Raw genomic sequence first — 72,089 nt, forward strand, 5'->3', positions numbered from 1 at the left:
TGTCACCTCTCAAGTCCACTATTTTACTCATCCTCATATTTCCTTAAACAATTGATAAAATAGAAGGATTCAGCTTCAATTTCGATTAATAGTTACTTGCTCCAAGATGGAAAGACTGCTTGCCACAAATCTAGTTGAGTTGATTCTTCAATTTCTCTCTACTTGCGTTAAAATAAACTTGCATGGCTTAATGAATCCATGGATTCAATTCAAGTTTGAGTAAAGACCAAGTCCAATGCAAAATGAGCAATTATTTTAGCTTGAAGGCATGATGCTATAGATGATCATTAGCACTTGTCATGAGCTAGGTATCAAGAGGGAGGCAATGCATCTCCAATAATTATAACCTTTAACTTGCAACGATCAATTCAAATCCACCATCCCTGAGTTACATGTTGTCATTGACGAAATCAATGAGCCCAACCAGCAATAAAGTAAATGGTGTATTGAAATTGTCAAAATAAAATAGAAATGTGCGTAACTCACCAAATCTCTCTTGGTTAGCATACATACATACAAATGCGAGAATGTTCCTTACAATAAAAAATCTAGATAAGCACAAAAGATACATATGGTTGCACATTACATTGCATAGAGATGCCTCTCTCTTTATCGCTAGATGCTACATACCACACTATGATTCTACATGCATGAAGCTCCCACAAAAGATGACCCTGTTAGAGATCTTGAGATAGCGATTGCAACTTTCATGCAAGAGGGTTATGGTATTATTTTGGAGGACATGAATGCAAGGCTTGGCAACTTTCAAATTGGGGAGAATGATGAGCTTTTTATTGGCATGTAAATATAGATGCCAAGGGAATGTATAATAGGATAAGAGAACATGGCTATACACTTCAAGTGCTCAAGCAAAACCTCCAAGATCTAATTTTAGGACAACTTGTACAGTGAAAACACAAAAAACAGTTTGAGATATGAAGCTTTGATTGATCATAATTCTCGATGTCAAATTTTTAAATATACTCTTTGCTTCATGAGACATATGATTCTACAACCATACATGTAGGCTAGATTGTGAAGCATGCCAGGGTTAACTGCTATTAATTGATCATAATATCAATATTTAGCACATCGTGAGAAACAAAGACACATAAATGATTAGATTAATAGATTTTGTCGGTTTTAGTGAAGGCCTAACTAGGGATACGTGTCCACTACTGTCAACCTTCTTGTGATCCCCAGTCGGAGTCGCCCATAGTTTAAGGCTTCACTCCCAGTCCATGATCTCGAGAATGCCTCAAGTTACTAACGTGAGTATTTGTTGGACAGGAGGGCATAAGGAGTTTGTAGATATCATCTCTTTCCCATACTATCCAACATGTTGCCTTGTCCCTGATGGCCACTAACTCTTCCTCAAACTCCATGTGCTTGCCAGTATCACTAACGTGACAACATGTGGTAATCAAGTACCGCAACATACCAAACCTATGAGGTATGCTTCCCCCCTTTGCGATCTCGAATCAGCTTCATCCTGCCCACACTTCAGCTAGATCTCCTCACGGTAATGTGGCATATGCCTAGAAGCACCACTGTCCAGAATCTACTCTCAATATGCACCACTCGCGCCACCTACCCCTATAAACTTGAAGAAGATGGAACTCCTATGTCCATGATCTGCAGGTGTAGGAATGATGGGGTTGTCACAACTATTGCTGATGGGCTTATATCCTTGCGACTTCAAAGAGGCACTTTCTCCAATAGTGACCACAGTGATTACCTCACTGATTTGCTTTCAATAACCTTCAATAGTGACCCTTCATGCCACGGCGATTACCTCATCCATTTACTTTCAATAACCTCATAGACTTCTTTTCAAAATGGTTTCCTTTACTCTTGTTGTTGGCACTCCATCCTTTGTCCTACAACGTTGCTAGGGTTTCTAAATGAGTCCTCCAAGTCCAATACCATTGTCACCAACTCCTCCCATTGAGGGTGTTTAGTTTCCCTCTCATAAATCAGAGATGAGTAGAATGTTGTGTACTACGAGGTAAGATGGGACATCAACATGATGGCCATATCCTCCAAAGAAAGCTCATCCCCTACTTGAAGAACCTCTTGCTGAAGTGCTTATATCTTATTCATATGTTCCCGCATGGTGTTGACTTTGCGGGGTTCAACACTCTCATCTACACTTCTAGGGACTTCATGGGTGAGGCCTTGTTATAGAGCAATGTAAGATGCTCCAAATCACTCCTTAACAGTGTACAATGCTTCATATGGTTGATCATCTAAGGGGTACAATTGAGGAATATGAAAGAATAGATGCGAGCATTGACCGGATCCCACAACTGGGCCAAAGTCTCCTGCTCCTTTTGCTCAAGGATGCCAAAATTCTCATTTTTTGTATATGACCTCTTAACTCCAATGTGAATAAAATTAGCTAGGTCATATGATTACAATGCTGACTCCATCAGCACTCTCCACAGTTCAAATTATTTCCATCCAACTGATGGTCTGTCGGGTATGTAGGAAAAAAAGGGATCCTCACTGTAGGGTATGTCAAGTTCGTGCCTTCAAAACATGTTCATCAATTGTTCTTTCTTTCCCATGATGTCGACATCTTTAGAAATCAGCTCATCTACTAATGCTCTTGAATCATACTGTACACAAACTTAGGCTTTGTTGTTACATGTGCAGTTGCCACACCATCATAAGATCAAGACATGAGTGATGGTTACATCCATGAGTGATGCAGTAGAGGATAGGTGGGGACCTGGGTAGTGAGGATATCTCAAAGTTGGTATAAACCTTGGATACCATGTCAAAGTGTAGCAGAATATAGAGAGTTGATTTGTATATAGAAAGAGACAACAACTTTGACTAGAGAGAGAAAAGACTACATAGGAAGAAAACATAGTATATGCAAATATACTACATGGTAGTATATTTGCATATACTACTAAGAAAACCTCCACATTAAAGTCACAACCGTAGGGCTGAACTGCACTTTGGTAGACTGTTAACTGAGGCTGACCTACACCTCCAAGGACACCAATAGCAAGATAAAATTGTGGGTATAATGTGCATAAGAGACCAGAGCCAAATGACCCTATATATGAAGTGGGGTCTAGTAGTAATATGACCAACTAGATCTACTGACCCAACCGATTGGGTCGACCACGTCTAGTCAGGTCAACTCACTCGACCCTAGTCAAGGTCCCAAACTAGCTTCAAAATGGCCTCTAATTGGCATGGCTACTCGTTCAAACTATGGCCTTTACTAGGCCCTAAACTAGCCTATACTAGGTCCACTGCTAGGCCAACATTGTGCCCTAGCTAGACCTCCACCTAGCTACAAAAATACAAATGAGAAAGGACAAACACTACTCCTCTCTCTCCGTAAAGCTCTTTCTCCCTAATTGATAGATAAGAGATGACTAACTCTATGACCATTACAAAAGATAGATCTTTTATCAAAATATAGTATGGACTCAAGCTTCAAAAAACACATAAAAAAGACATTGAAAATACAATTTATTTGTACAATGGTTTTGCACAACAATATATAGGTGTAGGACATGATATTATTTTATACATTGAGACTAAGAGAAGGGCTATTCAAGGTGGTTGGTTATTAATATTAGTGTCAATGGACAAAATCAAAAGAGATACAAAAGCTAGTGGAGGATCTAGCCAAGTGGCAATTCTTTTTTTTCTTCACATATGTGAATGGCACTAACAATAGTATAGAGAGATAAAATACACAACTCTTATGTTGAAATTATGATTTAGACAATCATATCTAGTGCACATCACAGCATGCTACTTTTTGATTGGGGCGTCTTGAAGCCAACAAGATCATTTAAGAGGGGAAACCTTTTATGCCCTTGCTTTCACATACTATGGAGTCGTCTACCTTAATAGAGATCCTCCTATTGGGGATTTCAAGCCTCTACACTAGGGCTTCATCTATAGACAAGTGCACCTTTTATAATTTTGGGTGGATCAATTAGACCCATAGATTTTGATTCGATGAAAATTGGTCTCGTACATAGCTAGAGGTTATAGGTACAATCATGATATGAAGAGTAGCTATACGTGTTTGTGCATGTGCATGTGCATGTGGGATGGGGATGGAAAGTGGCCCCTTTTTTAGGGTCCAGATGCTTTCCTCATAGGGAAGCATATAATGCTCTAACACTAGTGGTTTTTTTTTGGGGCGAATGTTGGAAAATTAGCCACTCATTTGGGTTGGGACAAAAAGTTGGGCAACCATGGTATTCATTAATTAAAAGTTTCTATGCTGATCGCCAAAAATAGCAAAACTATAATAGCCTATATCTTTTGATTGACAAATCCAAATTGGGTCATGCAGCATAGCAAATCAAATGGCAAGACATGATTTAGATAATTATCATGTTTTTGCACCATTTAGTAAAGTTACATTCATCAAAATAAGCCTTTTTATGAAGTTATGGCTAATTTTCTCTACCAAATTTAGAAAACAATCACCCATTTTAGGCTAGTATTTCTCAAGGGTGAGGATAATCGGATATCCAACTTAGGTGCTCCTTTTTCAAGGGGGTCTCCAAAGAAAAAATACTATCTAACACATAGTGAGATTCCCACGACCAATGAGGCCGATGATGCCTCTTTCTTCTCTATCATAGTATGTTATATCTTCCCAACTCTAGGCAATCTTCTATACATGGCATACACCCAAGTCCATTTTACTATCTTGATACCATCCCCAAGCCCCGCAATGGTAAGCCAAGGATCTTGCATCAATCCTAGAATCTAACTAATGAAACCTTTCTATTGGGAATTTCCTTCTCCATTGTCCTCAAACGCCCGTCACACCTATTCATAAAGAAAAGGGCCCCATGGACCCAAAAAACTACAAGACAAGTAGAACTAGTCATGTCATGTTAACAAAATGGGTTTTTACTAGAGCAAAACTTAGTGAGTGCCAAGAATCATACACATAGAGCTCATGGGTAGTTTCCACAAGAACCATTAGACATTAATACCACATTCTAATGGAGCTCATGGGTAGTTTCCGCAAGAACCATTAGACATTACACCACATTCTCATAACATGGGCCATTATTATGGAGGCAAGAGAGGGGTCTCGTAAGGCCGATATTAAATAGACTTTCCAAAGGCCTTCCACAAAACTCCATGAATCAAGCTTGCAAACTCCAAGAGCTAACCCTCTTAGATTTGGGGCATGATGACAAACAGATAGTTCAAACATGGGTCTAAGAACTAAGGGTGGTCACAAGCAATCACAGTACCAATGGAGTCAAATAGTTCAAACATGGGTCTAAGAACTAAGGGTGGTCACAAGCAATCACAGTACCAATGGAGTCAAATAGATGCCCTTTGTCTCCCACTTTATTTCGCTTGTAAATAGATGGAATCTCTTATTTTATTGACAATTGCCTTATAGACTTTTTGCAATAAAAGGATCAATAATCCTTGGTCAAACAAGGGGCTTGATCTTCCACACCTATCAATAGAGAGGTGGTGAAAATAGTCCCATAAATGTTTTACATGGGCATTGCTTTCTCAAGCCCTACATTGACAATGGTAGCAAGGAATATGCACCATCTGCTACGCTAAATCATCAATGCTTGGTCACTTTTAAGGTCCCCAAATTAAGATATTGATATTTGACACTCTAATCAAGCTTGTAGGACACAACTTGTGCATATGGCTCTTCTCAAAAATATAATTTAGAAAAGTAGAGGGGCTTTGGGATGTGATGCTATCCCTTAGGGATACACATTGCACAAACAAAGTTTAGTGCACCTCCACTAGGTACATTGAGATGTCCAAACCACATGGTTACAATAGCTTTGCTCTATCAACTCCCAAGCATAGCACTTATATCTTCTATGCACCAAGAGATAAAGTGCAATAGAAGATTTATACATACAAATCATCAAATTTATTACTTCATTGGCCTCCATATGGATTGCACTCTTGATGCCACTATGCTTCAATTTACATTACAAAATCCACATCACATCATCTAGCTTGATTTACATATACGACTTAATTTAACCCCCTCAAGATCTCCACAAAGTTCTATTTCTATCTGATCAATTTGTCTAATTTATAGGGATCATCTCGTATAGGATTTAAGCTTCATATAAGTTTACTTGGAGTCTTTTCACATCCCTTTTCAAATCATGTGTTGCAACATTGACTCATCAGTCTACCTAAGATCTACCACTATGGGAGCCCCTACATATAGTGCTTCTAGTTTGACAAGAGAGTTAAACAAAAGGGACTTCGTTTGATATTACTTGAAGATATATTACAAGAAATTGTGCTATGCTTTAGGATTCAAAACAAACAAAAAGAGGAAAAATAATTTCTTGGCAACTTCATTAACTCAATCTCATAATCTTAATTGCATTCATTGCCTTACAATGTGGTAAATCCTTACCCCAATACACTAGATATTGGAGCAATCAATCATTGCTACAATCACAAAGAATACTCTCTCCCTCACCCTCTCCCGATCATGACTCAATCGTGGTCCATGGACTACAATCTTGCAAAATGAAGAGCACTTGCAACTCTTATAATCATTTTGTTTGGGAAAAAGGAGCACCATCTTGAAAGGTTCAAGAGATTCCATTACATGTTATATGACGGCTTTGTCCCTCTATCATACTTCATGTACTAGATGGCTCACTCTTTTCTTACTCCAAATTCATCATCATAAAGATTGCATAATTCCTTCCTTAGAGACACACAAACTAACTTTGACTCAAAGCACATACCACATCATTTTTCATGCAAACTCTGACCACAATTGTAAAAGGAGATAGAAGCTCCCCAACTGCCCTTGCTTGATGCATCAAAGCACGTGCACACACACGCGCACGCACGCACGCACACACACCATGTCTATCAAATCATCTTGTGCACATCCCATTTATCATCACAAGGAGTAGATATCGTTAGCAAAGTGGCCAATACCATATGCTACCATTCGCAATGTCCCTTCTATGTAAAATTGATGGGCACAAGTCCTATTTGTACCTAGCTTAGACTAGTTTGGTCTTCATATTTGGTTTTGTGCTTGGATTTGCCACCATAACACTCCACTATCATACTTTTCCAATCATGGTACTTACCTTTGCTTGAAAGGTTCAAGAGACTCCATTACATGTTGTATGACGACTTTGTTCCTCTATCATACTTCTTGTACTAGATGGCTCACTCTTTTCTTAACTCCAAATTCATCATCATAAAGATTGCATAATTCCTTCTTTAGAGACACACAAACTAGCTTTGACTCAAAGCACATACCACATCATTTTTCATGCAAACTTTGACCACAATTGAAAAGGAGATAGAAAGTCCCTAACCAACCTTGCTTGATGCATCAAAGCGCATGTGCGCACACACGCACACCCCCACCCACCCACCATGTCTATCAAATCATTTTGTGCACATCCCATCTATCATCACAAGGAGTAGATATCGCTAGCAAGTGGCCAATACCATACGCTACCATTAATGTCCCTCCTATGTAAAATTGATGTGCACAAGTCCTATTTGTACCTAGCTCATACTAGGTTGGTCTTCATATTTGATTTTGTGCTTGGATTTGCCACCATAACACTCCACATCATACTTTTTCAATAATGGTAATTACCTTTGACCTCATAAACCCTCATGATCTTCCAGAAACCTCTCTCTCTCTCTCTCTCTCTCTCTCTCTCTCTCTCTCTCTCTCTCTCTCGTATGTCTTCATTTGATATAGTGCACCCCTTGGATGATCACAAAATCAAGTGCAAAAATGGCAACAAATTGTATAAGGTTTATCTCCCACAAACACATGTAATCTTTCAACTCCTTTAACAAAAGAACACTATCCTAAGCAAATTTCCTCCCATTTGACTATATAACATTTAGACGAGGATTAATCATCTAAGTACTAAAGACAAAATTTCAACATATAAATGTTAGTATGAGCTAAGTTAAGATACAGTGAGATCCAAAGTTGCAATGAAACACTTTTCCTAGTTTCCAAAAATTTGAGCTTAAGAAATGTATTTTCTATTTGCAAGCAAATTTAAAGCCAAAATTTTATTGCTCTTTCGAGATTTGAAATTTATAGTCTTTAAGTGTTTCAAGATAGTAGCATGTAAAATACAAGTACTTAAATGCATTTTATGTAAAGTTCAATGCTACTAGGTATTAGTGATAAGTGGTGGTTGATCAAAATTCTTGGAGTTGCAAACGGGCAAAGGCTATCATACTATTTCCTTATGTGTTCTTGGGTGTTCCCTAGTGCCACAAGGCATGAAATCATGCAATTTAGGACTCAAGCATATGTACACTTTAGTATTTATGTATTATTTCTTGAGCACCATGCCCTTGAAATTTTTTGAAAGCGAAACATGTCTCAAATTTTAACAACACTTGGAAACGTTCCCAAACACGTATTCAAATGTTTGGCAACTATGATGTGATCTACAACAAATGTAAATCACATATACCATGGTCAATCTCTTGTAGTTCTAACTACTACCAAAAAAAAACATCTCAAAAAGAAGTTCATTCTTTATTTTTTACTTCTACAATAATTTGCAAAACATCTAGAAATATAACGATTTCTATTGATTGTTTTGTTTTTAACAAGAAACTAAAACAATGCTTTATGATTCTACATGATCCATCATTATTCTAATATGTCATTATATTGATATTATTTTTCCTCAAATTAAATTAATCTAATGATAAGGACCTACAAACAATACTTATTAGTAAAAGGACTATGTGTAATGCAATGCACTAGCCTAACTTGGACAAAAAAGCATAGTCAAATGCAGGTTGAGATGGCATGATACAAATCTTCCTCCCAAACAAAAGATTGAGATGATAAACAACAACAAATCATGTAAATGGATAAAAATTCACAAAAAGTAATGATCCCAAAGAAACAAAGACAAAGAATATTGCCCATATAAGATATCCTAGGAAATATCTTGAGCTTGGAGCAGAATCCATTACATATGCAGCATACCAATATATAGGAGCACATATAGAGAGAAACCGTGTGGCAACCTGCAAAAAAAAACATATCCGTTCATGATATTACAACAGTAGCCATACAATTATGCATACATGGATAGTACAGGCTTGTGCATAAAATTGGGGCTAACACCTCAAAAAGGCAAATAGCACCATTATCATCATGATTGCACCACAGTTTACCATATTTTTACTCTATGGTTCTTATGAGGTGAACATACCTGGACATGCATTATAAGAAGAACAACCAGAGCCATAAAAGCCATCTCCAGGAGAAATGGGATATTGGAAGGCGAGAAAAATCCTTCCCCATAGGAAGAAACCTGATTCACACATGCCATGGAGTCACGTTTGCTTTGCCTGCCAACCTCATCTACTTGAGAATGATTTATGCCTCTTCTTTGCCAAAGATAGCTCGTCTCTGTGAGCGAAAAAGATCCTTAGGTGGGTAACTTCAAAAGAATGATAAAGTTTACCCTTCAGCCTAAAAATTAGAATTTCAAAAAGTTACTCGCAGGTATGCACCTATTCTATATTAAGACCAGCAGATGAAGAAACTCTAGCTGTACCTGCTTCCTATTTGCTTCAACTATCTTATTAATGTGGTTCATCCAAACAACCTTTCAATCTCTCTCCTGTAATGTATGAATGTATCTATCTATCCATACCTCAATACATAGATTTATGACACTTTTATTGCCGTCATTTCATGAGACTGTAATATATCCATTTTTACAGAGAGAGAGACAGAGACACAGATAGAGTTTAAAGACAACATAACATATACTAAAATTAGAAAACTAGACTACTCAGCAAGTAACTCAATGCTTGTGCTCTCATCAATGACCAAGCATAAGCTATTGCTTTGGTTTCAAAGGTTGATGAAATCTCTTGGGTGACCCAATGCTTACCAAGATATAAACTGAAAACATATAAAACAGCAAAAGACAAAACAAAAGAGAAAAGAGAAGAGGGACAAGAGACTCATCGCCTACAACATCTGTCAATAATCTAGCCAAATCTTTGTGCAAACTCTTCTTAGACTCAAGGTCCCGAATTATAGATTTCAGCCAATGAAAATTAGAAGTCAAGCTCATTTCCTAATCCTAGACATCCTGTATCTATCTTTGCCTGAAACAATTTCAATCTTTAAAAGTAAACTTTAAAGTTTTAAAAAATTATATATAGCTCACTTCATAAATGACAAGTCTAACCTCTTGCGTGCATTGCGGATTGTAGTCAAGACTTAATGTCAAGACACTGAGGAGATCTCAAAGACATGGTGGGCGTGGGAGAGGCACTGTAACTAAGGATATACTATCAAACAAGGACATCAAGGTGGACGTGCTATGGCTGTTAGTCGAGCTTACGGAGAGCAACCTTAGTGGACAATTGTATCATTGCTGACCTTCTTGTAGATCCATAGGCATAAATAGAGACCAAGGGAGTAAAGGGAGGGATGGAATCAGAGTCAGATCCAAATCCAGAGCAGACTAGGGACACGATGTATTGTAGATTGTGAGGGCTCCCAGTCTTCATCAGAGGACACCAATGAGGACAATGATGATGCTGATACCGAGTCTCACGATTTTTTATGTAGTAAAGAGGGCCCTCTGACTTAATATAGACATCAGTCTTTCATGTTTTGATCATATCACGTGATTTGTGTTATTATTGATATGCAGGCAGTAGTATTTTACTGCACGAGTATTTTGATCAAATTTCATGATGTATTTATCATATTCTCTTTGTTTCTTTCCTCTCACTAACTGTGTTTCATTTGCTTCTCTACACATCATGTGAATAGTTTTCCTCCGCTTTCCTCGTTTTTTTCAACTTCAAAAAATAGTTTTTTAAAGGAGCTCACACCTTGAATTCAGAAATAAAATTCTTCCAAGCTCACACCTAAAGCTCTTCGAACACTACACATCAAACGACTTGTACAACCATTGGCTAGTAGCTCACAAAGAGATTCTGGTTTGCCCAGCCTAAATAGGTGAAGCAAGGTGCCAGATAAATTGACCAGTATCCTATAAGGAATGGGTTATCATCTGCAAAGGGAAAAGTTCGTGTATAAAGAATGATGACCTCAGGGATGCAATTTCAATGGAATCTCATAATACTACAGGTTTCACACATCTAAGCATACACAAAACTTTAAATTTGGTCAAATGGTGCTAATACTAGTCGAAAATGAAACCCTTTGGACAGGATTATGTCTCAATTGTCAACAATTCACACACAAAGTTCGAAACGGTGAATGATGCCTTACTAGAATGTCTTTTTCATCATGATCATGACCCATTACCACATATGATGTTTAAGTAACATATGTAAGACATCAAAATTGGCATAATTTGTAGAATGTAATTAAGAAACAGAATTTTTTTTGTGTTTTGACAACTACAAAACAATTAGGCACACAATACACCTCTAATATTTTTCGAGCCACAAGATTTAGTCATTTGAATGCAAATATGCTTTTAAGCAACCTGGACATTGTAGACAACATAACTTCAATTCCAGTAGGACCAAGACTGTTACCTTTTGGCATTCTCATTGCAGAACCAGGTGAGGTATTTGGATCTACCATTTCATATAAATGCTTGTCCACCTCAGCTCCACCAGAAGACAAGTCAGCAGACATTGCAGACAGGCCAAGTGACAGAAAAAGTTTGGGCTTGTATTTCACATAGGCAGCAAGAGAACAAGCTGCCAATGACAAGATGGGTGATGCCAATAAAAAATTGGGCAGCTGCTTCAATTGAAAGTATCTCATGAATCCCACATCCCTGACCAATCGATCACATTTAGTTGCGAATAAATCAAGGAGATGAGCAGCTTACACAAACATACTGAATGGAAAACTCACCAGTAGTGGCTTTGAACAAAACCATACAAATAAGGGATCTTCGCATTACACCACGGGCGGCTATCTTTGATTCCTGTTTCAGTTGTTTCATAACATAGCATGGAGAACCCATACATCTGAAATGCCAAGAATGGGCCAAAAACTATTGCAGTTTGAATAGCAACAACCACCACAATTCGCACTGCCATCTTGCAAGACAAAGCTGAATATGTCAGAAAGGCCCATTTGAGATTGTCATTTATCACTAGTTGAGTCTACATCATCCATACGTCTCACATTGCAATATTCTCCATAAGATCAAGACCCCTTCTTTTAAATTGGAGGAAGACATGGAACAAGGGGGCAGGAGCATTGAGGCATTGTAGCATTTTCCCAACTCAAAAAATGGAGAGAGAGAGAGAGAGAGAGAGAGAGAGAGAGATGAAGAAGCGCTCCATCTCTCACCACAATAAATTCAATTGCTCCCCAACCCTAGTCCATACCATATAGACATAACCCCATAGCACGATATAAAGATTATAGGGTAACAGTGCCTACCTTAAGCCTTCTGTGATATATAACGGCTGTATAAGCTTCTTGCATAGCTTGAAACAGGAGAAAACCTCCATGTATTACACCATTTGATCTTACAGCACCAGAGATGCCAAATAAACATGCAGCTCTCCATCTTGAGCTGTGGAGGTACTCCCATAACCCACTAAAAGAAAGAAGAGAGAACAAGCTCTCCGAGTACCTGAAACATAGCCACCAATATCACATCCGCAGACAAGACAACAAATCGGAAACATGACAAAAGAAAAAGACGTGGATGTGAAAAGCTTGAATTTACAGTGATGAATAAAAAATTGACGCTGGATTAAAGCAAAAAAGAGCAGTGGCTTGAAACGCAAGCTTCTCATCCTCCAACACCATGCTTGAGACCCTGGAGATTTATCCAAAATAAATCAGCATGAGCATTGCAAAATCTATTGATATAAATTGAAATACTGCTTATTTCCTAGCAATGCTGACTTACTAAAGCAAAAGGCAAGAAAGGGATTATGAAGCCTACAGTCAAATATCTAAATACGCAGACACAAAATACTTTCCCATAGAGGATGGAAGATGAGAAAAATGCAACATTGTAAAGGAGATAATTATAGTCAAGTAGCTTCAAGATGGAACACAAAAACCTTACCTATGGAAGAAGATGGCCGACAATATAAATGCAACACTGTTGAGGACATAGCCTGATATAGCAAGAGTAGCTTTGTAACCGACCAAAGGAATCAATCCCAAAAACACTGCCAAACATCACAATTGATAAGTGCAACCTTATGCCAATCCACAAGTAAACAATAGTAGAACTCCTCTCTTATTGATTCATTAGGTCAAATATACCATTTCTAAGATATCACTGCCTTTGAATGTTTCATAAAGGCATATCCAGGCAGCATAATGATATTCTCACACAGCTTTTGGGCTATGGTGTCATTACAACTTAACCATGCTAATACAAAAAAGGAATTTGCAAAAGTGGCTTTTTCTAGACCTTTTTGCTTCTACAGCCTCCTGGGCCTCTCCTCTTCCAAAACTTTCGAGTGATCCCACGCGCTGGTTGACTGGTTTTTCTCAGTTTTGGAGGACTTTCCGGCAATGAAACTTCTCCAAAACCTTCTCAATGCATTCCTCTCTGAAGCACGCTTCTTTTGGGTCTAAGAACTCCCACTTCTTCTCAACAGAAGTGCTTCTTTTTGCATTTTTCAATGGAATTCTTGCTGGTCGGCTCTTGTAAATGCTCTTTCTTCATGCCTTTGCACTCCTCTTTGGCTGAGAATGCAATTGGGCATTGCCTACTATGTCATCTTGGCGATTAAGGACTTGGTTCGAGTTTTCAGGGCTTGGTGAGTTGTGATTTTGCTGCGCTGCTACAATTTCTTTTTGCCATAAGCTATTGGTTGGCCTCGTGTGCTGCCTCTTTCTTGGTTCACAGGTGCCCACGCAGTGCTACATGAGTCATTCTTTGATTGGGTACTTTGCTGATTTTATTTTGGAGCTTTGAAAAGCTTTGTGAATGCCATCTGGAAACCACTCAAAGAGAGTGCAGCTGGGGCAATGTGATTGCATCTGGACAGCCAATGGAATTGCACTCGGAAAAGAGAATGCCTTTGGATTGAGCCTATGGGTTAAGTGCACTTATGTGATGATGTTCTATGCTTGAAAGCCTTGCGAAGGCTCAGTGAATGGGGGCTACGTGCTCAGTTGCAGGGAAGTCTCCCAGATGCAACTTATAATCATTTCACTGTGACATATAAGGAAATACTGAAAGGGACGCCACGGTGTTTGGGGCCAATCGGGTGCACTTGTCTATGTTTGTTGAGCAGGGGCATTCTAGCCTCCATCCCTTTTTCAGTGGTTTTGTTTGAGAACAAATGGGTAAATGCCAAATGGTGATCGTGCAATGGTTAATGGTTGTGATATATGCTTTGTGAGCTGTAAATAAGCGCTGAAGTAATTAAAGGTTTAGTTCCACTGCCCTCTGAGTGATTAGAGGCCGGTTTCATTGGTTCCATTGCCGGGATACCACACACTCTTCCTCAAGAGGTGGGCCTCGGTAGTTTGGTGGAAGGATATCTTTGCTGCACTTTTTGACAGCTGAATATTACAACCATAAACATGGTGAGTACCCATGAGCAAGAGAGCTCCACAACTCCTCAAAGGAGAAGGCAGGAAAGCCTTAATGATTCAGCTAGTGTACAGTTGCAGCGAGCACAACAAATGCCTTTTGAGCAGGCCACACATGAAGCTACAACTCAGCTCAACGGTGATACTAGTTCTAGCAGTGAGTCAGATGATGCTACTATGTTGAATGCACAGCTTGCAAGTGCAGTGACTGCTTTGACTCAGCTGACTCAAAACTTGGCTCATATTGTGCAAACAAATGCCAAGAAGAAGAAGAAATCAAGAAAGCACAAGCATGGAAAGAGTGAGTACACACATGCATCAGCTTCTCATGGCGGACAGCACACTCATGCATCAGTTTCCCATGAGGGACAGCTATCAAAAATGACTCCGAAAGTGACTTCCAAGAGAGAGGAATCCCCCAAAAGAGCACTTGAGAAAGAGGTACAAAAAGTACAGCCAGTGCAACAGTATGAGCAGCCAGCACAAGGCATTGGTTTGGGTACTCTACTCCTCAAAATAATAATGTGCAGTCCATAAATGTGGCTCAGACACCTCAGCCATATTTGAGGCAGCAACTTGAATATTTTGGTACAGATTCTATCTTTGATGCTATGTTGATTTCACCGCCAACTAGGCATAGAAAGCAAGCCATGTATGACAATGTGGGAATGCAGCCAGGCATGCAAGCCACAGCACATGCTCCCATGCCTAATGTTCAGCCAAGCATGGCTCTCCCTAGTGAAGGGAATGCTGCAAAAATACAGCCATCTTTGGGACAGCCAACGTCAAATGTATATAAAGAATTTAAGGATGGTGGTTCTCATGTCAAGTTTGAGACATATAATGGAGTACAGGACAGGTACAAAGCCCTCACATTCCTTCAACAGTTTGATGCTGCATTTCTTGGGGGTTTGTTTACAGAAGCATCCAAGATGAGGAAGGTTGCCACATTTTTGAAAGGCAATGCACTTAAGTGGTACACCAACCTTATGCTTCATGGAGATGCACCTGCTACTTGGCTGGAATTTAAGCAAGTGTTCTCTTCTACTTGGCTTACTCCAACTTTTGAAGTTGAAGTACTTTCACACTGGCATGACTTGTCATACAAACTTTGCAAGATGATTATACCCATAGGTTTTGGGATGTTTTGCTGCCATTGAGCTCTTACAAGCATGTTTCTTTGAAAGAGCAAATAGAGAGGTACTGTTGTGGATTGCCTAGTGAGCTACGTGATTATTGCATCAAAACCAAGGTGGGTTCTGTGACTGAATTAATTGAGAATGCAAAGGACTTCTACATTATGCCTTTGCCAGAGTGTGATGCTTTGCTTGGGATGCCCTTGGATGTACAGGGTGGGGACTGATGTGCAGATGAGAAACAAGAAGATTTCTTTAACTCATAGAGGCAAAAATCATGTACTTGATGTAAAGTTGAAAGGGGAGTCCATCCCTATAGTTTCAGCTTCTTGTATTTCCAATGTAATAAAGCGTCATATTTCAGCGTACTTGATTTTTGTCAAAGAGGACAGCCAACCAGTTCAGGAAGGCTCTACTCTTTCTGCTTTAGATAGAGAAATGGCTGCTTTTATTTCAAATTTTTAGCATTCTTTCTCATATGCACTTCCTCAAGAATTACCTCCCAAGAGGCCCGAGGATCATCGAATTGATATAATTCCAGCCCGAGGATCATCGAATTGATATAATTCCAGGAAGTTCACCGTCTAATATACCTCCCTATCGTGTCAGTAAGGCACAAAAGGAAGAGAGAATGTCACAAGTGAAGGAACTCTTGGAAAAGGGATTGATACAGCCAAGTAATTCTCCTTATTGTTCCCCCGTGTTGCTTGTGCAAAAGAAGGATGGCAGTTGGAGAATGTGTATTGATTATAGGGCTTTGAATAAAGTCATAATTAAGAACCGTTTTCCAATTCCACGCATTGATGATATATTGGATCGGTTGGAAGGTTCCTCAATGTTCAGTCGTATTGACCTTAAAAGTGGACACCATCAGATAAGGATATGGCCTGAAGATGTCTACAAGACTGCCTTCCGCACTTCATTTGGCTTATATGAGTTCCTTGTGATGCCTTTGGTTTGACTAATGCACCTGCCACTTTCAATAGAATGATGGACAGAATTTTTAGAGCACACAGAAAGTTTGTGGGCACTTTCTTCGATAACATCATTGTGTTCTCTAAAAATCAGCAGGAGCACAGGAAACACCTCACTATTGTGTTTCAAGAGTTGAAAAGACACAAGCTGTTAATCAACACCAAGAAAAGTGAGTTCTTTATGCATGAGATTCATTTTCTCGGTCATATAGTGTCAAACGATGGAGTCAAGATGGATCCTGCAAAAGTTGAGGCCATAAGGAGTTGGCCAATTCTAAAAAATCTGCATAAAGTCAGAAGCTTCCTTGGGTTGTGTTTATACTATCGGAGGTTTATAAAGTACTTTGCAAAAATTGCTTCTCCCTTGCATGCTTTATTTACAAAAGAAAGCTGTACCATTTCGGTAAGGACCAAAGGAAAATGCAGCTTTTGAAAAGGTGAAGCAAAAGTTGTGTTCTGAACCCGTTAATATCTTGCCAGATCTTGCAAAACCCTTTGCTGTAACTTGTGATGCATGTGGGTGTTGAGAGTTCGCACTCAACATCATGTAATCATGTGTACATAGCACCATCACGTGATCATATGTGCGTAGCACTATAGAGTGCTATAAAGGAAAGTGTCACGAGGACGTGAAAAGTGTAAAGTATCTTCGTAACTCAACCTACGCTTAACCCGGGGTTAACCATGGTTAAGTGTTGTAATGGTTTGGCCGTGAGGGACTAGCTAGAGGAAGTGCACACTTCCTAGAAGTTCCTAAGAGCAAAGTCTAGGTGCACCACTAGGTCCTAGGGGCAAGGCAAAGGCTTTAAAAGAGGGGTCTAAAAGTTGGGCCCAAGGACAACCAACGTTGTTCTTGGTATGGGGGTTAGGACTTTAATGAAGGGGCAAATGGCAAGGAGGAGGTGCCATTTGTCAAGCATGTGTATGCATGCCCTTCCCCCACCTTCCATCTCTCTCCCCTCACTCTCCCAGAGGTGTAGGACGTTTTCAGTTGTTCTTGTGCAGTTTTTGAGCTGTTTGAGCTGTTTCAAGCCTGTTTTCAGCCGTTTTAACACTATTTTGACTGTTCCAAGGCTAGTACACACTTCTAGGAAGCACCAAAACTCATTTTTGGACTTTCAGAAAATTTTCGTACGGAGTGTACGGACGTCCGTACGGCTGTACGGAATCCGTGCAAACATGTTCAGCTGCCTCCAACAGGTGCCCGGGGTTGTCTTTTGCTGTGCTGGACCTCTTTGTGCACACGTTTTTGGCTGCGTGGTGGCTTTTGGAGCTGTTCTGGAGCTGTTTTGGACCAGCGCAGGCTGCACGAGAAACTTTTCTTGTTGCTTTTCGCACCTTCTCTTAGGAGGACTCAGGCACAGATCCCGAGGCAATCATTTCGGGACAGACTGTGAACCATCTTTCCTCTACAGCTCTTTCTTGTTCACCCTCCGCTCTCTACCTTCATTTCTCTCTTCTACTGATTGCTGGAAGACAGCTGCACCCTGCGGGGAGCTTGGACAGAGGATAGGTGCGAGGAAGGAGCTCGCCCCTCTGCCACAGACAGCGGGAGTTGGTTCCAGGTTCGGTTTTTCCTTGTTCTTTCTTGCTTTGCAGCTTTTTGCAGTGCATGCGTGTTGTGTGCAGTCCTTTCAGGACTCCAACAAGTTCTAGTAAGCACCCAAAGGCCAGGGTGATCCTGTGGAAGGCCTAAGGACAGTGTGGATGCATGTGATAGCCTTGAGGCTGCCTTGAGCTTAGTTTGCCAGTGGTTTGGATGCCTGAATGCCTCTAAGTTGTGTCAGATCAGAAGTGAATGCCTGAGTATGCCTTGCCAGTGGGATTCTAGAGGTGCACTGGGATTAGATGCCTTGAAGACAAGTAGAGGATTTGCAAAGAGGAACAGTGCAAGGTTGAACCCTTGTTGTAAAGCATTTCCATTCAGAACCATTAAATAAATACCGTAAGGGGCACCAAGGCATTTGGGGCCAGTGGGTGCACTGTGTACTATTTTCATTGAGCAGAGGCATTCTAGCCTCACCTTTGTTGTTGTTGCAGCTTGTTTCTAAGTTGTGCTAAGTGATTTAAGTGACTGAAGCTTGCATTGTGGCTATTTATGAAGTTTATGACTGAGTAGAAGAAGATCACTGCCCTTTTGTTTATCGAAGGCCGGTTTCAGTGGTTCCATTGCCGGGTTTGTCACCATCTTCCTACAGAGGTGGGCCCTGGTAGTGTGGGGTGAAGGACACCTTCAGTGCAATTGTTGCTATAGCCATCAATCTTAGCAAGCATGTCACACCGTGAGAGGTCTGAGGCTGAACATAGGAAGCACCTGGCAATTGTTCTCGAGGAGCTACGGAAGCATAAGCTGCTTGTCTGCCAAGAAAAGTGAATTCTTCATGCATGAGATCCATTTTCTCGGGCACATTGTTTCCAAGGATGGAGTTAGGATGGACCCTGCCAAGGTAGAGGCCATCAGGAATTGGCCATACCTGAAGAACATCCATGAAGTACGTAGCTTTCTGGGCTTGTGCTCGTACTACAGGAGGTTCATTCGGTATTTTGCAGAGATTGCATCTCCTTTACATGCCTTACAGAAGAAAGGGGTCACTTTCTGATGGGGTCCCAAAGAAATTGCAGCTTTTGACCTACTAAAGAAGCGACTCTGCTCAGATCCTGTGATTATTTTGCCAGATCTTCGCAAGCTGTTCGCTGTCCAAGCAGATGCATGTGAGAACAACGTAGGAGGGGTACTTATGCAGGATGGAAGAGTCGTGGCATACGAGAGTAGAGTGCTCCACGATGCTAAAATGAATTTTGGCATCTATGAGAAAGAGATGTTGGCTGTCATACATGCTCTTTCGACCTGGAAGCATTATCTTTTGGGTGCTGATTTTCATGTTCAGACCAATCATCAATCACTGCGGTACTTTCTCACTCAGAGAAAGTTGTCTGAGAAGCATATGAGGTGGGCAAATTTTCTTTCTATGTTTCATTTTCAGATTGTGCATGTGCATGGGAAGAAGAATGTTGTTGCAGATGCACTTTCACGCAAGCCCACTCCAGATGCAAGTTTCAGCAGTGACCATTGCATATCATGATGAGCTTGATGCCATGAAGGATCAATATGCGAATGATGCTGATTTTTCACGGATTTATGATCAGTTGGTTGATGGACAGAGGCATGAGCACTATACTCTCAAAGACGAATTTCTGAAGATGCATGGCCCAAAGTGTTGACAGAGAGTCATGCCCCACCCTATGCAGGACACAGAGGCATTGCTGCCACCATCAAAGCTGTGGAGCACTATTTCTTTTGGCCATCATTGAGGAAAGATGTCGAGGCATATGTCAGGTACATGCATCACCTGCCAAAAGGTAAAATATGACAGGCAGAAGCCGGCTGGACTGCTGCAGCCTCTACCTATTCCCGATCGACCTTGGCAGAGCATTGCCATGGATTTTATCTTTGATCTTCCTCGTACACCATCTGGACATGATGGCTATGGACCATTATTTGCAGATTCAGCAAGCAGGCCCACTTCATTCCCGTCAAAAAGAAAATTACAGCAGACCAAATGGCGAGACTCTTTATGTCTAATGTGTTTAAACATCACGGGATGCCTCAATCAATTGTCAGTGATAGAGACCCGCGGATGACAAGTCTTTTCTGGAGAGGTATCTTTGAGAATATGGGTACCACGCTGAATTTCTCATCCTCTTTCCATCCTGAATCTGATGGGCAGTCCGAAGAAGCCAATTCCACTGCCCTTGATCTTCTCAAATGCTATGTTTCGGATCAGCAATCGAAATGGGAGCAATTTCTGCCACTTGTTGAGTTCGCGTACAACAACACTATACATTCATCCACGGGGAAAGCCCCCTTTGAAATTGTGGCAGGAGAACGGAAGGTACCTCCCATTCTGCATACGAAAGAGAAGATTTTTGAAGCGGACAGATTTGTGGAAAGTTTGGATATTGCTTACCAGAAGGTCAAAACAGCCCTCCAGAAAAGCCAAAAGAAGCACAAACGAGCAGCCGATAAGCATCGCCGCGAGTTGCTCTTGAAAGAGGGCGATTGGTGCTGCTGCGTTTTCAAAAAGCACGACTCAGGAAGATGAAAGGCAAGACGAAAGTGTACACAAAGCTGACGATGCAGTATTATGGTCCTTTTCAGATTTTTGAACGCATTAATGACGTAGCTTACAGGCTGAAGCTACCTGCCACTTGGACCATACACAATGCCTTTCATGTGAGTTTATTGAAGCCTTTCCAGGGTGATGTGCCTGTTGACCTACTGCATGAGGATCAGCCCGAGGTGGAAGAGTTGGATAAAATCTTGGTTCCGGAACAGATTTTGGCACATATGGAAAGAAAAGTAAAAGGTAGAGTTTCCCGTCGCTATCTGGTGAAGTTCAAGAATTATCCTGCACTGGATGCCAGGTGGATGGAGGAGGGTGACCTGGCAGACTCATCTCAGATTTTGCAGCTCTACCTCAACGCGTTTCAGCTTGCGCCAACTACGGTACAGGCTCCTACAGGTTCAGTAGAGCAAAGATCTGGAGCATTGCCTGGTGCTCAAGAGAAGGGTAGCACCTTCCCTTGATTCAGACTGCTTATATCTCTGGAGATCGCTTGGTGGCACCGATTGTCTCACCCGAGATGCTGCTTGCTGACAGTATTTCTGCCGTGAGGTCTCCATGATGGGTGTTCGCGACACTCGACATAGAGGATGCATTGATGTATGGATGGACTCTCGAGCTCTCCTAGCCCATATTATCATTGCAGGTTGTATCTTACAGATGATGTATATTCTGGTATGGGCTATTTCTGCCTATTTGTACTTTTTCAACAGCAACCTAGGTAGTTTGCTGTTTTAAGAGAAGGGTATGTCACGAGGACGTGAAAAGTGATGTAAAGTATCTTCGTAACTCAACCTACGCTTAACCCGGGGTTAACCATGGTTAAGTGTTGTAATGGTTTGGCCGTGAGGGACTCGCTAGAGGAAGTGCACACTTCCTAGAAGTTCCTAAGGGCAAAGTCTAGGTGCACCACTAGGTCCTTAGGACAAGGCAAAGGCTTTAAAAGAGGGGACTAAAACTTGGGCCCAAGGACAACCAACGTTGTCCTTGGTATGGGGGTTAGGACTTTAATTAAGGGGCAAATGGCAAGGAGGACGTGCCATTTGTCAAGCATGTGTATGCATGCCCTTCCCCCACCTTCCATCTCTCTCCCCTCACTCTCCCAGAGGTGTAGGACGTTTTCAGTTGTTCTTGTGTAGTTTTTGAGCTGTTTGAGCTGTTTCAAGCCTGTTTTCAGCCGTTTTAACACTGTTTTGACTGTTCCAAGGCTAGTACACACTTCTAGGAAGTGCCAGAACTCATTTTTGGGCTTTCGAAAAAATTTCGTACGGATTGTACGGACGTCCGTACGGCTGTACGGAATCCGTGCAGACGTGTTCAGCTGCCTCCCAGCAGATGCCCGGGGTTGTCTTTTGCTGTGCTGGACCTTTGTGCATATGTTTTTGGCTGCATGGTGGCTTCTAGAGCTGTTCTGGAGCTGTTTTCGACCAGCGCAGGCTGCAGAAGAAACTTTCCCTGTTGCTTTTGGCACCTTCTCTTAGGAGGACTCAGACACAGATCCCGAGGCAATCATTTTGGGGCAGATCTGTGAACCATCTTTCCTCTACAGCCCTTTCTTGTTCACCCTCCGTTCTCTACCTTCATTTCTCTCTTCTCCTGATTGCTGGAAGACACCTGCACCCTGCGCGGAGCTTGGACAGAGGATAGGTGCGAGGAAGGAGCTCGCCCCTCTGCCACAAACAGCGGGAGTTGGTTCCAGGTTCGGTTTTTCCTTGTTCTTTCTTGCTTTGCAGCTTTTTGCAGTGCATGCGTGTTGTGTGCAGTCCTTTCAGGACTCCAACACGTTCTAGTAAGCTCCCAAAGGCCAGGGTGATCCTGTGGAAGGCCTAAGGACAGTGTGGATGCATGTGAGAGTCTTGAGGCTGCCTTGAGCTCAATTTGCCAGTGGTTTGGATGCCTGAATGCCTCTAAGTTGTGTCAAATCAGAAGTGAATGCCTGAGTATGCCTTGCCAATGGGAATTCTAGTGGTGCACTGGGATTAGATGCCTTGAAGACAAGTAGAGGATTTGCAGAGAGGAACAGAAGGTTGAACTCTTGTTGTAAAGCATTTCCATTCAGAAACATTAAATAAATACCGTAAGGGGCGCCAAGGCATTTGGGACCAGTGGGTGCACTGTGTACTATTTTCATTGAGCAGGGGCATTCTAGCCTCACCTTTGTTGTTGTCGAAGCTTGTTTCTAAGTTGTGCTAAGTGATTTAAGTGACTGAAGCTTGCATTGTGGCTATTTATGAAGTTTATGACCGAGTAGAAGAAGATCACTGCCCTTTTGTTTATCGAAGGCCGGTTTCAAAAGGGTTAGATCCCCTAACCCTAACCCTAACCCTAAATGGGTTTGTATATATTCTATTTTTTCAACTAAATCTAGTGTACAGTTAGTCATTTGTAGTGTGCTCTCTAGCTGTGCCCTCTCTCCTCATCTCCACTCTTCTCCTCTCCCCTCTTCATATTTTGTCATGGTATCAGAGCTTCCTTGCCTTCCGCTGAGGCATTGCGATCCTTGAGAGTGCGAGAGAGATCGAGAGATCGAGAGAGATTGAGTGTTCCATTCACTTTCGTAGAGTGAGAAAATTTCCGTTCATTGGAAGAAATTCCATCCATTTCCGTTCATTGAGAGTGAGAGTTGTTCTTCTCTTCCGAAGAGAGAGATTTAGATAGATCTGTTTTATATTTGTGTGAGAAAGAGCAAGAGAGACCTTCTTGAGGTGTGAGAGAGATAGATTAGGTCCATTGAGAGATCTATTCTGAAGAAAATCCATTCAGAGAGAAAAGTTTTAGCTCATCTTATTTATGAGAGAGAGAGAGAGAGAGAGTTTCATTCTAGTAGTCCCAAGGTTCAATATCTCCTTCTATTTGCTGTTGCTCTCTATCTATTTGAGAAGACTTGAAGGCTAGTTGTCCCAATGAGATCCGGTAACTAATCGGTCGACTCCTTCGGCTCAGCTTCTACTACGGCTCCTATCAGCAAACTACTACATCTCCTAAGCCTCGACTCAACAACGAGCTTGATTAACACTAAGGAGCTCGAAGGCTCCTTCCTGCGCTCGAACGCCCGCCAACTACAAAGCCTCTCCATCGACAAACCTCTGTTTCAACGACCCTCATCACCCGCGTCAAGCCTTGAGCTCCTACGGCTCCTCAGGCTCCGGCGATAGCTCACAGTGCCCAACACCCAAGCACTCCCATGAGACAATAGCAGCCCCGAACGACCATAGCTCCAACAAATCCCAAGCCAACAGCTCCATCTCAGCGGCTCAGCTCCGTCATAGCGCCAACGCATCAGGCAGGGGCTGCTCTCTAGCACTTCTCTGCATAGACGGAATCTAGAAGATTGCGTCGGAATCCTTAAGATTCCACCGACAGATCGCGTTCCAACACGTGGCAACTTGGCCATCCTTGGTCAAGTTAGGATAGGGTCTGCTCAAGAGATTGACATGTGGCATCTTATAGTGCCACGTCAGCATCTGGCAGCTCCCATGCCACATCATCAACCAACCATGTCAACAGCCTCATGAGGCTACCATGTCACCTTATCTACCACGTCATCATCGATTGCCACGTCATCACCTTATCCATAGTGCCACGTCATCTGCCACGGTGGCAACCACATCATCATTGACATGTCATATGCCACATCATCTGCCATGTCACCCTGCCAGCTCATCAACCACATCATCACAGCCACATCATCAGTGCCACGTCAGCATTGCCACATCAGCTACTGACATCATCATCTGTGTCACCTTAGCTGTCCAATCAGCACTGACCTCTGCAAGCACACACAGTGCTCCACAGTCACTTCATGTGACCACTCTTGCCACCTCAGCACAGGCTTCACTGGCACACCTCTTGCTAGGCACAGTGCCACATCATCACTGCATGTGACCCATAGTGACACATCATCATTGAGCACCATTTGCACTCCTTTTGCCCCTCCACCTAAATCAAGTCGTATCTCTTGATCCAAGAAGAATTTGAGGGCGCTCCAAAAAGAAAAGTTGCTCGATTTTTCATGCTCTATGCGCTCGTCACATCACGCGCACATTTCAACGCCCAGCACTTAAAAAGAACAAAAGAAAATGAATTATTTGTTATTCTTTCATCGATCGACGATTGGTATAGATCTAGATCAGACTAGACTAGATCGCCATAGAGGGGACGCTTTGAATTTCCCCAAGTTGCTAATCTAAGCCATGCCCCAAATTCCCGACTAGTACCTACTCGGAGTCAGTCCATACGCTCACATACGGTTTCACATCATTACATTACCTAAAACCTTACGTTCATCAGTTCAGTGAGCAGACTTTAGAGAGTACAGAGGCATTGCAGATTGTTCAGTGGGCAAATAACAATTGATTTCACACACACATGCCACCATTGTAAAGCCTATTCGGCTATCTCACAGCATCGTGCACATCATTTCAGCCTTGTAAAGCCTCTTAGCTATTCCTGGCATCATTGCCACAAGCCTTGTAACACAGATCAGATTTTATATATTGCAGTTCTATCTTCACCGACGGTTCAGAGATTTCACTTGGCATAGTCAGTGTATTTGTAGTTGATTCATACAGAGATTTTCACGACACTTTTGAGTACATTTCTTGCACCATGTCTACAACTAGCAACCTCAATCTAGAGGCATCTGCTAAGTTAGACAACTCCAATAACGGTACATGGAAATACCGAATGAAAACCATTCTTGTACTTCAGGACAAATGAGAGTATGTCGATGGGTCTACACCTAGACCATTGGACGATCCAGCCACAAGTAGCTCTACTCCATCTGTTGTCACAGCACCAGCAACGGGATCTACATCTACACAAACAGTTTCCGCACCAGTAGCAGATCCTGCCATTGCCCGAGCTTAGGCAGAATGGGATAAGAAAGACAAGTACGCCTATCATCTGACTAAGCAGAATGTGCAAGATGTCATGCTAGAACAGCTCAACACAATCAAGACATCGAAAGAAGCATGGGATATGTTTGCAGCTCAAATACCATGACAAATCATCAGGAATGGTTCACAGAAATGAAGCCATTAGAAGGTCAGAAAAATGTCATCTACACAGCAGACAATACACCGAATCCAGTTCAAGGGACAGGTGTTATCCCTATGAACAATTTCACTGGTACGAAAGGATTAGTAAAAGATGTGCTCTATGTTCCGAAGCTCAACAAGAATCTCTTATCAGTAGGTCAAATGACGGAACACAATTACAAAGTCATCTTCGATAGTGATGAATGCACTATCAGAGATAAATCCAAAAGATGTCAGCTAGTAGCAAAAGGTGTCAAGGAAGGACGCTTATACAGAATGCTAGCTACAGTACCAGATAAGCATGCCATGTTAGCTCAACCGCAACAAATGCCACTATCTGCAAAATGGCACAAGAGATATGGTCATGTCAACTTGAAGTACTTGTTAGATCTCAGGAATCAGAATATGGCAATTGGGATTCCAAAGCTACAATTTCTTGAAAAAGTTTGCGAAGCATGCTGCTTCGGCAAACAAAAGCAAACCAACTTTGGCAGAAGTACCTCTCGTGCACGAGGTATTCTTGATTTGATACATACAGATGTATGGGGTTATGCCCAGACCCGCAGCATCAATGGTTCACTTTACTACTTGACTTTCATCGACGACTACAGCAGATATTGTTGGGTCTACTTTCTGCAAGAGAAATCTGAAGTGTTTTCCAGATTTCAAGAATTCAAAGCCACGGTAGAAAACCAAACAGGCAGAAAGATCAAGGTCATGAGATCAGATAGAGGAGGTGAATATATGTCTTCAGCATTCATGAACTTTTGCAGAAATCACGGCATACGAAGACAATTCACATGTGCAGATACTCCTCAGCAGAATGCAAGAGCTGAAAGAAAGAATGGAACTTTAGCAGACAGTGCTAGGGCAATGCTTAGTGAAAAGCATCTTCCAAATCAGTATTAGGCAGAACCAATAGCTACAACAAACTATTTGCTTAATCAGGTATGACTTCTTATGAAGCATTCACTGGACACAAGCCAGGCATCTCCGCATATTTGGTTGCATAGCATATGCCCACATACATGATGATTATCGCAGGAAATTGGATGCAAAGTCACGCAAATGCATCACGGTTGGCTACAGTGAAGAAAGCAAAGCATACAAATTGTATGATCCCATCAACCGCAAGGTCATTATCTCCAGAGATGTAATCTTTGATGAGGAATCAGAATGGAAAACCTCACCTACACAAGAGATAGAAGCATCGACTTCACAATCATCTACAGAATAGGTTGATGAAGAAGAGCAAGAATTGCCAACAACTCCCCAAGCAGAGCCACAGCATCTCAGACGGTCTACTAGGGAAAGCAGACCACCAACCAGATTGACATATGCTCAGAAAGGTAAAGCAATTCAGGTGGAAACCACCAACTATGCTTTTATGACTACCATCATGGCTACAGAAGAGCCAGTGTACTTCGAAGACGTAGTAGACAAGCCAGAATGGCAAACTGCTATGAATGAAGAAATGGATGCTTTGTATAAGAATAATACTTGGGAATTATGCGACCTTCCACCAGGAAAGAAGGCCATAGCAAATAAATGGGTATACAAAGTGAAGTACACTCCAGATGGAAGTATTCAAACATACAAAGCCAGACTAGTTGCAAAAGGATTTGCACAGCAATATGGTCAAGACTATGATGAGACTTATGCTCCAGTAGCAAAGATGGATTCCATACGGTTCTTGATATCACTAGCGATACTCGGTAAAGAAAATGTGTATCAGCTCGATGTCAAGAATGCATTTCTCAATGGTTACCTAGACGAGGAAGTCTACATGCAACAACCAGCAGGTTATGTTGAACCGAGAAAGGAGAATAAGGTTTGCCATCTCAAGAAAAGTCTCTACGGCTTAAAGCAAGCACCCAGAAGTTGGTACAACAGAATTGATAAGTATTTTGCTGATCAGGGATACATGAAATTCAATGCAGATCATACTCTCTACTACAAAGTTCAAGGGGAAGACATTACTATTGCACTTTTGTACGTAGATGATCTGATTGTGACAGGAAGCAAGGATAGCTTCATCAGAAAACTGAAACAAGACTTATCTGCAGAGTTCGACATGAAAGATCTTGGACTTATGTACTATTGTCTTGGAATTGAGTTCTGGAGAGATTCAGATAGCACATTCATGAGTCAGCTCAAGTATGTTGACAGTCTCCTGAAGAAGTTTCATATGGCAGATTGCAAGATTACAGCCATTCCCATGGAACAGAGTTTGAAACTTACTAAAGATTCAGAAAAGCCTACAGTCAATGACAGATACTACAGGCAACTCATCGGATCTCTTATATATATCTGACAATCACACGGCCATTGAGATACATCAGAGGTACAAGACAGTTTGGGATAGAATACAGAGAAAGTCATCCACAGTTGCATGGATACTGTGACAGTGACTATGCCGGAGATCATGAGACCAGGAGATCGACACAAGGATATGCATTTTTCCTTGGTCAAGGTGCTATATCATGGTTGTCAAACAAACAGTCAACTGTTTCTTTGTCTTCGACTGAAGCACAATATAGAGCACTCACTACAGGTGCATGTGAGGCTATATGGCTAAGAAGACTATTGTCAAAAACAGATTACTTTGATGAGTCAAAGCCAACAACAATATACTGTGATAATCAATCGGCTCAAGCATTGGCCAAGAATCCAGTATATCACTCCAGGACAAAGCACATTGATGTCAAAGAGCACTTCATCAGAGAAAGAGTGTTACTTGGTGACATCACACTGCAGCATTATGATAGCAAAGAGAATGTTGCAGACATCTTTACCAAACCACTCGGTAAAGAGCTATTCGAGAAACACCGACTAGCTCTTGGTTTGATGTAGAGGAAGGACATTCCCATTAAAGGGGTGTGATGGAATGTAATGCTCAGTCCTTCTTCGATTCCCCAGAATCATCATCTTGAGGCAAGATCTACTTCATGATGTTAATCTTGAGGGAAGGTGTTGAGAGTTCACGCTCAACATCATGTGATCATGTGTGCATAGCACCATCACGTGATCATATGTGCATAGCACTAACCTTATAGAGTGCTATAAAGGAAAGGGTTAGATCCCCTAACCCTAACCCTAAATGGGTTTGTATATATTCTATTTTTTCAACTAAATGACGTCGCTTTTGATCTGAGGCCAGTAGTATGTTGCACTGAGTAACCTGTAAGTCTTGTTGATGCATGGATGGGTAGCATAAGGAGCTACATGATGCTCTTTTAACAAAAGACGTCGAACATCCTTGTCATGAGGAACACAAACGCGATCTTGATAATACAGAAGGTCGTCCGTTTAAGCATAGGATGAGAAAATCTTCTGTTTGAAAGTTGAAGGTTGATCTTTCGAAAGAACTTGTACTACTGTGCCGAAGTCTTTATCATTGAGATACTTCCCTTTGAATGAATTCGGAACATCCACAAATAATGTAGAGATTACCATAGCTGATGCTAGAGTTAACCTACTGAGAGCATCTGCAACTACATTGCGTAGTCCTGGAATGTATTCAATGGTCATGTGAAAGTTGGCCAGAAACTCAACCCAACGTGCTTATCAAGCGTTCATTACTGGCTAGGTAGATATATACTTTAGAGAGTGATGGTCTGTCTTGACCACCGAGTCCGCTCCCATGAGATAATGTTTCCAAGAGCGGTAAGCATGTACAATGGCAAGAAACTCCTTCTCATAAACCAGGTATCTGGTTTGGATATCAGAACGTTTATGGTTGTCAAAAGCAATAACTCTGCCTTCTTGCATCAAGACTGCTCTTGTAGAGATGTCGGAAGCGTCGGTCATGACCTTAAACGGAAGGTTTGGGTCAGCAATAGCCATAACAGGTGTGGTAGTGAGTGCTTGCTTGAGTTGTTGGAAACTATACTCTGTTTCAGGAAGCCACTGAAAAACCGCCATGCTTTTCAATAATTCGTACATCGGAGCTGCAATCTCGGAAAACTGAGAGACCTTTGTATGATTTGCCAATCCAAGAAAAGAGCAGACATCATGAACGTTCTTAGGAGTAGGCCAGTTTCGGATTACCTCGACCTTCTTGGGATCCACAGAGATGCCGTGGGCTGAAATAACATGTCCCAAATATTCAAGTTGGGTGTTGAAGAACTCACTCTTCTCAACGTTGATGTAGAGAGAATTTGCGCGGAGAACTTCAAACTTGGTGAAGATGTTGTTTGTGCTCTTGTAAGGATCTGCTGAAAATGAGGATGTCATCGAGGTAAACGATGACAAACTTATCGAGGAAAGGCCTAAAGATGTCGTTCATTAGTGTCATGAATGTGTCCGGGGCATTGTTTAACCCAAAAGGCATGATTAAACATTCATAGTGTCCATACTTTATTCGAAAAGCGGTCTTGTACTCATCACCTTCTCGTATGCGGATTTGATGATAACCTGAACGAAGATCAATCTTTGAAAATTGTGTTGCGTGCAAAAGTCGATTGAAAAGGTCATCAATGCGAGAAAATGGATACTTGTGTTTTATAGTGAGCTTGTTGAGGGCTCAGTAGTCGATGCAGAGGCGCATTGACTTATTCTTTTTTTCCACAAGTAGTACAGGAGATCCGAAAGGGCTGCGACTCGGCCGAATGTAACCTTTGTCGAGTAGTTCAGTCACCTATCTTTGGATTTCTTTATTTTGAGTGTAACAAACCCGATAAGGAGGTTTCGACAGTGGATTACTGCCGGGGATAAGTTCAATTGGATGATCCACTGGTCGTCGAGGTGGTAACTGCTTTGGCAATTCATGTGGGAAAATATCAAGGTAAGGCTGGAAAAAGGGTTGGTTGAGGTACTCAGGAGGATCCTTTATCGGTGTCTCCTCAACTGGCGTAACCAACAAAAGTGTAGTCTTTACTTGACGTTTACGAACCCACTTCTTTACTTGTAAGGCGGAGGTAACTGGAGTTAAAGGAGAGTCCCTAGAACTAGTTGGCTCACTAAGTTTTCCCTAGTGGACAAACTGTATAGTATGGCTGCGAAAACTGATTGATGGATCATAGTCGTAGAGCCACTATTGTCCGAGGATGACATCATACCGAGAAAGAGGCATGATGTCGAAGTTCAACTTGTCCGTATAATGTTGGATGCGAAAGGACAGGTTTTTGATCTTGGTGTTGCACAAGAAGATAGTTCCATTTGCGAGTTCAATCTGATAGTCCATGGGACTAGGACTGGTGGTCAAATGAAGTCTTTCGACCATAGAACTAGCTAGGAAATTATGAGAGCAACCACTGTCGATGAGGATAGTAGCTGTTGTTCCTTGATGAGTTCTCTCCAGCTTACCGGATACAGGGTCCGAGTATTTAGAGGATAGAGCTCCATGAGGTAGTCCATCCTGATAACGCGGATCCTCATCCCCCTCCGGAGGATAGCGTGTAGGAGGTAGTAGCCAGTATCACGACATGGAACATTTGGGTTGCTCGCTGTAGTCTGGTGATGTGCAATCATCCGGTTCCACCCTTGGCTACCTTGGTCGCCATCTGGCAGGATATCATTTACACCCTGCGCTCCACCTAGGAGCATGGGACCTTGGGCTCTAGGGTGACTGTTGCAAGACACACAAGTTTTTGTAAAGCTTGACCTGCAGGTGTTTTCTACATTTTTACTCTGCGAGGGATTCGTTGGGTATATAGTCCCCCCACCTGGCTGTTAGCCCATGTATCAGAGATTTCCTAGGTAGTAAACTTGGTTTCTTTGGAACAAGCTGGTTTTCTTCTTTCAGCATTGATCCGGATTTTTTCATACTCAGCACCTTCGGGACAGCTATTTTTGTATGAAGTTTTTCAAGTTTTAATAGAAGGTTCCTTTCTTTGCACAAAAAAAGTCTCATCATAGTCTTGACCATATTGCTGTACAAAACCTTTTGCAACTAGTCTAGCATTATATCTTTCAATGCTTCCATCTGGATAGTACTTCCCTTTGTAAACCCATTTGTTTGCAATGCCTTTCTTTCCTGGTGGAAGGTCGCATAACTCCTAAGTATTGTTCTTGTACAAAGCTTACATTTCTTCATTCATAGCAATTTGCCATTCTAGCTTGTCAACTGCGTCTTTGGAGTACGCTGGCTCTTCTATGGCCATATTGTTATGCAAAACCTTTTGCCACTAGTCTGGCATTGTATCTTTCAATGCTTCCATCTAGATAGTACTTCCCTTTGTAAACCCATTTGTTTACAATGGCTTTCTTTGCTGGTGGAAGGTCGCATAACTCCTAAGTATTGTTCTTGTACAAAGCTTACATTTCTTCATTCATAGCAATTTGCCATTCTAGCTTGTCAACTGCGTCTTCGAAGTACAGGCTGGCTCTTCTATGGCCATGATGGTAGTTATAAGAGCATAATTGGTGATTTCAATCTGAATTGCTTTGCCTTTCCGAGCATATGTCAACCTTGCTGGTGGTTTACTTTCCCTAGTGACCGTCTAAGTTGCTGCTCTTCTCAAAGTGTCTGGTAATTCTTGCTCTTCTTCATCAATCTTTTCTGTAGGTGATTGAGTAATCGGTGTGTCTATCTCCTGAGAATTTGATTTTTCCCATTCTGATTCTTCATCAAAGATTACATCTCTGAAGATGATGACCTTTCGGTTTATGGAATCATACAACATGTATGCTTTGCTTCCTTCATGTAGCCAACCATGATGCATTTGCGTGACTTAACATCCAACTTTTTACGATGATTGTCATGTATGTGGGCATATGCTATGCAACCAAATATGTGGAGATGCCCAATGTGTGGCTTATATTCAATGAATGCTTCATAAGGTGTCATACCCTGAATCGGTTCTCGGTCGGAAGCCGTTTAAGCAAGTAGTTTGCAGTGACAATTGCTTCTGTCCAATACTGAAAGAATCTACTCACTGACCATTGCTCTAGCACTATCTGCTAAAGTAATATTCTTCCTTTCAGCGAGTGCATTTTGGTTATGAGTACCTGCACATGTGAACTGCCTTCCAATGTCATTACTTCTGCAAAAGTTCATGAATGTTGAAGACGTATTCACCTCCTCTGTCTGATCTCATGACTTTGATCTTTCTACCTGTCTAGTTCTCTACCATGGCTTTGAATTCTTGAAATCTAAAAGACTTCATATTTCTCTGTTAGAAAGTAGACCTAACAATATCTCCTGTAGTCGTCGATGAAAGTCAAGTAGTAAAGTGAACCATTGTGCTGCGGATCTGTGCATAACCCTATGTATCAAATCAAGAATACCTCTTGCTCGAGAGGTGCTTCTACCAAAATTGATTCTCTTTTGTTCTTTTCCAAGAAACTAAAGCCTAGGAATTCCAATTGCCATATTCTGATTTCTTAGCTGCATTAAGCTTTTGATTGACATGTCCATATCTCTTGTGCCATCTACGGAACGTGACATCGATTGTTGTTGAGCTGACATGGCATGTAAATCTAATACTGAAGCTACCATTCTGAACAAGCGTCCTTCCTTGACTGCTTTTCCTACTAGCTGATATCCTCTGGATTTGTCTCTGATCATGCATTCATTTCCATCGAAGATGACTCTGTAGTTGTGTTTTGTCATTTGCCCAACTGACAATAGATTTTTGCTGAGCTTTAGAACAATACATCTTTCACCAATCCTTTCGTACGAGTGAAATTGTTCATAGGGACAATGCATTTCCCTTGAACTGGATTCGGTATGTTTCACCAATCCTTTCGTACCAGTGAAATTGGTCATAGGGACAATGCATTTCCCTTAAATTGGATTCGGTATGTTATCTGCAATGTAGATAACGTTCTTTTGTCTTTCTAATGGTTTCATCTATGAACCATTCTTGATGCTTTGTCATGTGAGATGATGCACCGATGTCCATGTACCAAGAATCTTGATCTGCTTGATCAACTTGATAATTGCATTCCCCTTTTGAAGGGCAATCAATGTCAAGATACACTATATCAATCTTCTGCATATCCTCACTTGCAAGAAACATATTATGAGGTTCATTGACATAATAACTGTGACTTGAATATCCACCGCGACGATGATTTCCTCTTCCACGGAAATTCCCTCGATTGTTGCTAGATTGACCTCCTTGGTAAGACTGCTTCTTGCAACAATCTCTTTCATAGTGTCCAAACTTATGACAATAGTTGCACTAAATGTTTGACATGTTGGTAGATGCATTCCCTCTTTCTTGAAATCTTCCTCGATTAAAATGACTTCCTCTTGGATGCTGGTGCTGATGTTGATGTTGATGCTGCTACTGATGACTTTCATGATGATGATGATGTCCGCTCCTCTGAGATGCTCTACATGTACCTCTGCCGCTGCCTCTATCTCTATCTGAAGCTGTGAATGCTTGATCATTAGAATGACATTTGCGTACTTGAATGGCCTGAGTCCTGCGTTCTTCACTAAGTAACACTATAGCGGGAGATAGATTATCCTCACTCTCTCTCCTGCTCAATACTAACTGCAACTGCAAGATGATGCACTCGATACACAAAGTGAGCTGTGGATGTGAGTGAGAGAATCAGAGGGAGAGAATGTAGTGGACCTCCAAAGAGAAAATAGATACAACTGGATAATGAATGCCCAAAGGGCTGAATACAACTGTATGGAGGGACTGAAACCCTCACTGCACAACTAGAAGACCAGACTACCTAGAGGAGGTGAATCCTCACTAGATCCCTGAAGAGGCTGAGGCTACCCTGCTGGTTTGCTACGGGGAGGCCTACTCTTGCTGCTCTGAAGGCTTGAAGGCCTGAGGAGTGCATGAAAAATGAAGGCCAAAGGGTTGCTTTTTATAGGCCCCCTTGGGTCTCAAAATAGACCGACCAGAATGGCCGACTGTACTGCTGCCCACCAACTGGGCTGACGTGGCACCAACCAGTCCACGTGGCAGCAGGCTGGCTACTAACATGGCGTTGCTGTGATGTGGCGCCTTTGCCGCGATTGCTACTGCGACAGTTGCTGCGTGGGCTGCTACTGCACTAGCTGCCTGCGTGGCAATCCAGTATGGCCACGGGCTGTGGATGCCCGTGACAAACATGACTGTAATTCTTCCAATGTTGGAATTTACCGTTGAATGGCAATACTCTAGACTAGATTCTCGTATCTCTCTCCTAGTCCATTCAGGATGACTTGAACCATTTCTGTGCGATTCATAGTCTCTCTTATGCTGCAGTTGATTGTTGTAACCCTTGATCCTAAGTACGTAAGCATGACCAGTTTCATTGCTGTTGCGAAAACTCTGGTTGATCTGGTTTCTCAGTGTGAGAATCCTAGATGTGTTCTTAGACTCATACAGAGCTGCGAACATATCCAATGCTTCTTGGATGTCTTCACCGTGTTGAGCTGTCCAAGCATGACATCTTGCACGTTCTGTTTGATCAAATGATATGCATATTTGTCTTTCTTGTCCCATTCTGCCTGTGCTCGGGCAATGGCAAGATCTACAACAGATGTGGACTCCATTAGTGTTAGAAATTCACTGTGCCCACCTGTGAGCCCCCGATTTGAGGGGACAAGGGGCAGTGAGAGGTAGGAGGGCTGGGCTAATCAAAAGGTAGTCCAAAATCTCTTCATTCAAGCTACAACTGCTTGTGAAGTCTAAACGTTTTCATTTTAGTCTCTCCCCAACGAGCATCTAAATCTAAATCTAGCTAATAGGGCAACGCACCATTTAAGATAGAAAGAATTATCACAATACCAGCAGGCCGCAACTTGGACGAAAACTTCACAAGGTGAAATTTGCATGTCCGCTAATACGGCAGAAGCATATACCTAGATGAATCCGGGAACATTCCCAAACTCATCCTCTAAAAACACAACATAGTGCAGATAGTCACAAGGTTGAAAACCATAAACTCCATCATGCATAGCAGGTTGTTCTATGTTGGTGGTACCCTATGTGTGGCATTCCCATAGCATTGTGTCCAATACAAACTCCAAATTCAATAGTCAATGTTTGGAGAGCTATGTTTGACAACTTTGGTACAAAGCTTACCTTTTCCAACAGCTTTCATCCGTAGTCTGATGGCCAAACCGAAATCTACAATCAATTGACTTTCAATGTATTAAAGTGGTTATGCTGGAGATACATAGTCCGAGTGGGAGCAGCTCGTTCCGTTGGTGCAGGGGATCCTCAATGACAACCAGTGTGGGTAGGACTCCCTATAAAACCACCTTAAAAAAGAAGTCCAAGACCCTTCTCACCAAGACCTCAGAGAAGGTATATGAAGCAGATTGGATCACCAAGTCTTATGAGCAGACCATGGAGACAGTCAAAATCAGATGGCCAAATCCCAAGAATCTTACCAAGCCTGGTCCAACAAGCGCAGATGAGATGCTGGATACAAGGGTAGTGGGTCTATCCCTGTAGTATGAAGAAAAAACTCGAGCAGATTGGGAATACGCGTCCAAAGCTCTTGCATCAAAGCTTTGGAAAAGCTTTGGACCCCTTTCAATAATACATGTCATCAACAATGTGTCCACGAAGTTCCAGTTACCCAACGACATGGACCATGCATCCAATGTTCCACGTGTCTTGGCTCAAGCCTTATGTAGGCCCAGTACTAACAGTGGTACCAATGTGGAGCAGCCCAAGATCATCGACAAGGCAAAGGTAGTTAGTCTCTGGCCGTCAGCTCCAGGCAGCCTGAGCCGCCCTCAGCCTCCAGCAGACCAGCAGGACCCTGATCATCTGTCCGGAAGAACGAGCCTGCTTCTCTGCATCTGTATCCTACAGTACTATAAGAAGGAACAGCCCTTCATCTACAGCCTTGTACTTTCAGCCTTTCGGCAACAGTCGTATATCTCAGCTTATTGGCAGACAGTCATAATAAACAGCAAATGCTTTCGGGGTGTTTGAGGGACGGCATGGGGGGGGGTGTTGCGAAAATTGCAACCCAATCTTCCATTCCCTCACGTACACTCACAGATGCAAAGCACATGAGTTTGTGTACCTTCCATTTCAGTACATGATTCTGCACTCACAGTTAGATAACAGGCTAGAGAGAGAGTCAGTTCGTTCCCTGGCCTATTACACTTTGGGCAGCAATTTCTGAGGGGTCCATAGAGGCCGTAGGGATTGGGGTACAGCATCAGTGCATTGGGGCAGTACCAGCACATGGAGATCTGCAGCCATATGTTCCACCAATTGTAGGCCCTTTTAAGGCTCACTTTCAATTCAGCTCTTATTTGCAGCTTCCTGGCTTTGAAGTTAGAATTTAGCCCTTTGCCTTGTTAGTTAAGGCTTAATCTTTGTTCTTTATTTTCGTAGATTGCCCCAGAGGCCAATTCATACACCTAAAGCAAGGTTTATTTTAAGCCTCTCACAAATTCCAACAGGACAGCATACGTTGCTGGCTTTAATCAGCAAAGAGAAAGAGGATCAGAAAGCCCAGCTTCAAGTGCGAGGGTGAAAGACTTGAAGACAGAGATGGATGTGAGGATCCAAAGATCAACAGGATGGTGTTCCACTTTCTCAGGGAACTTAGGTGGCTTGCTGTGATGGCAGACATAAAGCAAAGCTACGCTTATTTCTCATCAGTACCCAAGCATAAGCTGCCATCTGGGTTTCTTGGTTTTATAAAATATCAACCTAACAGCGGATCGTGCTTCTCATTTTCCGTCGATCGTGTCTATTGTCTGTACAGCTTCGCTGCCTTCATATCCGAATTCTAGAATGCATAATGGGCAAGCAGGCATACCAGTATTGCCAATGAAACGTATGCTGAGAGGGAGAACAGGCAGAAACGCAAAAGTCTGCTCGTACTCGTAGCCACATTCAGCAATTCTGATATAATAAACACCATCCCAGACGACTGTAGACTCTAATTGTCTTCCGAGCCAGCCTCCGATGCCATTCAGGTGCTGTAAACTGTTTATAGAAGGTGTGGGATCTGCTGAAAGGCAAGGCGGATTGAGCGAGGCAGAGGTGTCGTAAGGGCGACCCAAAATGCGCCACAAGAGAGTGAGCGCCAGCAAAATGGCTCGCGAAAGGAGAGCGAGCTTCATCACTCTGATGGAGGAAGACGCCTTCCTGGTGGCCATGGCCTCTACTTTTTGGAGCTCTTTGTTGTAGCATATCAAAACAGTGTGACCCTGCTTTTAAATGAAGGCTTGTTGAGGTACTACTAAAGTTTATGAGGTGTGTATGTGAAGATCTCGAGTTCAAGTCTTGGTGATCTTGGAACTTTCAATTTCACTACAAACTCAAAACAAGATGAATTTTATTCATGTGGCTTGCCCCGAAATGGTGCACGGAAAGGGGGGTGAAAGGGGAGAATTTGAAGGGATACAAATAGCAAGTGCAACTTCCCCCAATCATAAAAATTCAAATAATTTTGAATTTTCCATTTCACAAAGAGAGCAAAACATTACTATAGCCTTCCTATATGGCAAGCCAAAAAGAAAAGGGAAGCCAAAGAACATATAATATTTTAGGATTAGGAACTAACACAATACTTAACACTAACCTCAATTTCAAAGAGACATGTTGACCAAATATAAAGAAAAAACGAGGGCCGGCCAGATAGCCAAAAAAATCTCTCGATCTTTTCATAAACCCTTAGTAGGACCAAAAAAGCCCTACTAAATGCATGAAAATAAATAAGGTAGCTGGAACCACTAATGGCTAATTCCCATCATTTTTTAGGGGATGGGTTTTTGAATTTGGGATGCTTTAAGTGGTGTGCCACATCAGTTCCGTGTGATGGAATGCCACTTCGAAAAATATTTTGCCTCGTACCTACACATCATGATGTATAGAGCATGTGGTGCCCGACCAAAAAAGGTCCAATGGCCATGCATTCACTCACTTAAACCTCACATATAGCAATGAGCCCCTTCCCCACACATCCCTTCAATCTACTCCACCTCCTTTGTCTCTAGATATGCCCCTCACCCTTTAGAGCATCCCTCACACTCATCCAGTCTCCTGCTCCAAGGTCCTCTATGGAGGCATGGGATGGTCTTCTAGGGCTAGGGTCACACAACAAATGGGACATGGCCAGCTCAATATGCTTCAGACTCCGTGGATGATCCCTTGTATGGATGCTATGGGCTAGGGAGGAGCAATAAGCACATGTTGCATATGAGAGGATCCTAAATGCAAGTAGTAGAAGGCACTTCAAGTGACTGCTCGGGTATAGATTGAAGGGGAGTGTCTTCTCCTCCTCCATCTTTCATGCTTCTCTTCCCACCTTAGTTGTCCATGTTCTCTATATCTTGTCTTGCTCATATCTCCTCATGTAAACTTAATTTTGGCTACATGGTGATGGTGTGTATCAAACTCATTTTAGGCACTTTTTAGCACCCTTTTAGGGCTTTCTAGCACTATTTTTTTCCACGATAAGTTTAGCACTTTTTTGGCGCTTTTATAGCACATAGGTAATTGTGGCATGGGGGAAATTAGCAAGGCACCACCTTGATTGCTTGTCTTGCCAGCTAGACATGAAATTGTGAAGCACATATTATGGGAGGATAAGCTTCCTCGGCTGAGTGTGTTTGGTCCTTCAAATCTCCTCAATTAAAAAAAAACAAGGTTGTCTTCCCTTATTTCAATTGGACAACCATGTTGCTTCACCTTCACTCTCCCATGTTTGTGTTTGCCATCACGAATGCATTCAATGGGATGCCCCTCAGAGTCTCTCTTTGCACGGAGCACTCGCTCCCACACATAACTTGAGCTACCAAACTTGATCTCCCTTGCAACACATATGAGGATCCAAGTAGCCTAAAAATGAGCCTTTATCATGTGAGACATGGGCATCTCGCAATGCTCCAAAATGACTGAATCTCATGTCATTCAAAACTTGTCAGGCGAGGTCAAAGTCTATATGTGTTTTGTAACAATGCACACTCCTACCTTTGAGTTTCTTGAATGGACTTAGATGGCAACCTGGATGATAAGATGGGAATTATTGGGAAATTAACTTTCAGCAGGCACACAAAGAATGCCAATGAAATAATAACAAAACATGGTACATGAAAAATATATTATTGTTTATTTTTGTATGTGAGTGATGCCATGAAGACATATATGGCTTGTCAATATGGCCCTTGCTCCCAAAGGGGATCCCTCAAGTGCCACATTGACTTTGGTTCTATACAAACTACAACACACGATGCAAAATATATGCAAAGTATACATGTGGCTTAGGTGTAGCAACACGTGTATGATAAATACTCCTTTTCCTTCGATCCTCCTTCAACTATTTTGAGTCTCCTTCAAGAATTGGATATGTGTAAATGATGCTAGTTTCCTTCAAGCTAGATATGTCTCAGAGTGTTTTCAAGGAATCAAATGTATTTTTGGAGTGTTTTTTAGGAATTGACATATTTTAAAGTCTTTCTAATATGTCTTAGAGTCCTTTCGAGGAATCAAAAGTACTCTAAAACATTGGACTTTAAATACTTTCAATTCCATGAAAGGACTCTAGAGCCTGAGAATGTATATCCCAAGTCCACCAATTGCTCGGTATGAGAGGATTGATGTCGGATCCACGAGGACAGGTAATTGATCTATGTATCCGTAGCAATCTGCGCAAGGGTTTATCTCTGACAGAATATATCATTTCCCGTTATGGTGCTTGCAAAGGAGTGGTGGATACTGCGGTACGAACATCAGATGCTGGATATCTCACACATAGGCTTGTCGAAGTAGTTCAACATATTGTTGTGTGTGAAAGAGATCGTGGGACTATCATGGGCATTGCTGTGAATCTTATTAGGGGGGGAGAGGGATCCACGCGAATGATACCACAACAGAGACTAGTTGGACGTGTGTTAGCAGGCAACGTATATCTAGATACGAGACGTATCGCTATGCGTAATCAGGATATTGATAATGAACCCGCCAGTAACTCAGTAGTAGCGACTGAACCGATATCTTAGAGCTTGACTCAAGGAATCGAAAGTATTATAAAGTCCTTTCAATATGTCTTAGAGTCATTTCGAGGATTTAAAGTCCTCAAACTTTAAAATAAAATCGAAAGTAATTTAAAGTCCTTGGACTTTAAAATACTTTTGATTCCTCAAAAAGCCTCTAAAACATATCCAAAAAGACTTTAACTCCTAAGCCTTCTGGTTAATGCTGCTATGGGCTTTTAGAGATATCCAACTCATGATCCTTTTGGTTGTAGCCACCATGTTGGTTGTGTTTGTTGTTCTTGTCTGTTCTAACCATAGGGTTGGTTTAGGACAATCACATTAACTAGTGTTTAAGTTGAACTAGCTCAGTGATAGAATGCTATTACAACCATCGACCAGGTTTGGGACTCCAACTAGCTCAGTGTTTGAACATGACACATATGTATTTTCTCCCTTTTCAATATGAATAATGGTAAAAGTTCGATAGTTAAACTATTACAAAACAACAATTTCAACCATTGGGCTAGTTTAAGACAATCATGTGAGCTCCAAGTTAGCCTAGCTTATTGCAACAACAGTTACTGTAATTGGTAAATTCCTTGCATTCCATCTCTTTTTTACAGATGTCCTTGAAACTCCATATTGTTGTGCCAAAAAATTGTCAATTAGTAATGAATTTGTTTTCTTGAATTTTGTTGATGCCCATAGACTCCTCACATTAGGATGGAGCTGCATCATTTCCACTTTGTAGCCAATCGCTAGAGCCATGTTGGTCCTTTTGATTGACAACATCTTCGATGTTGTACACCCAAGCAATTTCTTGTTTGTTTCAGGGACACTAACATAGTTAATGCCACCCTCTTTGTAGCTAGTTGATCTAATCTATGAAGCCCTTTACTTTGTGTAGGCCATTTCTCAAGTTAGAGACTAAACTCACGTGGGTGTACATCTCTCAAGGTGTTGGTAGATTTGTCACAGTACAAATTTTGGGTGCAAGCTAAAGCTTTCAAAGACTCGAGACTTGGTAGTCATTAGAATGGCCTATAGTTACTACCTCAAATGCTCCCACCAATCATGAGACCACAACTCATGCTCTTTGTTCTAATGGCAATATTGGAATGCATGGATCTGCTCCCACTAACTATTGTTGCATTGCAAAGTACCTTTTTTCTTCACATTGTTTCTCCCTCTGCAAACGTGGCAAACATGCCTTCCATTGCCATTTTGATACTATGCCATTTCTTTCCTCACCCCTCAATCTACTCCTTGTGCCTTGATCAAGCTTTTCAGTTGTCCTATGTTGAAGCCTCTATCTGGTTCTGTTGTAACCCATGATGTCCTACATATTGCCATGACAATTAATGAATCAGGAAAGCAGAGACCATTGTGAGACTAATAAAAAAAGGAAGACGATGAGTTCAACTTACCCGAATAAATGAGGAAAATAATACTAAATGGTTGTGTGTGCTAAAAGGAGATACCTTGCAATGTATCACAATGCATGGAAACATGACTTTCATGTACCATACTCAAGATTTGTGAGAGTGGAAGGCACAAAAATCCGAAAGCCCATGCAAGAGATGTGAAATTTTAGCAGTCATGTTTCCCCTCCAATGATACACATTAGCAAATTGAATACACTAATTTCCCCCATAGCGAGTGCAATGTGGCCTAAAGGGTGTATGCATGATAAGGTAGTACAAAAAGTGGTGTTCGAGACATTGCTATGTTGGTGCTTTTAACAGTGCTTTGCAGTGTACAATGTCTGAACATTAAAAAATCTAGCCCATAACTGAATTCAGCTGCACGTCTTTTTGTAACAACCCTGCAATGCAAATCTGTAACGACCTCGTCGTGTTTCTACCCCCCACAACCTCCTCTCTCTCTCTCTCTCTCTCTCTGTCCCTGTCTCTGTCACTCTCTCTCTGTTTCTCTCGTTCTCCCTCCTTGCATCTCGAGCTCTATTTGTTCATCTTTCACGCTGTGCAAGAGGAAGGTGCTTTGAGCTCTCTCTCTCTCTCTCTCTCTCTCTCTCTCTGTCTCTGTGTGTGTGTATCAATTTTAGTGAGTTTGTTGTTGGTCTTGTGTCCAACTTGCCCATCAAATCTTTGATATTGATTCAAACAATTCTAATAAATTCCTTCCACAATGTTGGTCTGTTTACGTTCATGGAAAATGCACTATTGTTTGTGTTGATTCTGCAATTCTGGTAATGCTCTCTGCCCAGCCATCTGTCTGAAGACAAGAAACATGGTTGTGGGTTTAATTCCTATCAGTGTCTCTTGGTTGATGCTCTCAAGCAACCGTAGCCTACACACACACACTCTCTCTCTCTCTCTCATGCTCTTCAGTTGTTTTATTTCTCTGTAAACACATTGTTATACCATCTATTCGGTGATCCTCTTGCTCAGTTGTGTTGTGTCGAACTATTCAGACATACTTTCTTTAACATGGAGGGTACGTAGATGATTTCAAGAAGCCACAATGATTTGTGCAGATGCTCCATCCCTGCATCCTCAACGTGCACCCATTGTGCTCGAGACCAGCACACAGTTATAAGGGAATATGAAGCGAGAAGAAAAAGGAAACAATGCAACAAAGCAAGGCTTCAAGAGTCCAATCTCACTACTGATGAAAGAAAGAGGGAAAAAGTTTGTCACGACGTGGCAATGTTTTTTCTCAACAAACAGCTCGAATGGACAGTGGAGCAAAGAGAGACATATTGGATAGATTACAGGCACATCCTACCCTGAGAGTAGCTCAACAGTGCTACTAGTTGCTTGTTGTGGTTAGTCTAGTTACTATAACATAGTGCTTGATAGTGCTCGTTAGTGCTTCAAGTACTACTTGTTTATTGCAACACTGTAGTTTCTATTATTGCTTAAGAGTGGTTATTAGTGCTTTGTTAGTACTTGCTAATGCCACATATAAGTTATTGGTGCTTGGTAGTGCTTGTTTGTGCTACATATTTCATGTTACTTCCACTCACTATCACATAGTGCTTGTTAGTTCAGTAACCTGCTAATTAGTACCTGTTAATACTTGTTGGTGCTAATTAGTGCTTGTTAGTGCTAGTTAGTTCAGTAACCTGCTAATTAGTACCTATTAATACTTGTTGGTGCCAATTAGTGCTTGTTATTTTAGTAACCTACTAATTAGTACCTGTTAATACTTGTTGATGCTAATTAGTACTTGTTAATACTTGTTAGTGCCTTGTTAGTTCAGTAAATTGCTAATTAGTACCTGTTATTGGTTTTTAGTGCATGTTAGTTCAGTAACCTACTAATTAGTACTACTTAATGACATGTTATTTCGTGCTTGTTAATTTAATGGTATCTAGTGTTGCTTGTTTTTTCTTGTTAGTGCCTGATAATGCCCATTAGTGCCTGTTAGCGCCTGTTAGTGTTGCTTGCTATTGCCCCACTTAGTGCTTGTTAGTGCCTGTTAGTTCAGTAACCTGCTAATTAGTACCTGTTAGTGCCTGTTAATACTTGTTGATGCTTGATCATAATTTGATCACTTTTGTAGATAAAATTTTTTATCACATTGGATGTTTTCGTTGAGTTATTTATAGAGTTTAAGAAAAATTATCCAGACATCACAATGCAACAACGCTCATTTGAACGATTAAAACCATTTTTTGTCCGTAAATTAAAGGATAGATATACATGTTGCTGCATTCAACATGTCCAAATGACCTTCTTGAAAGACTCCATCAATATCATTCGTCGTCCCAACACCGGTCTGCATGGAGCGCATTGTTATTGGCAATTGTGAAATATGTGCAAGGGACAATACTGGAGCTGTTTGTAAAGCTTCTAACCATACATACACTGGCGTTACGTGCCTTTGGGAAAGTGTGTTGTGTCAGAAGCCTTCAGGAAGCATGTACTATCACTTGAAATGCCTCATGGGAGAATGTACTAGTTGTGGGCCAAAAATTCTTTTGGCGTGCCCACAAGAGAAGGCTGACTCTACCCACCATGTTTCCGTTAAGGGTTTTGAGGATCTAGACGTAATTGTTGGAAAACAGGGGGAGAAAAAAAGAAGAAAGGTGCTCACATTCAAGAAAATGACAGCAGTGCCTTGTTACGAATGTCTCGAGATTGCATGAAGAAGTTCATTCAGCATAACTTCATATAAAAGTGGCAAGCTGAACAATTTAAAGAGTGTTAGCAAAGGTTTCCTGAAGATGTTATTGTGTCTGTGGTGGCTTTTGCAGAAAATTACACCTTTAAGGAACAAAATGAGATACAATCTATGCACTAGCACTCAGACCAAGTCACTATTCTTGTTCAAATAACATATGTTTGGACAAGAGGTGAGGTTCAAAAAAAATCCATTTCTACATATCTAATGACAAGGTGCATGATACGCTATTTGTTCAGCATTATTTTATGCTACATCACAGTTGGTTGTGGCAGGACAAGATTTAGCACTAAAGCAGCATTGGGTTTGGTCAGATGGTGCAGCTTCCTAGTTTAAAGCGAGACAGCCTTTTTTCTTTGTTACAAGGTATCCTTCCTTAACTAACTTGAAGATGACATGGAATTACTTTGGCTCTGGGCATGGAAAGGGTGAGCATGATGGAGCAGGAGCTGTTGTGAAAAGAGCCTTGACACATGAGCAATTGAAGGAAAATTCAAAGAAGCTTACTTGTGCTGCTGATGTGGTGAGTTTTTTGCGTTCAGATCTCTCAAATGGAGCTCAAGCCTCCTATTCATCAAAAGAAAGGAATATAAGAAGGTTGTTTTGGGAGGTGAAGGTAGGAGAAGTGGATAGATCAGTAGCATGGGACTGTGCTCCTATTCCCCTGGTGCAATTGCTGCACTCGATCTCTGGATTCTCAAAGCACAAATGCACAGAGCTCAGAACGCGAAAGTTGTCATGCTATTGTTGTGCTTGCATTTCAGGTTCTTGGAATAGATGTTGCAATAAAGCATATGTGACAGGTTGGGAATATCAACTTATTGTCCCTGGAGAGGACATGTAAGCTGACGAAAACCCTTGTGATGATCTTGTATATGAAGGACATCATGATACATTGAGTGATGCTCTCTATGTTGGAAACAACTTTGCAGTCAATGCAGAGGCAGAAAATGATGAGGGTGCAAATTTCTATGTCCTACGGTGGACTGCCAAGAAGGAGCTTGCAAATCAAAATTTGAAGGATGTATGGGGAAACATCATTCCATCTGGTGGTGAAGGGGTTGTACTATGGAGAGAAGGCAGATAACTATTACTACCTTCTGATAATGAACCCAAGGTTTTTTTGTATTCTCACCTTGTCAGAGCTATAAAGTTTCCCATGGTGGAACTTATGGATGGTAACAAGCTATTCTTCATGTCGAATGAGGCATATGAAGCCATATACAACAGCATGCCTTTTGAGATGTAAACATCATAGTTCTAATGTCTTCTCATACTTTCATGAATGATTGGGAATGTCACCCTACAATAGTATGCATTGCTATACTTTAAATGGCTACCACCCTTTCATTCCATGTATATAGTGATTAGCTTGTATGAGTGGTTAGAGCTAGTAGTTGGTGCTGCTACTACATAGTGCTACTAAAAAGTGGTGTATATAGTGTTGCTAGTCCTGCCTAGTGATGCTACTAATTAGTAATGCTACTGCTACTAATTAGTGATGCTACAAATTGCTGTTACTAGTGATGTTACAAACTGGTGCTACTAAAAAGTGGTGTATAAAGTGCTACTAGTCTTGCCTAGTGATGCTACTAATTAGTAATACTGCAGCTACTAATTAGTGATGCTACTAATTAGTACTACTAGTGCTGTTACAAATTGGTAATGCTACTAAGTAGTGTTGCTACTACCACTAGTTAGTGTTGTAGCTGCTAGTTGTTAGTGCTCCTGCAAGTGGTTGGTGCTGTTGTAGTGCCAGTAAGTACTGCTAGTAGTGGTACTCAGTGCTTGGCTTAGATGAGTGGTTAGAGCTGTAGTCGGTGCTGCTACTACATAGTGCTACTAAAAAGTGGTGTATATAGTGCTGCTAGTCTTGCCCAGTGATGCTACTATAGTGCTGCAACTGCTAGTTGTTAGTGCTACTGCAAGTGGTTGGTGCTGTTGCAGTGCCAATAAGTGTTGCTAGTAGTGGTACTCAGTGCTCAATATGGTTAGTGTCTTCCATCAGATTGCAAAAAGGATTTTAATTTTATGTACCTCCCAAGGACATTCTATTAATTTTAAGCACATAATATTATAAAACACAAAGTAGGAGTTGAAATAAGAACACTATGAATGAGTGTTTGTTTCAACTGGACAAGGAATCCAATTAGTCTTCCATCTCAAAAAAGGCAAAGTATAGGCAAAAATGAATGATTTTTATAAAAGTTATTAATGATGTACAAAAAAGGTTGGTATCCCACTACATGCATCTGCTTCCATCTTCAATACTCTTTCCAGCAGTAGTTTCTTATCATATACTCCATAATGTCAATGGACTCCTCATTATGGAAGAGGTCATGCTCAAAATGTGCCATGTAGGATTGGCGATCCTCCACTTGCAGCCACACAAACAACCATGGCGCAACGTTGTCCATCAAATAGGAGCACATTTCTTCATCACTTTGCATCTCAAACTTTGGAAGCACTCTCAAGGTTCCAGCTGGGTTTCTACAAATCTTGTACAAGGAGTCACCCAAAATAATACTATTGGCTATTGATAAGTGAGTGAAGTTGTTTTAGATGGTCGGCAAGTCCTTGAATATAATGAGCTTCGGACTCAACAATCTTCCTTGAGAATCCATCATGAATCCAATATTGTGACAGTCTTCCCAGGACTGTTATCTTTCGAAATAGTTCAGCAAAGCATGTGCTTAGGATGTTGGTTACTTTTGTTCTTCTAGTTGTGCTCCAAAGAAAAAGTTCGAACCATGACAAATAGAATTCCAAGAAGGCAACAACATCTTTACGAATAAACATGGTCCATCCCGTGCGCCCACCATTGCTTTCCATCAAGTGTGCATAGGATGGGGGTCCATCGCCATGATATGACTCAATGACCTTCACTAGTAGGCTGTTCAAATATAAGATTACAACTCTTCTTTCTTGATGGAGAGGCACTGGTACCACTATCGATGGAATCGTGGAGGTGGAGGCAGGGATAGGAGCTGCAGGTGATCCATCAACGGGACGTCTATAGGTCCCGAAGGCTTTGGCTTCAGTCTTTCCAATATGTCTAGACACCTCTTGTGAATCCAATCCCATTTTTTTCCTTCCCTCCTCTATTGCCTCTTCTGCCTCCTAGCGATATGTTTTTGGCGTGCCTTTTTTTCATGGTCTACTGATGTGGATGGCCAACTGCAAGCCTGCTTCCCTTTCTGCCAATACATCGAATCTTGGACCACATTGTTTGGCTGAAATACATTTGGATAGATAAACATGATAGGTTTAAGTACAGGATTCTAATAGTCAATCACATTTTAAATACAGTTTTTAGAAATAGTATATCTCGACAGAAATTAAATATAGGTTGAATTCCATAATTTAAAATAGATTTTAAATACAAATGATAAATAAATATTAAGAACACATGTTGAAATACCTATTTTAACTATTTTGGAATCATTCAAATCTGGGCAATTTAGTTTGAAGGACACTTGAACAACTCAAATCATCCACAGTGATGATGGTGAACTAGTTCAAATCTTACTACATACAAGACAAGGTCAAATGACAAATAAATCCACTACAATGTGCTAACACTCTTAATTGAAAGTATAAAATAACTTGATGCCATGTAAAGCAAAGACAGAATTTCATTTGTGTAACCACAAAATCATACAACTCCCAGTGATGGAATCACAAAATGCTTCAAATTGATAAACTTTGCATAGATCCATACAAATCTCTAAATACTAAGTTTTTGTCAAAGCTCTTGATACTGAGCATGCCCATTAACAGATACAATGTAAGCTATAAGTCTTCACTGCCCATAGGGCCATCTGGGGCTACAACTTCCTTGCAAGCTCTGGGCTTTAAGTGCAGACCATGTGAGGGAGTTGTTTTTGCTTTTGGACCAGTAGCACTACCTCGTGGAGGCATCGGTGTGCTCTACTTTTCTACCGGGACATCTGCAAGCTTGGCACTAGAGCCTACAACAACTGCAAGACTTTTTTCCTTTTGCTCCCTACTGCTAGCTCTGCTCTTGGTCTCCGGGGTTCTTCTGCACCATGAGACATGTGAAGGCATAGACTGTAAATTTTAGGCACATGTTCATCTTTCGACTCTAAAATTATTGAAAAGCCAAAACTGTCTCACCTTTTTCCAATCCATTCGTCTTTCGTTTCTTTGGTCTTTTACTAATAAAACTCTGCAGCAGCAGGTCATCCTCCTCTATAGAAACATCCTACCCTGCAGGTTCATCGTCCCCTGTAGGGGATTTCTCTTTCTCTTTCTGTTCAGCTAGAGGGGAATTCCCCTTTCCACTACTGTGCATTTCACTTACATCCTCCTTCCTATGAAGGAGTTAAGCGGAGACAAACGGTCACATTCAGTCCGCTTTCATGATGAACCTGCTTGAGACATTTGCAGCCCTGCAAGTAACAACAACAGTTAAGTGACTGAAAGTTAACAAGACTTAAATGCAGGAAATAGTCTCTAATAGTGCTTATGTTATTTGCAACTCTTGTTTGAGCTCTAATAGTGCTCTACTAGTCCTACTTCATGCTAGGCTTATGCTTTTTGGTGCAAGTTAGTATTCAATTAGTGCTATAATAGTGCTCTAATAGAGCTTTCTACATTTTAGTACTCTAACAGTGCTCAATTAGTACTAACTAGAGTTCCAGTACCTGTTAGTCCTCTAATAGTGGTGAAATAGTGCTCTAATAGTGCTTCTTAGTGCACTGTAGTCGGTTTGATCTATGCTAGAACTTACTAGAGTTCTAGTACCTGATAGTCCTCTAATAGTGCTATAGTAGTGCTTCTTAGTGCCTTAATAGTGCTCTATTAGTGAATGTTAGTACACTATTAGTGTTGGTTAGAGCTATGCTAGAACTTCTTAAGAGTTCAAGTACATGTTAGTCCTCTAATAGTGCTCTAGTAGTGTTGTAATAGTGTCCTCCAAGGCTATGCTATAACTTGATATAGTCTAAGTGCCTAATACTACTCTATTAGTGCTCTAATAGTGCTATAATAGTGCTTTTGTTAGTGCACTATTAGTGTTGGTCAAAGCTATGCTAGAACTTCTTAAGAGTTCAAGTACATGCTAGTCCTCTAATAGTGCTCTAATAGTGTTGTAATAGTGTCCTCCAAGGCTATGCTATAACTTGATATAGTCCAAGTGCCTAGTACTACTCTATTAGTTCTCTAATAGTACTTTTTAGTGCACTTAGTGTTGGTTAGAGCTACACTGGAACTTCTCAAGAGTTCAGGTACATGTTAGTCCTGTAATAGTGTTGTAATAGTGTTGTAATAGTATATTCCATGGCTATGCTATAACTTGATATAGTCCAAGTGCTTGGTACTACTGTAATAGTGCTCTAATAGTGATCTATTAGTGCTTGTTAGTGCATTATTAGTGTTGGTTAGAGCTACACTAGAACTTCTCAAGAGTTCAAGTACATGTTAGTCCTCTAATAGTGCTCTAATAGTGTTCTCCAAGGCTATGCTAGAGCCACACTAGAACTTCTCAAGAGTTCAAGTACATGTTAGTCCTCTAATAGTGCTATATTAGTGTTGTAATAGTGTTCTCCAGGGCTATCCCAAAACCTAGTGCTTGGCACAACTGTAATAGTGCTTGTTAGTGCACAATTAGTGTTGGTCAAAGCTAAGCTAGAACTTCTTAAGAGTTGCAGTACATGTTATTCCTCTAATAATGGTCTACTAGTGGTACAATAGTGCCTGTCAGTGCAGTAACACTGTAAGTCAATGGTGTGTTGGTACTTGTTATGTGCTCCAATGGTGCAGGTCAAAGATGTGCTACTACTGTAATAAATATTGTAAGTGCTATGCTAGAGCTCTAAACAATGGCCAAGGTAGTGTTGGTGAAAACTTACCTCCAAAGCTGATTCAAGCATGTAGTTTTGTGTCCTCATGTGGTGGTCGATGTGCACCTACCACCAATGACCATGCAACACCATTTATTTGTTGTCCATAACCCAGATGCATGCACTCTTGCTCGATGGCACATAATTATGTGAAGCAAAATAGATGGTACGGGTGTTTGCATGGTAGCATGCAAACACCCTATACCTCATCATCATGGCCAAGGCCGCACCCAACACAAGAACTAGAAACTATCGAAGGGATTCTAATCCTAGTGGCTTGCTGCTAGCATGGCACAGGAGGCTGCAAACTTGTAGAGGCTCCACTCCGCACATGTTGTACCATCTTTCGAGCAAACTCTACATGCACCTCATATTCCCTCAGATCCACTTCTTGTCGGTGTGCTTCTTCCTATAAACACATGAATAATTGAAAACCATCTCCCAGGTGTTTGAAAAAATCAAAGTCTTGCAAGCACCAAAGTTTGCGTAGGTGAGACCAACATACCTCTGCAGAATCCACGGTAGCTTGAACATTGCCGGAGCTATCGACCTCCATGTAGGCAAGCATAGATTTCAAAGTTTCTATTCTAACATGTAGATTCTATTTTTTTGGTTCTGCTGTAGTCTCATATGCCTCCATGGCATTGGCCATATCATTCTTCATCTTGCGGGCTGCTAAGCTAACACCTCGAGTTTCATGTAGCGAGCATTTTGCCTTCTCAAGAGACTCTGCTACCTTTTTGTATTCCTTCCTCACTGCAGCTAGCATCTTTTCTCTGTCTTGCAACAGTACCACTGCAGATTTGAAATTCTCCGACCTGGCATCTTCTGCACCTGGGGTTGGCCACCCTTGGCTGCTCCCATCAAAACAAATGCTTCCACCAACAAAAGGTTGGGAAGCTAGAGGAGTTTTAGATTTCCTCTCACTGTCGTCCTTCTTATTCCTACTCAGCCACTTGTTGAACTTTTGCTAGAGCTTGTCTTGATGTTGGACTAGGGAGATTATGCTCGCAGCAAAATCTGCCCAAGCAATCAACCTTGTGTTTGTACGACCATCCTATCCATACTCATAAGCAAATCCTCTCGCAAACGAGAGGGACAACTCCAAGTTGATTGGAGGTTCTTGATAGACCTTCAGATGAAATTCCAGAAGCTAGAAGTACAACTCGGGCCTAACAAATCGGCACTTTATTTTTTATTTCCCTTGCCTAAGGTGGGAAAAAACAGTCAACCAGAACCTATTCGAAACATCAAGTTCTGTGAGTTGGTGCAGGTTCAGGCCATACTCTACGTCGAATCCCTCCTTGGTCTTGCAAAACACCTTCTGGCATTAGTGTCAATGTGGGGTGCTTTAAACCTTGACATTGCCCCAAAAAGTGCATTGAATACTGATACTACAAATTTAAAATATAGACAGTTAGAGAAACAACTAATATGGACTGCAAAAAAGGAAAGAGATATCCTATTAAAGACACAGTTAAAATAGATATAGATTGTGTTACACACTTATAGAAATAGACAGACAAAGAAACACACTTATAGAAATAGATAGACAGATAGATTGTGTTACATACTTATAGAAATAGATAGACAGAAACACTTACAGAAACATACAGACATAAACACACTTAACAAAAACACACAGACATAGAAACATTTATTACAGATATAGATATATTGAAAAAAAACTTTGACAGGAGGTTCAAGCAGAGGACTATCAATACTATAGTTCAGCATTTGTATACTGGGATTTGTTGGTGCAGCTCGTTGGGATTTCTATACAATTCTCTCGATTCATAGTGTAAGTTAAGAAACAGTATGTGGGGGTTAAAGGTCACTATGCCTTTACCCCGGTTATGTACAATACTCAAACACATATATAAATGAATGAAAAAGAAGATTAGGGTGGTTCTGCACCCACCAAAACTTGTGTGGCTCTCTGTCTCTCTCTCTCCCTCTTCCATTCTTGCTTTCGTTGAGAGCACTCTCAATTGGTATCAGAGCCCGAGTGATCTAGCTGAGCGTGCGTGAATGCTTAGAAGCTCAGCAGCTCTGTGGGAGGAAGGAGAAGCTCTGTGGGAAGCTTTGTGGGTGACTTTACTTGCATCCGAGTGTGCAGAGATCTTGGAGGAATCTTTGGAAAAGTCACTTTTGGTTTTGCGAAGTGGTTTTGAGAGCCTGTTAAGTGTTTTCAAAGAAAAAGTCGTTTTTTGAGCTTTTCCCTGTTCTGTTCGATGACAGAGACTCCATAGTGACTTGTAGAGGCAACTATTGCTTGCTTTTGGTGTCCAATTCACTTCAAGAGCTTGGAAACACCTTCATTCTTGAATCTTGGATCATTTCAATGGATTTCTGGCTCACTGTGTCAATTTCTGTGTTTTTCTGCCCGGGTGTTGGAACTCAAGTTTGGAGCAACCATTTGCAGATCTATCAGTTCTAGTGGACTCAGGAGGTTTAAAACTTCTATGTTGCTCATCATTCGCACTTCAGTGGAGTTTACAAACAGCTCTATTTCTAAAAACGTTTTTCAGTCCGTGTGTTGGACCCAATGATTGAGACCACGGTTTCCAAAACCGTCTGTCCCATTGCATTCCGGACGCCTAAAAACCCCTACATGTTAGTTCTTACGTGATTCGGTGAGGATTTTCAGAGTTATAGATCTCTATGTATTTGCTTTCGTCTCTCTGTTATGCATTTTTCATTCTAAGGTTTTGAAACCTTAGATTTATGCCACATGGCAGTGGATAAGTGTTGACTCCCATTTCTCACTCATCGGTTAGGATTTTGGAGTTTCGGCAAAAAAGAGCTATTTGCAGATTTTCTTGCTGAGTCCGATTATGCAATGGCGCCCATGTTTTGAGGCATCTCAGGTTCTATTTTCAATAGCGGTCATTACCGTGGGACTATGATTTCTTGAGCATACCTTATGCAAATCACTCTGGTTGTAGTTTGAGCAGTGTGCGCTCATTCGTGGTGTGCATTGGGTTGCAATGGATAATTTACAGGCCATTTGGATGCATTGCACTCCGTATTGGATGCGCTGATAGGCCTAAATTGCCTTGTGGGATGCTATTTTTAATGGACGCTTTGCACATGGATGCTATTTTATGCTGAGGGACAGCTTTGACACATTGCAGGTGATGCACTGGTAGTGCTATGCTCTCTTGGATGAGATATTATTAATGCATATGCCAGTGGACGGTGTTTATGCTTGAGTCATTTGGCACTTATTGGCATTTTGGATTGCCATTGCAGTTGGCATTTTCTTTTGGGCTAGATTTGCTCATAGGGATGCATAGTATATGCACATGAGTCAGATGCTTTGAGACATGAGTTTTGGTGATATTTCACTCTATTGTGGCATACACATTTGGGTGCACCTGGTATTTGGTGTGATTCTCTCTTGTAGGCACTAGCATTTAGGATTTTTCTTTATTTACATTATGGCATCCTCTTCCATGTCTAAAAAGGAGTTTTTCAACATTAAAAAGTTTGATGGGACAAACTTTTCTTTGTGGAAAGAACAGATAAGGGATGTGCTCATTCAAAAGAAGCAGATTAAACCCTTGGCAGGGATTAAAGCTAAGCCTGCAAATATGTCTGAGGATGATTGGAATGAGTTGGATGCATTAGCAAAGTCTACTATTAGACTTCATCTTGCAGAGTCAATTTATTTCACAGTAGTAAATGAGCAAACTACGGAAGATTTGTAAAAGAAACTGTGTGCCACTTATGAGAAGGAAACTGCCTCTAATAAAGTTTACCTCATGAAGAGGTTGTTTGAGCTGCAGATGAAGGAAGGGGTCTCCATTGCTTCTCACTTGAATGAATTCAATATTATTTTCAGCCAGCTTTAGGCTCAGAAGATGAATTTTGATGCGGAGACTAAGGCAATATTTCTCTTATGTTCATTGCCATCCTCATGGGATACCTTCCGTACAGTTGTCAGTAACTCTGTACCTGGTGGAGTACTGAAATTTGATGATGTTATCGGTAGCTTGTTGGCCGAGGAGATTAGACGGAAGTCTATGGACGGCAACAAGCAGGATGCAGTCTTAAATGTGCAAAGGGGCAGATCACAGTTCAGGGGGAAGTCCCAAGAAAAAGGGAAGTCTCGTAGCAAATCCAGGGCACAGAACATTGAGTGTTACCACTGTGGCAAGAAGGGCCATATGAAAAAGGATTGCTACAAGCTGAAAAGAGAGCAAAAGGATAAGAAAAAGAATGCGAATTGGGGTGCAAATCAAAAGGAAGAGAGTCCAAGGGAGGACAAAAGAAAAGTGAAGATTGAGGAGATCAATGCAGTCACACATGATAGTGACAATGACGTTCTCTTCATGTCTAGTTTATCTACAGAGTTGCTTACCACTTCAGATGACGCATATTTCCAAGATTGGATTTTGGATTCTGGTGCTTCATTCCATGTTACTCCCCATAGGGAATGGTCTTATGACAGTGGAAAGACAAGTTGTGTGCATCTTGGAAATGACTATGCATGTGACATAGTGGGAGTAGGTGACATAAAGTTTTCTTTTGCAAATGGGTCTGCATTTATTTTAAAACATGTGAGACATGTGCCTAAGTTGACCAAGAGTCTTATTTCAGTGGGTCAGCTAGATGATGCTGGTTTTCACACCACTTTTGGCTTTCAGAGTTGGAAAATTCAAAAGGACTCTATGCTTTTGGCCAAGGGTGCCAAGTGTGGGACTTTGTATCCCTTACATGTATCAGGGGTATTTGATCATGTTGTTGCAATAACCAAGTAGCCAAGAACTTCTTTGTGGCATTGGAGGTTGGGGCACATGAGCCAGAAGGGAATGAAACTCTTATGCCATTTGGGATATGTACTGCATTTGAGTTTCTCTAATTTTGAATTTTGTGAGCACTGTCTCTATGGGAAGCAGACTAAATCAGCCCATAAAAGAAGGGGAAAGAAAGAGTTTGAAAAGCTTGATTTGGTGCATTCAGACGTATGTGGTCCCATGCCTACATGGTCATTAGGCAGGGCTGAATACTATGTGACATTCATTGATGATGCAACTAGGAAAGTGTGGCTTATGCTATAGCTCGGAAGAGTGATGTGTTCCAGGTATTTCAGAAATGGCTGGCCTTGGTTGAGAATCAGTCAGGTAGAATGCTTAAATGCCTATGGACTGACAATGGTGGAGAGTATCTCTCTCATGACTTTCAACATTTCTGTGATACACGTGGGATTAAGAGGGAGCTCACATCTCCTCGTACTCCAGAACAAAATCCAGTTGCAGAAAAGATGAATCATACCATTCAAGAAAGGTTGCAATGCATGCTTTCCAATGCAAGTCTTTCTGGTGGTTTTTGGGCTGAGGCAATGAAGACTGTAGTGCATGTGATCAATCGATCACCTAGTAAGAGTTTGGATGGCGGTATTCCTAAAGAGGCATGGAGTGGCAAGAAGCCCTCTTACTCTCATTTGCATATATTTGGGTGTGAGGCATATGCACATGTGCCAAAAGAGCTTCGAAAGAAGCTAGATCCTAAGTCTAGGAAATGCATCTTTTTGTGTTATGGTGAAAGTGGAGAGATGGGCTATCGTCTCTGGGATCCAGAAGCAAAGAAGATCATACGCAGCCATGATGTAGTCTTCAATGAGAAGAAGATGCATGACACCCATGAGGGATGTGGAAATGAGGAGAATCACTTTCCAGGATGTGAATCCACCTACATATGTTGATAGACAGCAAGCTGTCCATGCACTAAATGTGCAAGAAATGGTACCACCAAGTACTCCCATAGGTATACAATCAAGGGTAGATGATGGATCATCTATTGGTGGAAATGATGAGCCAAATGTGGCTGATATGCAGGTGGGACAGCAAGCTGAAATGCCCTTGAGAAGATCATCTAGAGTGTCTAGACTGCCTGATAGGTTTGTTCCAGGGGTAGACTATGTGATGCTTACTGATTGCGAGGAGCCTTCTTGCTACAGAGAGGCTATGATGCACGAGGATCAATACAAGTGGGAGTATGCTATGCAATCAGAGATGAGTTCACTTATGAAGAATAAGACTTGGGACTTGGTTTCTTTGCCACATGGAAAGAAAGCATTGCCATGTAAATGGGTCTACAAAATGAAGGTCACAGGTGATGATGTGCTTAGGTACAAGGCCCGTTTGGTCACTAAAGGGTTCAAGCAAGAGAAGGGTGTGGACTTTGATGAGATATTCTCTCCGGTTGTGAAGATGACCACACCTAGATGCATGCTTGGACTAGTGGCATCAGAGGATATGGAGCTTATGTAGATGGATGTCAAGACAACTTTCTTGCATGGGGATTTGCATGAGGAAATTTACATGGTGCAACCGGAAGGCTTTGAAGAAAAGGGCAAAGAGCATTTAGTTTGCAAGCTGAAGAAGAGTCTCTATGGTCTTAAGCAAGCGCCTAGAGAATGGTATCAGAAGTTTAATGCTTTCATTCGGTCCCAGGGTTTTAGAAGGAGTGAAATTGATCATTGCCTCTACACTAAAAGGGCTAAGGATAATAGCCTGATAATCTTGGCACTATATGTGGATGATATGCTATTGGCTAGCAAGAATACTTATGAGCTAGATGCATTAAAGGCCAAGTTGCATGAGGCCTTTGATATGAAGGATCTGGGACTTGCAGGTCATATTCTTGGTATGTGCATCACGCGTGATCGGAGTAGGAAACTCCTTTGGCTTTTACAAAAAGAGTATGTTACAAAAGTATTGCAGCATTTCAATATGGAGGGGGGGAAGGCAGTGAGTACTTCATTGCCTCCATATGTGAAACTGAGTCATATAGAGAGTCCCAAATCAGATGAGGAAAGGGCCATGATGGCCAAGGTTCCTTATGCATCAGTAGTTGGAAGTCTTATGTATGCTATGATAGCTACTAGACCAAACATTGCATTTGCAGTGGGAGTTGTTAGCCAGTATATGACTAATCCAGGAAAGAGGCATTGGGAGGCAGTTAAGTGCATCATGAGGTACATGAAGGGTACCAAGGAGATGTGCATCTGCTTTGGTAAAGGAGACATGCATGTACTTGGGTACACAGATTCAGACTATGCAGGGCATGTGGATAGTAGGAGATCCACTTCTGGTTATGTGTTCACCTTTGCAGGTGGTGCAGTGTCGTGGATGTCTCGCACACAGAAGTGCATTGCTTTGTCTAACACAGAGGCTGAGTATGTTGCAACCACAGAGGGTTGCAAGGAGGCTATATGGCTTGATCGGCTAGTGGGAGATTTGGGGATTCATACAGGTGTACCGACATTGCATAGTGATTCCATGAGTGCTATTCAGCTAGCGCGGAATCCGGTCTTTCATGCAAAGACCAAACACATTGAGGTCAGGTACCATTTCATCAAGGAGGTACTTGAGGACAAGCGCATAGAGCTTGTCAAGTTTCATACAGATGATAACCCTACAGATATGCTGACGAAGAGTCTACCTAGTCAGCAGTTTGAGTATTGTCATGTATTGATGGGCATTGGATAGTATGCTCACTGGTTGTTCTCCCTTAAAGGCACATTGTCCTTTAAGTGGGAGGTTGTGGGGGTTAAAGTTCACTGTGCCTTTACCCCGGTTATGTACAATACTCAAACACATATATAAATGAATGAAAAAGAAGATTAGGTTGGTTTTGCACCCACCAAAACTTGTGTGGCTCTCTGTCTCTCTCTCTCCCTCTTCCGTTCTTGCTTCCGTTGAGAGCACTCTCACAGTAAAGCTAATTTATTGCTGCATGACATTCGACAAGCCAATAGCTATGCTAAAGAGGATTTGAAAAGGCAAGACACAAAAGCTTCATCACCAACCAAGCTCTTATATGAAGTGTTTATCTAATAGCGTCCAGTCTTTGCAACTCATTTTCATGCATGCACAAGCTGAACATGCATTTGTATTGATGGATTCTCTTCCTCTCGTTGTTATAGAGGCCCTCACCATTAGTTTCACAATGGATGGCTTCGAGCTCGTTTAAAAGAAACAGCACCCCTACATTTCGAAGCTTCACTAATGGATGCTACAAACAAGTAAGGAGCTTGCTTTTACAGAAAGTCCTACGTTTGGAAGCTTCACAATCGATGGCTTTTTAGACAAGCGAGGAGCTTGTTTCAAAAAAAGCACAATCCTGGAGCTATATCATCTCACGTGGTCCACCTGCTCATGCAAGAAGGATGTCACTAGGTTTCATTTGTAGCTTGCTCTAGCTCATAATCAGCAATAGAAGAAGCAGACTTCAGTAGAAGGAAGAAGACCAGGAAGGAAGCTTTGCATGGTTCACACAGAAATTTTGTTTGGTCTACGGGTGTGTGTGAGAGAGGGAATCTACAATCCATGTAGTCCGTGTCACCAAAATCATAACAATCCGTTACACTAAGTTAGTTGGTAAAGGCTTTCATTCATCCATGATTCAGTTACATGCTTTAAAAAATTTGTTCACCCCTCTACTTATTGCTAAAATATTACTATTGGGGCACCACTATTTAGCACATGGAAGTGTACCACCTTACCATGCACCCACCCTAAAATGATTACAAAACAAATAGGTCAAAGGGCATGCTAGTGTGCTTGATGATGTGGATTATGAAAGCAATGACCTTTGACATGCTTATGGGCCTTGTATCAACATAGTGCATGGGAAAAGGAGCAATGCAAAAATATAAACAGTGTTGGATTTATTCAATGATCTCGCACATGCATGGATTGAATATTTTCTAATTCATCCATTATGGGGTGAATAAAGATACCAATATGGCATAAGTTTAATGTTTTAAGACAACCATGCAATAGTCCCATAAGTGGATTCCATTTCTTCAATCCTTTTTATTTTTCAACCAATCAAGAAAAAGTTATGGAGTGTGTCCTCAAATAGGTGTACGTAATTTTAGTACAACATTCGAGGCCCCTTAGACCATACCAAATGTTCTCTATAGGTTTGTCCTTTTGTTGAGGGAAAGCTCAAGTAGTGCACTTTCGAATAATTACATGGTGCATATATGTATAGAATAAAATTTTGATGTTTCTGAATAAGTTTTTGTATCCTATACTATTTAGGATGCATGCATGCATCACATGCAGCATAGCACTTGAAATGATTTAACTATCTCATTCAAAATGCTAATTCATATTTTTCTAGTCATTGCGCAATTCATAAGTTATGGGTTAGGCAAGGTACTGATATGTAATAAATGCCCTAAACCTTAGGGAAAATGGCTACACACAAGCTTACATGGAGACAACTACAAGCATAAAATATGCCAAGTTGTAGAAATTATTTTGTCCTACTAGGATACAATTTGCCTTTAAGAAAAGCATATGATAAATGTAATAAGCTATCAAATCAACAATGAATGAAAATCTAGAATTGCAATAGATATAAAAATAAACATGGCCAAAAAATGAAAACCAAAAGGGAACTAGAGAGCATGCTTGACGGATAAAATGCAAGTTTCTAATGCCTTTCTTCGAAATTACTATGGTCAAGAAATTAACTCACCGCTTAATGCACATTCTTTACAAAATTGGTCCATGGACGTTGAAAATTCAATCTAGAAATCTTCATCATCTTTTGATTCCTCATTATCCAACTCATCATATGTACTCAAGCAACAATAATTAATTGCTAAATCAGGTAATCCCAACATGATTATGCTTGACATCCATAGATCATAATAGACCACCATCGAAAATCAAACATCATTTGTATTATGGGAGTCACTTGAAATATCAATTAACAATTTGGATCTACAACATCAATCAAAATCCACACTCTTCCTCTTGTGTTTCCAATTGCATAATAGCATCAATATATTCCAATTGCATTAGTCATAATCCACACTCTTCCTCTTGTGTTTCCTCCTCCACAACCCATGGAGCCTTTATCTCAACTTATTGCAAAGGTTTACTCAAGGAACCCATGTTCAATAGGGCCTTAACACCAGTCTAGTGGCAAAATATAATGCAAAAGTGTCCTTTTGATGTTTTAGCACAAATTCACAAGTTGATCTAGATATAATTTTTGAATATTCCCTCTATTGAGATTAAGGTAGAATCATAATACTATTTGTAACAAATATAAGGAATAAAACAACACCACACATGACTACCTAGCACCCATAAAAGTGAAGTAATTGTTTTTCACCCGGGTAGGATTCAAAATAGGTTTCATAGCAAAACTCTCATCTATAGATTTGAAGTATCCATAAGTGTTCTACACATAAACATTTTTTGTTGGTATCATGCATTCATGACTAGAGCCGACTAGAGCCACTCTATAAAATAAATTTAGACCTTTGAAGATTCCTATGATATCAATTAATCCTTGTATCTTGAAATTAGCATAAATTTGGAGTGTAACCAACAATGAAAATAAAGTTTGAATTTGATATTCTACATCATATTACCTCCTTGAAAAACTCATGCTACTCTATAATATCATATTATAGACATACATATCATACTATAGATGTACAAAATATGTTTGAGTTTGGAACTTGTTATACATGTCAAATATTTTGGAAAAGATTAAATTTGCTTAACTATCAATAGTCACAAAATTGAACTTTGAGTCCATAAATCATAGTTAAGAATGATTTTCTAATTCCAAGGAATCTAAATCTATGTGTTGTAGTTATTATTAGACTATGGGGCTGAAAAACTATGAAAAAAATCATTCTAATCAAGAAGTATGGCCATTTTATATAATAGTTGAGAAAACTACTTGAAATTTTGGTGATAGTTGCCCTTAAAACTTTAGGTAAAACTCAAAGTCATAGTAGCTGTGGGTTTGAATCCATAATAATTTCAAGGTTTTTAAGCACAGAATCTATTACTTTAAATAATCAAAACCCCAAAATACTTATAAATGCCTTAGAATAATGACAGAAAGTGGCTAAGTTAATAGGACATAAAAGTGTCTTAGGACATTTTTTATCCTTTTGCTATACTAGCGTTAATGGAGCACATTGACAACCATGTTTGAATTTTATTTTTATTCATTTAAATTGAAGGGATTGGAATGAGAAGATGCCTCTGATGATCCTCTTGCAAATGCTGTGGCCATGGCATTGGAAACTGTCACTGCTTAAAGGGTATGAAAAATATGCAACATGGTGGACTTGCATGAGGAAAGACCTCATTTATGGAGGACTACATGGTAGATTCTTCTTTAGATATATCCTCATTTGTGGAGGTGTACATGGTAGATGCTTCTTGACATCTCTTCTCATTTGCGGAGGACTACATGCATATGCTTTTTGACCTCCCTCCTCATCTTCATTTCTTGCTAGTTCAAGCTCACCACCCATCCTCTCTATACTTCCCATATGGTTTAGGCCTCTCACACCTATTAGTATATTCCCTCTTCCTATGAGCAATAAGCTTTTTCACTTTGTCCCCCTTAATAATTACCCCTTATTTATGAAACCCCTCGTGCCCCTCAAGCATATATGGCCATCACAAGTGCCCTCCCTATTGTCTTGCCACCAATCCACCCAATCATGTGTCATTACCAATGTAGAGCCTTCTTCTCAAGGGACCTCCCCCTTGTAGGAGTTCCCATAGTTTAAGGATCACTACACAAGGGATTGTCTATAGGTGCAAACTCAAGTAGCCACTTCCCATCATGGATCCATAGCCTTTCATGCTCAGTCTTATAGAAACAATAGTATAATCCCTTAAATTGGTGAGGTGCATATAAGCATGCTAATAGCCTAACCTTCATAATGAGTTTTGCAATCATGGAAATGGAAAGATCTTAGCAAGCTTACCCCCCTACTCATTAGCTAATGTTGGTTGAGAGTGAAGCCAATAGACCTTGATTGGGGAGTAGACCAAACTATGGCATGGTATAGTCAAGGCATATGGCCAAGGAATGGTAGAAATGTGCTAAAGAAGCCCAGTGAATGTTGGTTGAGAGTGAAGCCAATAGACCTTGATTGGGGATTAGACCAAACTATGGCATGGTATAGCCAAGGCATATGGTCAAGGAATGGTAGAAGTATGCTAAAGAAGCCCAATGGAGTGAAGGGAATGATTCCAAAGTAAGCTATGATGATTAACAATAGTGGAGTGCTCAAGTCTTGTACCAAAAGTGGGACATAGTGGCCTTTGGGCCCAATGGATTGGTGAATTGTGGCTTCAACAATGAGTCTTAATTTTGGATTCTAATAGGTGGCTTTGAAAATAGAGAGGTCACACATGGTGGAGCTCATCAAGGCACCCACATCTACCCAGGGTTGGGAAGGAGTTCTTAAGGAGAGCTAGCCTTGCAAGAACCTTCACCTTGGAAGAGCAAATCAATCCCAAAGTTGATCAACTATACAATAAAGTAAAATTAAAGAGGAGAAGAGGCTTTACCTTTGGAAGAGCATATCAATCCCAAAGTTGAATGACTATGTAGTAAAGGAACATTAAAAAGGAAATCTTGAGCCCCCAAACAACCTTCATGGCCCAAACAAAATGGAACATAATTTTGATCCTTTCTACCTTATCCTCCAATAATTTCCCTCCAAATTGGATTCAAGTGGAAACACCAATGCATGAGAGAGTTGTATAAGAAGAGGTAGCCAATAAATTAGAAATCTTGTTCATGTGGTTATCCCCAATAGTGATTGTTCCAAATGAAAGACTAAAAAGATTCAACTATGTGTGGATTACTAAGCATTAAACAAGGCCATGGTCTAGGGAGGCTAGCTTTCATGGATATGGTTCTTGAGGATATCGGTATTCCTAAATGACTTTGCCTATAAAAAAGGAAAGAGGTATGAAACTAAGGAATTTTATCTTTAGGAGATCTTTTACTCTTATTATTATGTTTTCAAAAGTGTTGTATTGCTGGATTGTAGCTCAATCTTTTGAAATACAATTGCACACTATACACCTCTACTAGTGATATTTTGTTCCTCATATGTAGTACTTTTTTAGACTGACCCATTGACTATGTCTTAACTTCATCGTCAAGCATTTTCAACAACACACTACACTCCCTTTGGCATTACATCTATTTCTAAGATCAAACTTATGCATGCATGTTTTTTCTTCTTTTTTGAGGTCAAATTGCTTTGTACATGAGGACAAAGTCCGATTTCCCAAATGTAAGAAGAATGAGTTAATGGTCATGTTTGCTTAATCTGTATTGCTAATTTGCCAATTATCCCTCCTCATCTAGAGGTGCAATGGACTGAATCTCTATTGTTAATTTGCCAATTATCCCTCCTCATTTAGATGTGCAATAGCCAGCCAAGTAGGCTTTACAGAATCCTCTATCCTTGGGGAAAATAGCTAAAAGGATACAAGATCTAATTCAAATGGCATAGCATCCAATTTGATAAGCTAGATTGAGTGGGAGGTGGCCTTGTATGCCATACGGTATGCCCATATTGCTCTAAGCATAGCCATGCTCATTGAATATTTTAAAGACCAAGTTAAATAGCATTTTGTTTGTTCTTTTCACTTCTCCACATTGACACTTGGATAGTATGCACATGACTAGCAATGGAAAATCTTGTATTTGTGTCACATTTTCTCGACTATGTTGTTCATGAAGTAGCATGCAAACTTGTGTTCATGTAGAAAAGTGGCACTATTGATACTCTGTTCTCCTTGGTTGACTTCAATTTCACCCACTTAGTGGCATATAATCCATGGATATCAAGATGTACTAGCATCCTTTGCAAGGAAGCGTGACTGGCTTAACAAAACCAATTCCCCACTTCTCAAAAGGTCCCTAATTGTGAGGGGATTATTGTTCAAAGAGTTAGGTCAAGGGCCCACTATTTGCATGCATCACACCTTTAACAAAACCATTCGAGTCTTTGAAAAGTTTAGCCCATAATAGCTTGAATTGGGGAATCTTGTTTATAGTGATTAAGGTGAAAAGTGGTCCCTACTTAGACTATCATGTACATCCTTGAGAATGTCTCTAAGATCATGGGGATTTAAATACACATCTTCTCAAGATAGCATCCCATACCATCTGGTAGATATGGGATACTATCATGTACATCCTAGAGATACTATCATGTATATCCTCAAGAATCTCTCCAATCTCATGGTGGGGATCTATACATCTTCTCAAGTTATCATCCCATCCCATCTATAGGATGTCCTCCAACCATCTAGCCTCAAATCATTTGATTTGATGTGTATTTCAAGAAGAGGGTGTACTTTTGTCTCACCATCAAGAGGAAAAGCGTCACCATCAAGAGGTAAAGTGTAGTGGAGAGGAGGGTCACTACATGCTCATGCCAATATGGCATAGCCTCCTCTACTTTGCATGGAGTAGCATCTAGCAGCAAGTCGAGTGGGTTTTCTTCTTCTCTATTGGGTCCCTTGACTCATTCCTTGGATTCCTTCATCACTCACTCTTGGGTTCCTTGGACTCAATCATTGAGAGGTGGTATGTTAAAAAGCATTGTTTGCCTAGGTGTATCACCACTTCAAAGTCAAATTCTTGAAATAGAAATAAGTAGTGCTGCAACATCTCAAAAACAATAATCTTATTTAGCAGATAGTTGTGTGCAAGATGATCCTTGATCATAATAAATGTATTGGCTAGGAGATCATCATCAAATTTTTATAGTGCAAATACTATGGTTAGAACCTCCCTTTTTGAGTTGAGCTACAACTAGCATAATAGGTGGAGACATTCAAAGGCCCTTTCTTGTCCTCTCGTTGGGTGAGTACCACCACTACTGCCTGGTTACTAGTATCTATGTGTATAAGGAAAATTAAGGTTGGCAAGTACACCAAGGCTCTTTCTAGAATATCACAGGCATTTTGTTATTGAGGGTCCCAATGGAAAGGAGCACCATGGTATGAGAAGGGAAATCTATATCTACAAAGTGCATAATAAACTTCCTATGGTATCTTGAATGCTCATGGTCCACAATGCCCTTGATGTCAATAGGGGGCACCATGGTTAGAATGGCCATGGTTAGTAAGAGGCTCCATGGCTAGAATGGCCATGAGTTTCTCAAGATCAGGGAAAATTCCCATATAAGAAATCACACGACAAACACGGTTCCCCTCATGACCATGACCAAATTCCAAAGAAAATTCATGTGCAGTGAAAACAATTGTTTCACATTGTAAGAAAACATAATGAATGATTTTTTTCATAAAAATCATTGTATTGAGGAATGTGTATGTCTTTGTGTTTTTGCGAGTACATAATGGAATATAATCATATAGATTTGCATGAATATCATGTTGGTTTCAGTACTATCATGGAATTCGGTTATTGCCTCTTTGCAAGGTGTTGTTTCTCCAAAGCTACATCATTCATGTCTACCATTAAAACCTATACGTTCATTGTTTTAGCGAGCTAAGCAACTCTTAAACCCATATGAGTAAACCCCTCTAGCCCTCACCCTCAACTCCCATAATCTTGACATTGTCCATAGCTCCTGATTCCCTCTTTTTGATGTTTCATGAACTTATGTAAAATTAAGGTTAGTGGACAAGAAGAGTTCCAACGTGAGAGGGTTTTTGACAAAGTGAGACAAAGATGTGGAAATAGTGAATTCAACCATTTTTCTCAATCAAATAAAGCAAAAATTTTAAGTGAAGTGGGACGTTTTGACTGTGTGAGTTTGATTAAATTTCTTGTGAAAATTCTTGCAGAGTTTTAACAATGTCTATCATTTATTTTTGGAATTTAGCTTTGTTCCACTGATTCTTTGTAGCATTGCTTGAATATCACGGTCCAACAAATTAGGAATATGGTCCAAACCATAAAGTTAGGAGTATCTTCGTATGGGTATGATATAGGCAGAAAGTTGGCTAAGAGAAGTTGGCAAGTTAGTGCAAGAAGAAAACATTAGTGGGGCCCAAAATTCTTGGCCGAATACATAGTAGATAGCATGGCCATAACTAAAGAGTTAAGAAGCAATAAATGAATATATATATTGATCCATATTATGACCATCTCAAAGATTGGCTTACCATTTCTTTTGTGCTCTATCGCTTGAGAGTTTGGATGTATCCCTTGCCTCACCACTTTGCCACACATACACAATACTAGCCAACGTTTTACTATTAAAGCCAAAAGGAGCTTGTTCAATTGCATGGCCAAGATCAGTAGCAAACAATGACTTCAGTAGAGCAGAGTTTTGACAAAGAAAGTGACATTTCTCATAGATGTAAGGGTTCTAAAATGGAGCATGTGTGGAGTGTTGAGATATCAAGCTCTACCCCCGATATATCTCCTGGATGACTATCATTTATGTCACCGCCTATGTTAGTTGTACTCGTGGTGTAGTTAGACTACCACGTATGTTTTTGGTTTGGACTGCAGCTGTCCATGGCATGACGCCTGAAGAAATGTATACAGGCCAAAAACCAGATATTTTTCACTTGAAGGTATTTGGTTGCATAGCTTATGTTCATGTTCCTGATGAGAAGAGAACAAAGCTGGATCCAAAGGCAAAAAAATGCATCTTTATTGGATATGCTCTGCACCAGAAAGGGTATCGCTGTTATAACCCTTCCACCCGCAAAATGCAAGTGAGCAGAGATGTTTTTGATGAAATGAGCAGCTGGTATGCACCAATTGTTATGGTAGGAGATGCAGATGTAGGAAATGGGAATGCTACAATAAATGCAGAGCAGCAATCTCAAGCCTTGAGTGGACCCAGAGAGTCCTCTACTAGTGGATCTAATGCATGGACAGGGAGATTGAGATCTAGTGAATCGTCACATGGCAGCCCTGATAGTGTTGTGCAGGTATCACATAAGGGAAAAGAAAAAGTAGACCATGCTCCAGTGTTTGATGTGTCTGCTGGTAGCTCTCATGTTGATGGAGAGTCAAGCGGCTCTGAAATGAGCCTTGATGAGGAACTTGGGATTCCTTCTGTTGTTACACCTGGTGCAAGGAAAAGCAGGCATGATTTAAAGACTCTTGCAACTGATCCAGTTGTACGGAGGTCCACTCGTATTAAGTATCCAGTTGACAGGCTGAGATATGATGGGTATACAGCACATCACTATGCTTATATGGTTAAGGTTCTAGAGGAGCCAGAGCCCACATGTTTTGAGGATGCAGCAGGGCATAAAAATTGGGAAGCAGCTATGGATGAAGAGATGGCTGCCTTGGATGCAAACCACACTTGGGATTTGATGCCTTTGCCTCATGATAAGAAGGCTATTGGCTGCAAGTGGGTTTACAAAGTAAAGCACAATGCTGATGGGTCTGTTAGCAGGTACAAGGCAAGATTGGTTGCCAAAGGTTTTGCACAGACATATGGAATTGACTATGAGGAAACTTTCAGCCCAGTTGCAAGGATGGCAACCGTGAGAGTAGTAATTGCTATGGCTGCTGCAAAGGGATGGTCTTTGCATCAGATGGATGTGAAAAATGCCTTCTTGCATGGTGATTTGCAGGAAGAGGTTTATATGATGCAACCAGAAGGTTATGAGGATAATTCACACCCCGATTTTGTATGGAGGTTGCGCAAAGCCTTGTATGGCTTAAAACAGGCGCCGAGGGCATGGTCAGACAAGATAGGGCAATATCTTGTCACTATTGGATTTCAGATTTCCAATTCAGATTTTTCACTTTATGTGAAAAGGACAAACAGAGGGATTGTGCTTATAGTCATCTATGTTGATGACTTGATTATTACAGGTGATAGTGATGCAGACATTAATGAAGTGAAGCTGCTGTTGAAGCAGAAATTTGAGATGAAGGATTTGGGAGAGCTGCGTTACTTCTTGGGCATTGAGGTTATTAGATCCCCGAGTGGGATATGGCTGTTGCAAAGGCAATACGGTTTGGACATGCTGTCCAAATATGGGATGACAGGCTGTAAGCCTATTTCTGTTCCATTGGAGCAGAATGTGAAGCTCAATGCAGAGACAGGTGAGCTTCTTGAAGATATTACTATGTACAGGCGCATAGTAGGTAGCTTGAATTACATGACTATAACCAGACCAGATTTGAGCTATGCTGTGGGGCTGGTAAGTCAGTTTATGCAGGCACCGAGGAAGCCACATTTGGATGCGGCTAGGCGCATACTGCGGTATGTGAAGTCCACATTGCATTATGGACTGTTTTATGAAGCTGGGTGTGCATTACAGGTACATGGATACACAGATGCTGACTGGGCTGGTAGTGTCTCAGACAGGAGATCTACTAGTGGTTTTATGTTTTCCCTTGGGAGTGGTGCCATCAGTTGGAGCAGCAAGAAGTAGCCAACAGTTGCCTTGTCGAGCACAGAGGCTGAGTACAGGGGTGCAGCAATGGCTGCATGTGAGGTAGCTTGGTTACGGAAGCTACTTGCAGATATGGGACAGTCAGTTCATGCAGCAGTTGTCATTCATTGTGACAACATTAGCAGCATCATGCTTGCTAATAACCCAGTTTATCATGCTAGAACGAAGCACATTGAGGTGCATTATCACTTTGTGAGAGAGAAGGTTCTAGCTGGTGAGATTGATCTTGTCTATGTTAGCACTGAGGAGCAGGTGGCTGATATTTTTACGAAGGCATTGGGTACCGAGAAGCTTCGTAGATTTAGGAGCTTGCTTGGTGTACGTGAGATGGATTTGAGCTTGAGGGGGAGTGTTGAGATATCAAGCTCTACCCCCGATATATCTCCTGGATGACTATCATTTATGTCACCGCCTATGTTAGTTGTACTCGTGGTGTAGTTAGACTACCACGTATGTTTTTGGTTTGGGTTCACATATGAACCACGTATTCTAGGTTTTGACATATAGGGTATTTCCCTCTTCTATTGTATTGTTGTTGTGTGCAAAAGTGAAGAAAGGCTTCACCCTCCAACCTTGTGTCCTCTCTCTTTTGTGTGTTGTGAAGAAAGCTGAACTTGAGTCTCCTATCTCTCTCCCTTATTCTTTACATGGAGGATAATCTCAAAAGGAATGTTCTTTGAAGCCTCAAAGCGTAGAAGGTCCTCAAAGTGCCACTCAAAGCAAAGAAAATCTAGCAAAAAATATTTACAACATGCATTGTGGTGTGCACACTCGGTGAAACTTTTTAAGAGAAATCATAAGGAGAAGAGAAATTCACACAACTAATTAATGGCTTGCATGCCAAAACTTTAACACCCATAGGTCACAGCTTTGATATGTGTATATGGGTGTATGTTTGTACAAAGATATATGTTTATGAATTATTTTTCTTGGACAGGTAGGTACTTGAATGCACATATGATTATGGACAAATAGTCTTAGGAAAATAGAATAAGGCCTTTCGAAGAACCTCTTTTGACTAAGGCCTTTCAAATAACTCTGTGTACTTTCTCAATGTACATATTTGTATATATACATGCTGGGGCAACAAAAGGATAACCTCGAGGCTTTGGATACTTGCTCAACATGCATATTTATGTAATATGGATTTAAGCCCCTTATCAAGACAACTTACTTACTTTTATCCCGTGGGTTAAGATCAATATATATGTATTGGCACGCATGCACACACACACACACACACACACACACACACACACACACACACACACACACACGCATGCATGCATGCATGCATGCACACACACACATGCACACACACACATGTATGTATGTATATACATTTTTTAGTACACAATTATATGTATAAGGGTAGGAGCACATGCATCCATATAATACATTGAATTTTGATATACCATACATAATATACAATGGACCTTGATGGCGGGTCAGTTATCATGGGAATACCATATGTACACAATTAACCCATAGTATATCCAACTCGACATCCCTTAAACTCTTTGTCCATTGAGCACAATGTGTATTTAGATTGGTTTGATACATAGGAAGGCCAGTAAAAGTACCCACTTTGTGGATCTTATACCATTAAGGCATCTATATCTTTATACAAATATGGATGTAGGTATATATATGTATGTATGTATGTATGCATGTAGGGATATATATATGTGCATAGATATATATATATATTGAGGGACATATTCATATATAGAGTTATAAAATACTATGACTAATGACTTTGGAGAAATATATATATATATATATAAAGGAAAACTCCAATTAAGAAGACTTTCCAGTATCCCTCAGTTTATGATCATACCTTGTGGGGGGCAAAATAATTGGAATGTAGTATTAAAGGGATGATACCCCTCTTATATAGTATTAAAGGGAACACTTGTCGTGTGTTATAGGACATTAGGAGCAAACTCATGGCACAATGATTTCCCTTGTAGGGGAATAGGTGTGCCCCCACTAGCATCCCATGAGAGGCACATGGAAATTTAAACATTAATAACTCATGGTGTATGGCAAGCATCCATGATGGTGCCAAGTTGCATAATCCCACCTTGAGCATGGAGTCGCACGGATTAATTACCAACACACAGGTCACGCCCAAAAATCCTCACATCTCTTGCAATGTTTTTGGTACTCTGGGCTGAAGAAGTACCCTAGTAGTGTATGCTCTCAAGTAACTGATTGACATTGCCACAATCATTCAAGACCCTCCTCCCTTAAGCTCGTCTTGCTAGGAGCTTTGGATACCTGTAGCCACCTATAATTTGTAGTAGACATTCAGCAACTCTCTGACTCATGGCCATTGGTGGCAGATAGGCAAGGCTCCAGTTTACTTCATGCCAAAGGGATGATACACATTCTAGGAAGCTTCACGCCTCACGATGGGGCTCGACCACAGGTATTGTTATACTTGGAGAGGTCGAGAAGTTTCATTTGGTGAAAGAGTTTCTCTTCCCCCTGATGCCTTAGGCCCTCAAGGCACAGACGTGTTTGCTAAGCAGTGACATGCCGAGGAATGGTTCGACCCATGTCTTACCACTACTTCTAGCATGAGGCTGACTATGTGTAACAAGCACGATGATGCCGACCAAGGTCTCATCCACTAGATATGAAAAAAAATGTCACTTCTTGTCACTATAGGAATGACATATTAGCAAAGCTCCATCATGTATGCTTGTGCGAGATGTGGAGGTATTGGCTCTATGATAGAAGAAGCCATACATGAGCCCGTGACTAGCTCGGAAGGCTCATGATGGTGGGCCACGACTTGCCTTGAGCTTACACCTTGTAAGAGTGCTTGTGGACATTATCTATCTTAAGAGTAATCGAGCTCTCTATGTTCTACTAGTCGATGGTGTGGACTCTGTTTCTACGTTCACAGCACTGGATTACCAATCTTCCCATGTTAAAAATCCACTCTTCATGAGTCACAGACGGCTCTTACTTTTGTCTTTGGCCATAGTTCTATGTGCCTCCCTTGTGATCTGTTTACTAGCATGCCTTCCCTAAGGCCATCAGATTGTGTCCTTCTTCTAGCCCTTAGCACATGCACAATGTGTAGTGTACATTCTTCCCAGAGGAGGAGTTTAGCCGCCAAGGCCCCTCAATGTTTATAGTCATCAATTGGCTTAAAACATAGCA

General features: G+C 41.0%; 1 protein-coding gene and 1 pseudogene across 2 annotated transcripts; one reads left to right on the forward strand and one right to left on the reverse strand.

Annotated features, from left to right (window-relative positions):
- Positions 1-8,826: 8,826 nt before the first annotated feature.
- On the reverse strand, positions 8,827-37,899 carry LOC147886926 (transferases, transferring hexosyl groups). Of its 2 annotated transcripts, none has more exons than XM_087394549.1 (8): positions 37,519-37,899; positions 13,071-13,122; positions 12,723-12,815; positions 12,431-12,626; positions 11,894-12,081; positions 11,566-11,813; positions 9,243-9,442; positions 8,827-9,054 (listed from the first exon to the last, which is right to left on the reverse strand). In XM_087394549.1, the coding sequence occupies exons 1-8, from the start codon at positions 37,859-37,861 to the stop codon at positions 8,884-8,886; spliced, it is 1,491 nt and encodes a 496-aa protein (XP_087250675.1). In that variant the 5' UTR covers positions 37,862-37,899; the 3' UTR covers positions 8,827-8,883. The 2 variants fall into 2 exon arrangements, with proteins under 2 accessions (XP_087250675.1, XP_087250674.1); XM_087394548.1 differs by having other exon boundaries at positions 8,829-9,054; positions 13,071-13,176.
- Positions 13,731-21,255, forward strand: LOC147886927 (uncharacterized; annotated as a pseudogene).
- Positions 37,900-72,089: the final 34,190 nt, after the last annotated feature.

Source organism: Dipteris shenzhenensis, chromosome 23, assembly GCF_047967505.1.
Source record: "Dipteris shenzhenensis isolate YYH24624 ecotype China chromosome 23, Dip_SZ_1.0, whole genome shotgun sequence".
Lineage (NCBI taxonomy): Eukaryota > Viridiplantae > Streptophyta > Polypodiopsida > Gleicheniales > Dipteridaceae > Dipteris > Dipteris shenzhenensis.

Coding starts and splice junctions, on each gene's coding strand:
- LOC147886926 (XM_087394548.1), bottom strand. CDS start 37,861: ATGGCCACCAGGAAGGCGTCTTCCTCCATCAGAGTGATGAAGCTCGCT. Junction 12,816..13,070: donor TCGGCCATCTTCTTCCATAG/GTAAGGTTTTTG, acceptor ATAAATCTCCAG/GGTCTCAAGCATGGTGTTGG. Junction 12,627..12,722: donor TCAATTTTTTATTCATCACT/GTAAATTCAAGC, acceptor GCTATGTTTCAG/GTACTCGGAGAGCTTGTTCT.